At 54.6% G+C, this 65,659-nt stretch overlaps 2 protein-coding genes across 16 annotated transcripts in view; both read right to left on the bottom strand.

The window, feature by feature from the left end:
- Positions 1-5,452: 5,452 nt before the first annotated feature.
- TRIOBP (TRIO and F-actin binding protein) lies at positions 5,453-63,275 on the bottom strand. Of its 11 annotated transcripts, none has more exons than XM_068561910.1 (23): positions 63,217-63,275; positions 62,594-62,723; positions 56,326-56,433; positions 54,597-54,786; positions 52,961-53,129; positions 45,445-47,893; positions 40,969-41,083; positions 39,132-40,265; positions 35,523-35,600; positions 33,216-33,353; positions 23,794-23,850; positions 21,103-21,171; positions 20,891-20,980; positions 20,390-20,499; positions 18,394-18,919; positions 17,623-17,754; positions 12,279-12,426; positions 10,447-10,549; positions 9,721-9,880; positions 9,529-9,642; positions 8,446-8,532; positions 7,522-7,685; positions 5,453-6,145 (listed from the first exon to the last, which is right to left on the bottom strand). In XM_068561910.1, the coding sequence occupies exons 2-22, from the start codon at positions 62,716-62,718 to the stop codon at positions 7,524-7,526; spliced, it is 6,264 nt and encodes a 2,087-aa protein (XP_068418011.1). In that variant the 5' UTR covers positions 62,719-62,723; positions 63,217-63,275; the 3' UTR covers positions 5,453-6,145; positions 7,522-7,523. The 11 variants fall into 11 exon arrangements, with proteins under 11 accessions (XP_068418011.1, XP_068418009.1, XP_068418012.1 ...); XM_068561908.1 differs by lacking the exon at positions 63,217-63,275 and adding an exon at positions 61,498-61,658 and having other exon boundaries at positions 56,294-56,433; positions 62,594-62,681; XM_068561911.1 differs by lacking the exon at positions 63,217-63,275 and adding an exon at positions 61,498-61,658 and having other exon boundaries at positions 62,594-62,681.
- Positions 63,276-64,741: 1,466 nt separating this feature from the next.
- NOL12 (nucleolar protein 12) overlaps positions 64,742-65,659 on the bottom strand; it is an 11,075-nt gene continuing 10,157 nt past the window's right edge. The window contains exon 9 of one of the 5 annotated variants that reach the window (XR_011075979.1): positions 64,742-64,910. Coding sequence is in view for 1 of the 5 variants with exons in the window: in XM_068560791.1 (XP_068416892.1) it covers positions 64,906-64,910 (5 nt within the window). In the remaining 4 variants the exon portion in view is untranslated. The other 4 variants (XR_011075978.1, XM_068560790.1, XM_068560791.1 and 1 more) reach the window with 4 other exon arrangements.

Raw genomic sequence — 65,659 nt, 5'->3', positions numbered from 1 at the left:
GCACAGAAAATTTATATAACTTGCCCAAGTTTGCAGAGCTAGGAGCTAGGATACGGATGGAGGGCTGTCTTGGTCCCCTTACCCCCTGCCGCTGACCTCAGCCCTTACTCCTTCCTCATCCTGCCTCTCTCAGGCGTCGTGGGACAGAGAGGAGAGGGTCTGCATCATTAGTGCCTTCTGAGGTGACATTGTCCCCCCTTCCCAGAGGAGCTGCAGGTCCCTGGAGCTGAGGGTGAGATGGTCCCAGAGCCCCTGGATGGGGTGGGCCTGGGGTGACTGAAGCTCTAGGCCTTAGAAAAAGGAGCCAGAGTGAAGTCTGACAAGGTGTAAAGAGTAAAGGTGACAAGGAAGTGACACAACTTCTCTGTCCTCCCCTCACAGCCTCTGTCCCCCTCATGGCTCCCCACCCTCTGTGGCCTGGCGAAATTCAGTGGGCCCTTGGTGGGCCTTTTCTCCCAGCCCCAGTCGGCCACTCCCTTCTCAAAGCATCTGCTCCCTCTGGTTGCTGGGAACCTACTTACTGCTCTTCCTTAGGGTCCTGTCCTCCTCTCCAACCCCCGGCCCCCCACCCTGCTACTTACCACCCTGAGACCAACTCAGAGCCTTCACCAACCCCCTGTGCTGATGACGCCCACAGCCCCGTCTTTGCCCAGACCTCCGTCCTGAGCCAGGGCACGGCCCACCTAAAACTCCCCAATGGCTCCCCACTGGGTTAAGAATGAAGCTGGAGGGACTTCCCTGGCGGTGCAGTGGTTAAGACTCTGTGCTCCCAATGCAGGGGGCCCAGGTTCGATCCCTGGTCAGGGAACACGCATGCCACAACTAAGAATTCGCATGCCACAATTAAGGAGCTGGTGAGTGGCAACTAAGGAGCCCTTGAGCCGCAACTGAGGAGCCCACAAGCTGCGACTAAGACCCAGCGCAACCAAATAAATAAATAAATATTTTTTTAAAAAAAGAAGAATGAAGCTAGAGCTTGGACGCAGGGTCCTCACCCTCCTTGCAGATTGAATGAATTCTAGCTCTGGCCTGTTCCTCTGGCCTCATTTTGGATCCCTGTACGCACTCCAAACTCAAGCCAAACCCAGCTGCTCTGTCCCCGAATGGGCTTTCCTTTCCCATCTAGTGCCTTTGAATGTGATGTTCATTTGACCTGGAATACTCTCTCCACCCTCTTAGTCTAGCTAGCTCCTGCTCAGCTCCAGGGCCCCCTCCTCCAAGAAGCCTCCCCTGACCTCCCAGGCTGGGTTTGCTGCATCCTCTGTGCTGATTGTGGCCTCTTGTAAGTAACTGAAGCGGAGCAAGTTGGAGGGAAGACAGGGCCTTGATAGCAGCCTTGAGACTGAGGTTGCCCAGGTCTGGAGTTCCCAAGAAAGACCTGGGTTGGAGACAGACAAAAGCCAAGGACAAGAGATCAAAGACAGAGATCAAGCTTGTCACAGGAAAACATGTAGAAGGAGAAGACAGGAGAGCTGAGGACAGACCCTGGGGAACCCCAACATAAGAGGGCAGGACAGAAGAAGAGAATTCTCAGGAGACTGAAAAGGAGGAGGTGGAGAGTTAGGTGGAGAAGCCGGAGCACAGAGAAGAAAGCTAGCTCCCAGTGAATCACCCCCCAGCATCCATGATCAGGGGCTGTCCCCTCCCCTTGACTATGGGCCGGCCCTGTGACTTGATTTTTTAATTATTATTTATTTATTTATTTATTTATTTTGGGCTGCATTGGGTCTTCGTTTCTGCACGCAGGTTTTCTCTGGTTGCATCCAGCGGGGGCTACTCTTTGTTGCAGTGCGCGGGCTTCTCATTGCGGTGGCTTCTCTTGTTGTGGAGCATGGGTTCTAGGCGCGCGGGCTTCAGTAGTTGCAGCACGTGGGCTCAGTAGTTGTGGCTCGTGGGCTCTAGAGCGCAGGCTCAGTCGTTGTGGCGCACGGGCTTAGTTGCTCCACGGCATGTGGGATCTTCCCCGACCAGGGCTCGAACCTGTGTCCCCTGCATTGGCGGGAGGATTCTTAACCACTGCGCCACCAGGGAAGTCCAGTGACTTGTTTTTGATTAATGTGATTGGAAGCAGTGCCACAGCACTTCCAAGTCTAAGTCATAAGAGGCTTGTAGATTCCACCAGCATCACTTGAAACTCTCTAAGGGAAGTGAACTGCCATGTAAGAAGTTGGACTAGACTGCCCTGAGACTGCCATGCTGCGAGGAAGCCCAAGCTAGCCACGTGAAGCAGCCACGTGGAGAAAGGGAGACATCTGTCCTGTGACCCCCCAGCTGTCACCTTCATCCCAGCTGAGGCACCAGATATACGAATGAAGAAGCCGTCTTGGACGTCCAGCCCAGCCACCATTGACTGCAACTGCAAAACAGACACCAAGAGAATGGCCCAGTTGAGCCTGGTCCATCCACGGGACCAGGAGTGATAATAAAAAACTGTTTTTCTAAGCCATTAAGTTTAAGGTAGTTGATTACACAGTAATAGATCATTGAACCAGTTGGTAATTTAATACCTGAATAACCCTCTGTGGTAGACATTATCGTCCCCATTTAAGAGACGGGAAAATAAAGCCCAGAGAGGGATGTGACTCTGTGAGATTCATGTAGCCAGCTGGAGGCAGCAGTTGGGGTTTGAACCCCGATGGGTTTGTCTGATACCCCACTCTGTGCTCTTTCCGTAGCACATACTTGGCTGTCTGAGGCCAGACCTAGCAGCCAAACCTTGTAGTTTTGACCAAATTCCCTGTGTGACAGGTTATTGGGGTTTTCCCCAGGAGCCTCACCTGGGCACCTGCTGGAACCCTGGATTTTTTTTTTTTTAAGTAGATGTGATTCACACAAATGCACAAACCATTAAGTGTGCAAAGTGGCAAATTTTTACATGTGACCACTACCCAGGTCAAGATATGCTACATTTTTGGCACACCAGAAAGTTCCCACTAGTCAATGTGCCCCACCCTACCCGGAGCCCAGATGACTATCACCATAGTGACAGTTTTGCTTGTTCTTGAACTTCCTGTAAATGGACTTTTTGTGGCTGGCTTCTTTCACTTAACATTATGTCTAGAAGACTCATCATGCTGTTGCATGTAGCAGTAATTTTTTTTTTTTTTTTTTTGCCTGTGCCTCGCAGCGTGCACGATCTTAGTTCCCCAACCAGGTATCGAACTCATGTCCCCTGAAGTGAGAGCTCGGAGTCTTAACCATTGGACCGCCAGGGAAGTCCTAATAATTCTTTTTTATTGCTGTATAGTATTCTAATGTATGAATATGCCATCATTTATTTATTCATTCTACTGTTGATAGCCATGTGTACTGTTTTCAGATTTGGGTTACTATGAGTAAGACTGATATGAATATTTTTGTACTAGTCATTTTATAAACCTAAGCACTCATTTCTCTTGGGTGTATATGCAGAAGTAGAAATCCTAGGTCACAGGGTAGGTGTGTATTTAACTTTATAAGAAACTGCTGGGACTTCTAAGATCTCGCATAGCACGCAGTGCAGCCAAAAAAAAAAAAAAAAAAAGCCAACACTTTCTCACAGTGCTAGTACCAAGAACATCCCACCAGCAGTTCGCGAGAATTCGTTTTTCATATCCTCAAACACTTGGTATCATTAGTCCTGTTAATTTGAGCTATGTTTTAGTGGGGTGGGGTGGAAGTGATCTCTCATTGTTTTTAAATGGTTGAGGTGGGGCACCTGTTCATAGGTTGGCCTGATTTTTTGGTTTGTCCAGGCAGCCCTGCCTGAGGAGAGGGTGGCATGGGAGGGAGCCGGTGAGGACCTTCCCATAGCCCAGGTGCTACACAGGCAGCCCGAGTTGGGCTGAGGGAGTCATGAAGACAGAGCATGGACTCGAGGGAGGTCTGGGGGTGCTGGTGGGAGACAACAGAGCATGGTGAGGATGGGCAGGGCGCTGGACTCAGCCAGCTGGATACTGGGGCTGCCCATGGGGTGCTCCTTATGAGACAAGAAGTCCTGAGGCAGGGCAGTGCCAAGCCTGGGTGATTTGATGGCTCGGGGTCCTGTTTCTTCTTTCTTTCTGCTTGGCCATTTTTAGCATATTAATGAGGCAAGATGGTGGCAACGTGGGGAATTCATCCAAAGGTGTCCAAAGGCTGGGAGGAAGAGGCCTCCCTTCCTTGTGCCCCAGCCCCCTTTTGGCTGCACCGTGTGGCTTGTGGGAACTTATTTCCCCCACCCGGGATTGAACCCAGGCCCTCGGCAGTAAGAACGTGGAGTCCTAACCACTGGACCGCCAGGGAATTCCCTCCTTGTGCTCCTTTTTAAGAGCAAGGCAGACCTTTCCAGATGATCCCCTCCAGCCCTCCACCCCAACCAAGACTTTCCCTGGCATCTCGTTGGCTGGAACTGCATCGCATCCCATGCTCATTCCTAAACCCATCACTGGCGGGGGAATGGGGCACGTTTCCCCCACACCCCACAAGCTTACTCCCCTGCGGGTCATTCCCTGAACGTACCAGGGAAGTTCACAGGGCATCTGCTCATGCTGTTCCCTTGGAACTGGAATGCCCTTCCCGATTTTTCCATCTAGAAAAGTCATATTCCAAAGTCACCTCCAAAAACCCTCTTCGACCTGCAGGCTAGGTTGGGGGGTCTCCTCTGGGTTCCCACAGCCTTCCGGGAACCCACCCAATGTGACCTGTTTTTGTGGCCTCAGTGCGGGGTAGGGCCAGTTCTTGTTCAACTCTATACACGCAGTGCCCAGCCCAGAGGAGGTGCCCGAGGGTTGATGGGAAGAGCGTGGGGCTGGCTCAAGTTGTCCCCTCATCTTCATCACCTTCGCCACAGCCCTGCAAATCGGAGAGCCCAGGCTGGACTGGCAGTACCCCGGAACTGGGGCCTCTGCTCAGCCCCACGTGGGGCCACGATCAGCACAGCCAGCCGGCAGGGATGAGTCTCCCGGCCTGATGGGCCTGGGCTGGCCACGTCCACTGCTCCCGCCCCCAACCCTGCCAGGGCTGGACGAGCCCTCTGGGCACAGCCTCAATACACGACTGGGGCTGAAAGGTACCCATTTGGTGGAGAAGCAGATTAAGGCTCTTAGAGAGGGGCGCGGCTTGCCCGAGGTCCATCACTGGCAAAGCCTCAGCTCCAGTCCTCCCTCCAAGGCTGGGTCCAGTGCCCACTCCCGGGCTTCTCAGACTGAGGGGCCTTGTTAAAGTGCAGATCCTGACTCAGTAGGTCAGGGCGGGGCCTGGACTTGGTGTTTCTAACAAGCTCCCTGGTGTCACTGCTGTTCCTGCTGGCCTGCAAACCCCACGTGGAGCTGCAAAGCCTGGTGGAGGAACCAGATTCTCAACCCCACCCTCAGAAGCCCACATGCTACCCCTTCAGGAAGGGTGGAGCGCTGGGGGGGGCGGGTGGTGAAGCCACTTTAAGAAACCCCAACCTCCATGACCCTCCCTGCCCAGCCACCCAGGACACCAGAGCTGCCGGAACATTTTATTAAGTTACAAAGGCTCACGGAGCAGGAGAGAAACGCCTGCACGGGGTGGTCCCCGCAGATCCATGCCCAGCACCTCTCAGAGGAGGGGGTGGGGCCATGGGGACAGCTGCTGGCTCCCTTTGTCCATCTGTCCCTCCGTCCAGAGTCCCAGGGAGTGGGTCCCCCCAGGGCAGGAAGTAGTTAGTGGGAGGTAGGGCAGGAAGAGGGTGGCTGGCTCCCGGCCTCTCCCAGCAGAGTCAACCCTGCCGTAGCTGCTGCTGGGCCTCCGCTAGACCCCGGGCCGGGCTTTGGGCCCAGAAGCCCAAGCAGGCGTCTAGAGACACAGGGGGAGCCAGCGTTAGAGGCACACGCCACCAGGAATTGCTTTTTAAAAAGTATAAAGTGTTTGGGGAAAAAAAAAAAGGAAAAAAAATCTCTTCACATATAAAATCCTGAAGAAGGTGCAAGGTAAGACCCAGTGCTAGGGGCGCGCTCAGATACGCAGAGAGTGTGCGTGTGTATGTGTATGTGTGTGGACGTGTGTGTGTGTGTGTGTGTGTGTGTATAGTGGGTGTGAGTGCATGTGCGGCCCACAGAGGGTGGGGAGAAAGCTTGGCTTCTGACGTCCATCCAGCAGGGAAGGAGGGCGATTGGTCCCCTTGGGCTGGGGGTCTGCAGCAGGGCTGGACCATGAGGACCTAGAAGACAAGAGTGGAGGAGTCTACTAATTAGAAAAGATACATGCACCCCAGTGTTCACAGCAGCACTATTTACAACCGCCAAGACACGGAAGCAACCTAAGTATCCATTGACAGATGAGTGGATAAAGTATATATAGACAGTGGAATATTACTCAGCCATAAAAAAGAATGAAATAATGCCATTTGCAGCAACATGGATGGACCTAGAGATTATCATACTAAGTGGAGTAAGTCAGACAGAGAAAGACAAATATCTTATGATGTCATTTATATGTGGAATCTTAAAAAAAAATGATACAAATGAACTTACTTACAAAACAGAAACAGAGACACAGAAAACAAACTTATGGTTACCAAAGTGGAAAGCAGGGGTGGGGGGAGGGATAAATTAGGAGTTTGGGATCAGCAGATACGAACTACTATATATAAAATAGATAAATAACAAGGTCCTACTGTATAGCACAGGGAACTATATTCAATATCTTGTAATAAAATATAACGAAAAAGAATGTATGTATGTATTTCTGTATATAACTGCATCACTTTGCTGTACACCAGAAACTGACACAACATTGTAAATCAACTACATTTCAATAAAAAAAAAGAGTGTGGGAGTCTGGCTTAGGCCAGGCAAGGGTGGCTGGCAGGTCCTTCCAATGCCTCTCGGCCCCAAAGGCTGGGCCAGATCCTCTCTTCCGGGCTTTCCCCCAAGCCTGGCCCACAGGGTGGCCTCTCCCGAGTGCCTTAGGAAGTCCCCAAGGATGTGTTAGAAAGAGGAAGCTCCAGGTAGACAGGGCAGTAGGAAAAGGCATCATAAAAATGTTTCAAACCCTGCCAAGTCAGGGATGACTGTGAGAAGAAGTAGGACAGAGCACGGCCTCCAGTGATGTCTGGGGTGTGAAGCACGGAGGAAGGAACGCTGTGGGTGATTAGTGATGTGTGCTGTGCTGCTGGGTCTGATGAGGGGGTGGCCACACCGGATTTGCCACCCAAGCCCAGGCAGATCAGTTAGGGCACTGCCAGCCCTGAGGAGGGGTGTGGACTGCTCGGACTATGGCTGTGGCTCTGTGTTAAGAAGCACCCGTTGTCACATGGCGGGGACAGGGCGAAGATCAGACCCTGAACTCACTGGCCCACCTCTGAAGAAACACGCTCAGGTTTACAAAGCAGCCTCTGGCTGAGCCTGACAGATCCCCACGACAACCCCGAGTTGCTGGTGTCACTGTCCCCATTTACAGAAAGGGATACGGAGGCTAGGAGAAGGAAGTGCCCTGGCCCAGATGGCAGGGGGAGTCAGGTGCGGATGAGCCTTGAGCTCACACCTCCAGGCCTCCAGGTGGTGGCCTCACCCCCGCCCACCCCGGGGCGCCCACCTCTACTCGGCCAGGCTGTTGCGCACGGCCTCCTTCTCCTGCAGGGCGGCCATGGCGAGGCGCAGGTGCTCCTTCAGCTGCTCGATCTCCCGCTCCGACCGCGTCTTGATGTGGTTCAGCTCCACATACACGTCCTGGTACCTTCCCGAGGTGAAGCGCCTGTCCTGGGGGGCGGAAAGGGGTTGTGAGGGCACGAAGCCCTCCTTCCTGGCCCTGCCCACCTGCCGGCGCAATGCAGCCAGGCCCCTCCACTGCCCCCATGGCCTCCTCCCTCCAGGTGGCCCCCCTAGATGGCCCCCAGCTCCACCCAGTGACACAGGTTTCAGCGTCATTTTCATCCCATTCAAGATGAGAGCTGAGGCTCAGAGAGGTGAAGCTTTTGTCCGAGACCACACAGCAGTGAGTGGCCGGGAGGAGAACCAGGTCAGCCTGGCCCAGTGCTTGGGCCCCTTCCATGAGTCTGGCTCACACACACTTCAGAGCCACCAACATGCAGCGGGTGTCAAAGACAAAGGGACATGGCACCAAGGGTGGGCCAGACTGGGCCCCGAATCCTGGTCCCCCAACTCCCAGCAACACGGCTTATCCCTCACTGTAACACACGCTCCACACGTGCAGGGGTTTTGGTCTTGTCCACGGCTGTCACCCAGCACCCAGCACAGTGCTGGGCACATAGTGGGTGCTCAATAAATATTTTCTGACTAAATAAAAGCAAATGTGGCCTTGAGCAAGTCACTTACATTTCTTAGCCTCAGTTTCTTTGTCTGTAAATGGGAATAGTGACACCTACGTGGGGGAGGCACGGGGAGAGCCTGATGAGGCCAGGAGTGGCCGGCACAGAGCAGGTGCTCACAAGATGGGGCACAGCTGGATCCAGGGGCTCCCCACCCCGCTGACGCCCTGCCTTGGCCGGCTGGGACTCACCTTCTGCATCATCTGGAGCTCATCCCGGAGGCACTGCACCTCCTTCTTCAGGTACTGCAGCTCATTCTCCTTCACTCGCAGCAGCACCTGGGGTCACAGGTGCCAGGCTGACGCAGGGCCAGAGGCGAGAGCTACCCTGGCTCACCGCACCCCTGAAGCATGGCTTCTCTCTGCCTCAGGCCCCTAGAATGCAGCTCCCAACCTGCACCAAGACCCATGTCCCCAGGAGCAGACTCCTCCAGGAAGTCCTCTGTGATTTCTCCTTGCTCTCTCACCCTGTCCCTACCATGTGAGTGGGTAGCTTATGGTCACCTCTGCTATGGCCTCAACACAGCGCCAGGCCCTCCACTTCAGGGCAAAGAGCACGAAAAGAAGCCATAGTGTGGCCCTAGTGTGAACCAGAGTGGGCTGGGCTTCCTCATTAACCCCTCCCCAAACCCTGATGAGCAGGTACTGCTACCCTGACCTGACCAAGGAGGAGACAGGTTCAGCCAGGACAAAGAAGGCTTAAAAGCTTTGACTCTGGAGGCAGGTTGCCTGGTTCAAATCCCAGCTCCCATACTGACTAGCCATGTGGCCTTGGGCAAGATACTTGACCTCCCTGTGTCTCAGTTTCCTCACCTATAAAATGGGAACAGTAACGGCATCTTTTCTCATAGGACTGTTAGGAAGCCTCAATGAATTAGCAGATATAAGGGCTTACAGAAGTGCCAGCCACAGAGTAAAGCTGTATATAAATTTTTGTTAAATACAGCAAAAGGCTAGGGTGGCCCTGGGATCACATACACATTTTTTACTCCGGCTTCTCCCAGTAAGGGAGGTGCTAGCTCCATTTTATAGATGAGCCACTGGGGCTCAGAAAGGTGAGGTGACTTGCCATGGTCACACAGCAGGTGGGTGGCAGGACCCACCATGGGAGGGCTTTCACCCAGTCAGCCCAGTCGTGCTGGGTGCACAGCAGGCATCCTTCCTAGCTGCCCCGTCCTCTCCCGGCTACAGGGCAGAGCCAGCCCGTCTGGATACACTCCCCACACCCAGGCCCCAAGAACCAGCTGGGCGGCCTGGCACAAGGGGTGGACGCACCTCCAGCTCACAGGAGCTCCGCTCACTGCTGCGCCCGCAGCCGTTGCCGGTGCCCTGTGAGGCGATGAAGCTGCGCAGCCGGTCAATCTCCTCGGACAGGCGGGTGTGCAGCTCCTGGGAGGGGTGGGATGGTCAGTGCAGGGGCCCCGGGATGCCCACGCCCCACCCCCACCCCAGCGGGGCCAGGCCCACCTGGTTGTGGCGCAGCAGCTCCTGGCCCTCCTGCTGGCAGCGCCGCAGCGTGTGCTCACGCTCCTCCGCCTGCCGCGTCAGGGCCCCAATCTCCAGGCACTTCTGCGAGTACTGCTCTGACAGCACCTGCAGCTCCCGCTTCAGCGCCTCCACATCTGACCTGCCCAGGGCAGAGGAGGGGAAGGATGGCCCGGGCTTTCTCGCCCTCTGCCAAGCTGGGTTAGGTCACATAGACTCAAAGCAGCTTAGGGCTCCTGGTTCCCGCCCTAGTTTTGCCTTCAGCCAGCTGTGGGGCTGTGAACTGGTGACAGCCTCTCTGGGCTGCAGGCGCCTCCTCTATGAGGGGATGGGTTGGAGAAGCCCATCTCCAAAGCCTCCATAGCCCCAACATTCTGCAGCAGAGGGGCACCTACTGGCTGATACTGTAGCCCAGCTCTAGGAGACACTAAAGAGGGGAAGAGAAGGGTGGAGGCTGAGACTGGCTAGACCAGAAGGGGCCTGAGAACTGCCGTGTGCACTGGCGTGGGGGTCTGGCTGAGGTCCCGCTGCTTCTGTTCCCGGTGCCATGTGACCGGAGCAGGCGTCTCAGCTGGGGGCAAACTGACATGCCCTCCGCCAGGGGTCTTAGCACAGGTCCCCCACTCACAATCAGCAGGGTGGACAGCTGGGCCCCTGGCTCAGAGGGAGCCCCTGTCCCCAGACCGCAGGGCCCAATTGCCATCTTACTGGTGCTGTTTCTGGAGGCCATCCGGGCCCTGCGGGAGACTCTGTGTCTTGCTCAGTTCCCGGCTCAGCTCCTCCTGGTAGGCCTTCTTCATGGCTTCGATGGCTGGAAGCAGGGCAGAGAGGTGGAAGGGAGATTGGGGAGGGGTCAGCAGCAACAAGCTCCACTTCCTCTGGGACTCCATATGGAGACAGGAGCAGAGAGTGGTATGCAAAGAGCACTGGGCCGGGCTGTGTCATGGACTGAGTGGCTTTGGGTAAGCTGCTCAACCTCTCTGAGCCTGTCTATCAAGGGAGGATGACAGTGCCTGTCTGATGGACCCTGCTGGGGAGACACCTCAATGTCTGACCACTGGTACCTCTTGTTGTTAGTGATTTCTTGGTAAGACCCCACACAGTCCTCCCTGCAGAGCCTGGAAGGTTCTTTAACAAGGTCCACCTGCCTGGCCCAGCCTAGTGGTCAAGAACGCAGGCTCTGCAGTCAGTACAAATCTGTGTGACTTTGTGCAGGGGACTTAATCCCTCTGTGCCTTGGATTCCTTATCTGGAAAACAGGGATGACAACAGCACCTTCTCTCGTGGGTTGTTGGGAGACAGGTGTAGAGCATTCAGAACAATGCATGGCACAGAGTCAGTACTCAGACACTGGCCCCCACTGGTTTATTTTCAGGCTGTGAGCCCCCAAGGACTGAGTCTCTTTCCACACTCACACAGGGTTGTTGTGAAGATTAAACAAGCCCTTATTCATAGTCTTATCCATAATTCCAAAATCCAAAAGCTCTGAACACTGAAAGTGTTTTATAACTCTTTTGGTGGCAATCCCCAACCTGAACGGACACAAGGCTATTTGTGGTCATGATTATCCCACTTAAGTGTGACTTGGAGAAATTTCCAAAATTTGCCAAAACCTTAGTGCTAGGTTTCAGGGTGAAGCCCAGACCCTGCTGAGAGAGGATATTTAATATACATACCAGGTTATCTTTCTAAAATGCAAAACGCACTGACCCCAGGGTTTGGGATGAGGGGCCCTGGGCTTGAGTGCTTGAAGCACTGGCAGGTGGTAAAGTTCCAGATCATGTGGCCTCTTTCATCATTTCCATTATTCTGCAAACCCTATGAAAGTGTCTAGGATGCCAGGCACACACAGCAGGTGTGCAGAGGACAGAGAGGGAGAGTTGGCCAGCATCTTGGGCATTCCTGTTTCTGACTTGGGAGAGCAGAGGGAAGGGTTCAGGGAATGGCTTTGCAGTCAGAGTGTTCTGAGCTCCCACGTCAGCTTCTGCCACCTCCAAGCTATGCCATCTGGGACAAGTCGCTAACTTCTCTGAGCCCCAGTTACCTCATCTGTGAAATGGGTTCACTCCCTCGGGCACTGCAAGGACTAAGGTTGCTCACGTGGGTAACGGGCTTGGTAAATGCTCACACCTTTCCCTGCTCTCCCCAGGGTCCAGCCCACATGCCCAGTGAGACGGCACTCCTATGAGAGCAGCGTCTGTGGCTGAGCAGTCTCTCCCCAGCACACGGCACGGGCCTGGGCGTGGAGTTGGAGCTCAGGGCATGTGTGTGGCTCGAGGGGGGCTTCCCAGTGGCCACAGGCCCCTGAGGGAGAGGAGTCACAACCCACAGTCTGTGAGTTGGGGTCTTTTATTGCCTCGGTTTCCTCTTTGCAAGCAGGGTTAGAGGCCAGATCTAGGAGCTCCTGACCCCTCACCCCAAGTTTGGCACCCAGGCCCTCACCTCTTATTTACAGGCCTCCCGAATCCAGTCAGGAGGAGCCTCTGCTTGGAGGCTCAGGGGCCGGGCCCCACCGTGCCGCTCCTGCCCGGGGACCTCACCTGAGGCTGTGGCCGCTGTCTCCTCGGCCAGGAGCCACTCCTTCTCCTGCTGCAGCCGCTGCAGCTCCCGCTCGTGGTGCCGCTGCAGCTCCTCCATCACCTGCTGGTGCGAAGACTCCATCTCCGCCAGGCTGCGCTCGCACGCCTCCTGCGGGTGGGAGGCCAGGCGGTCACGGGGCTGCCCCCATTGCCTGGATGGTGGCCCTTTCCCAGCCTGTGACAAGAAGCCTCAGGGGCAGGCCTGCCCTGGTCCAGGCTTCACCACCTCCCCCAAGACCCTGGCATCATCAGCCTGTATCTGCCCCTGCTCCCCGCCATCCACAAACCTCACCCTGTCATTCTCCTGCTTCGAACCCTTCTGAGCCTCCCCATCCCGCAGAGCCAAGTCCCTGCTCCAGTTTCTGACCCTGGTGGTCTCATCCTTGGCCCTCCCCCCACCAAGAAGCCCCATAGTTATAAAAAACAAACAAACAAACAACCAGTTCATGGCATGTTCACACCTCTGAGCTTTAGCTCATATTCGCACTGCTTGGAACGTTCTTTTACAAGTTTCTCTTCCTGGGTAATTCACTTGGCCATTAGACCAGCTTAAAGATCCTCCTAGCTCTGACTCTGGGCAGCCTCTCCCCTGCCTCCAAAGGCTCTGCTTCTGCCCGATCATAAATTCCCCCAAAAGAAGGAAGATTTGATCCAGCTCAGAGTCCCCGGGGTCTGGGCCACGGCCTGACTTGTGGCAGGTGCTGAGTAAGTCAGCTGAAATTAATGGCTTACCACAGCATGGGGCTGTGTAGACAAGACTGGCAAGTTTTTAAATGATTGATAATACCCACTGCTGGGAGAGTCAGCCGCGACCGTGTGCGTGGAGGGCAGTTTGGTGGCACCATCAAATTTTAACGACCCCTTAACCTAGCAGGTCCACTCCTAGGAATGACCCCACAGAAAGTCATACGTGTACAAAGACTCTTGGACAAGGGTATTCCCTGCGGCAAGGTTGGTAACAGATGAAAGCTGGAAATAATCTAAATACCTAACAGGGAAGCCCTTAAATAAATTATGGGATTGAGCATTACAGAGGACCCAGGCAACTGTTAAAAGACAGAGCGGCCCACATGGACTGCTGTAGAAAGGTGTCCCAAAAATTAGGTGATGAAAGCTGGTTTCTGACAATACACATGGTGGGACCCCAGTCACGGACACAAGACACTTAGAGCTGTAGGTCTGAGTACGTGTACATAAAAACACAGAGAAAGGTATGGACGGATACTGTGAAAAGTAATGGTGCCCCAAAGATGTCTATGTCCTACTCCCGGAACCTGCGAATACGTTACCTTACGTGGCCAAGGGGAATAGAGGCTGCTAATCAGCTGACCTGAAAATAGGGAGATTATTTTAGATTATCTTCTGGGCCCAAAGTAATCACAGGGTTCTTGGATGTGGAAGAGGAGGCAGGGGAGCAGAGGGAGAGGCAGAAGGGACTACGGAAGGAGCTCAGTGGGAAGTGAGAAGGACTTGACTCTCCTTCGCAGGTTCTGAAGGTGAAGGAAGGGGCCACGGGCCAAGGAATGCAGGCGGCTGCCAGACGCTGGAAAAGGTGAGGAAACGGAGCCTCCCCAGAGCCTATGGAAGGGAAAGCGATCCTGTAGATGCCTGGATTTTAGCCCGGTGAGACCCGTGTTAGACTTCCACCCTACAAAACTGTGAGATGATAAATTTGTGTTACTTATGTTAGTGGTAATTTGTTACGGCTGCAACAGGAAACTCTATAGATGTGCTCAAATGGTAACCAAGGCTCCCTGGGGTTGGGAGCAGGCACGGGAAGGAGAGTTCACGTGTTTGTTTCTAACCTTTTGATTTGTTTGAATTATTTTTGAAAATGTAAACAAATTCATTATATAATTTAAAAATATTTACGATCATTAAAAAGGGAAGGGGAACAGCCAAGGAAGAAACTGAGGCACGGAGGGCCGGTTAAGAGGCTGCATTCTCCCCCATGCCACAGGGCACCTCACGGCCGGTGGGGACTGACCCCCACCTCGCCAGCAGCCACATCTGGGGGCTGCACGGGCCAGTGTGGGGGAAGGGCAAGGGTCAGGCCCCCTGGGTCCAGGTGTTCCGAGTGGTGGGCAAGGGACACCTGTCCCACTGAGCCTCTGTGCCTGTCCTCTGTGTGTGCCCCCAGTAAGGGCAACAGAACATGGCTTTGGAGTTCCACAGACTGGGTCCTAGTCCTGGCTGTACCATGGAGTGAACTTGAGCAAGCTCCTTTCCCCCTCTCAGCCTCAATCTCCTCATCTGTAAAACAGACCCCGTAAGACCAACTCAGGAGGGTCCCTGAGGTAAGCCAGCGCCCACCTGTAGAGATCGCCGACCTGTAGAGACCGGAGCACTATGGGAGATGGGACTGCTGTTCTTAAAGAGCCAGGTCAGGCAGGCCGACCCGGCAGCCAATAGGGCGTCTGGAGGCTGACGTCAGGAGGTGGGAACTAGCCCACGAGGAGGGGCTCCCAGAAGGCCAGGTGCTGCTCCCTCTGACCTGCCTTCCCGAGGGCCCAACGTGTTGGCCGCCACCTCTGACATGGATCAAAGTAGATAAAGAAGTACCCGTGGCCCCCACTGCAGTAAGCACTGAAGCCTCGCGGGGTGAAGTGCCAGGCCCCCCGCTGCTGTCCTGTGGTGGCAAGCCCCACAAGCTAGAAGAGGGGTGCCCACTCGGCCTGATACCAGGCTGGGGAATCCCTCCCCTGCTGTCACCTCTCCAGGGTCCACTGACTCTCCAGCTGCCTCCTCAGGGACCCGAGGGGACCCAGATGGCTCAGCTCCTCTTTTCTGGTGCCCTCCCCCACCCCGTCTTGGGCTGTTTCCCCATTATGCCCTTCTCACCCCCCACTCCTCCTGCCCATCCCAACCTAGCAGGACGAAATGCTGACAGCCTTGGGGTGCCCAGTGGGCGCTTGGGGACCAGGAAGCCTGGACTGCAGACACAGGTCTGCCGCCAGCTGGAAGGTCTCGCCCCCTCTCTGGGCCTCAGTTTCCCATCTGTAAGCTGAGAAGTCAGAGCAGTGCTTTTCAAACTTCATTTTAGTGACAGAAACCTTCTTCCAAAGGGAATCTAATGCAGGTTCTAATAGTAAAATGGACAAGGATGGAGCTGCTCTGGTACTGGTGCCTGTGAATGAACCCACCCAGAATGGAGAATGGACCCTCCACAGAGCAAAGTCTGAAGCCCTCTGGGTGGGGGTCTCTGAGGTCCCCAGATGCCTCAGGTGGTGGTGGTGTTGGACCTCACCCTGTCTAGAGATGCCCCACCTTCCTCTGGCCTCAAGGGAGCCCTGACAACACTGGGCCCTCCCTTTCCCCCTTCCCCATGTCAGGTGATCCCCAAGCTAGGCCTCTACATCACACCCCAACGCCCCTTGGCCCTGGTCTCCCTTCAACTGAACGTTCCATCAACCACTCAGCCCCAGACGGCCCTTGGCCTTGCATGGTGGCCCCAGCTCCCAGCCGCTCCCCTCTGCCTTCCTCGGGGCAGTGGCCCAGCCTTAAGCTCACCTCCCTCCACATGCCCTCCTACATCCCTCTCTCCTTCAGCATCGCCCTAGCTCCTGACGCTGGCCCTACCCCCTCCCAAGCCCCCTGCACTCCAACCCCACCTTCCCGATGTCACTGTCAGACCCCAAACCTCCTCAGATGTGTGGGATGCGATCCCAGCTCCTTAGCTTGGCAGTGGGGGTCTCCACGATAGGCACCCACTGGCCCTCCACCTCCTGCTGCAGCCCACGCTCCCACCCACAGCTCCAGGAAGACTTCCTGAGAGCCCCACGCCCCCTCAGAACTTCTAGAAGGTCCCCCTGCCCAGAGCCTGGGATCCCAGCATTCTTTTTTGCTTCAGGCAAGGGCGTGCTGGCTGGGGGCAGCCGATTGTCAAATTTTTAGGAATTCGGTGGCACGGTTATTTAGCATAGTCATTATTAGAAATTATATAAACTTATAATTAATTGTTACATTAAAAACAAAGCTGATACTCAAAATTCATCATTTCCTAATTATTTCACTGCATTTTATTAGTAGCTATGCTTTGAGGTTATTTACATCTCCTGTATCTGTAGGGTGGAAATGTCGTATGACGGCGGGCACATAGCTTCCCAACTCTGTGTTCAGGGACATCAGCCATAGCGGGAGTATTTACACCATGGAAATTGGTAAACGTTACAAATCAGGGCTTGATTTATTGTTTTGTTGATTGTCCAGATTTAAGCAAGAGATGAGAAAAAGCTAATAATGCTCACAGTACAGATTACACTTCAAAGCGGCGTGCCCTATCTATGACCATCACATTGTACACAGAACAAAAACCTGAGAAATATTCTTAAAAGAATATTCTCAAATAGTCTCAACCGAAAGCTATCCTCTAATCCAGCAAAGAAGTTGCTCTGACATTGACCAAGTAAAGTTTCAACATATGTCTTTCTGTCTTACGCATTCACACAAACAAAAATGCCAAACGACATTCGTGTTAGAACGACACTCGTTTGTCAGCTAGCTGTGGATACGAGCATTCAGAAAAAGCAATGAAAGTATTCTGAGAAAAATCAATTTGCTATATGGAATTCACAATAAAAAACATTACATATTTTTTATTTGTAAGTTGCACACTAAACATCCTTTGTATCAGTGAAATTTACAATAAACATATACAAGTGTGTCAGTGTGTACACACACATGTATTTTTTCTGGAGAGCTAGTTGTCCCAGGCATAACAATCAAAAGTGTCTCCGAACACGGCCGAATGTCCCCAAGGGAACAAAATCAGCCTTGGTTGAGAGCCGCTGTCCTAGGCAGACCGTGCGTCTCCCGAGGGCCACTGGAGGTGCCCACGTCCCGCAGACCACCTTGAGCAGGGCCTCGGCCTGGCAGGCATGGGCAGGATTTCCCTGTGTTTAGGGAGCGACTTCCAGGGGCCTGCCCATTAGGGATCCCACTCTCCACCAGGCCCCCTCTGCCCCAGACGTGCAGGGGAAGGGGTCTAAGCACAGAGGATCACATGGGGGCTCACACACAAGCTCTGCAGTCAGCCTGACCCGAGCTCAAATCCCACCTCTGACATCTGCAGGCAGGTTGACCTCAGGCAAGTCACATAACCTCTCATAGCTCAGTGGCCTTGTCTGTAAAAATGGGCACAGTGCTCACGTCCACCCGCTGGGGAGATTAAATGAGATAATGAATGTCAAATGCCTCACACGGGTTCCGGTACACAGGAAGGGCTCCCAGAATATTAGCCGTTTTCTCACAATGTGGCAACCAGAAACCTGCCCCCACCCCCGACACAACAGCTCCTTGGCCTTACCTGTGAGATGTAGCCTGGGGGGATGTGGCCGTCCTCCTGGGACTTGGGTGCACCCTGAGGAGCCTCCCCTTGGAGACGCCGAGCCTCCCCTTGGAGACGCCAGGCCTCCAGCTGGGCACGAAGGGACTGGACCTATGGGGGGGGGACGGGAAGGCGAGGTCAGTGAGGGCCTGAAAGTGGGGATGGAGCTGATGGGAGGAAGTGGCCCTCGTGTGGAGATGCAGGCAAGGGGGACATTCTAGCTGTTTCCTGGATGGCCAGGTCAGAAACCCAGGAGAGTGCTGGCCCAGAGACGGCTCGACAGGGTTGGGAGCAGGACACCGTGGTCACCCCCATGTTATGTAGGTGGGGAGAAATGCCTTGGAGCCTCAGTTTCCCATCAGTAAAACAGTGATGAGGTCTACCCTATGGGACCATGAGACTGCTGTGAGGATTACATGAGCCAATGTAGGTAAAGAGGGCCTAGCACAAGGCTTGGGATGAAGAAGGTACTCAATAAATGGTCTCTCCCTTCTCTTCCCTCTTCCCTTCTCTGTGATTGCTGAGGACAGAACTCAGATGGGAAAACAAAAACAAAAACAAAAAATCCCCAAGATCCAGGAAAGAAGATTCTAGTTCATAAGGAATCTGGGGGGGGGGGGGGGGTCAGTGGCTCAGGGGTGAGCTCCCCATCACTGTAGGTATGCAAGGTGAATGCCATAGCGTGACTGCAGGGATAGGAAGGGTGTTGGTAGGGTGAGGAGGCTCCCAGAGGCCAGCCGTGCCGCCTACCTCCCTCTCCAGTGCCTCGTGGCTGTCGCTTGGGGCCCCCCGGCGCTCCCCGCGGCTTTGGTTGAGCAGGGCGGTGAGAGGCACCCGCTTGTTCTCCCGCAGGGGCAACTTCTCCAGCTCCTGCCACTTCTTCTCGATTTCCTCACTGAGCCGGCTCTGCTGGTCCTCAGTCAGGGGGGCGCCCAGGCCCCGGCGCGGACCGTCGCCGGCCGGTGTCTCCGTGGCCCTGCTGTCCGTGGCCTGGAACCACTTGCGTCGCTCCTCGGAACGCTGGGCCAGGTCCCGCTCCAGCTCCTCCTGCTTGGCCGGGCGGTCGAGAGCGCGGGCCGGGGTGCGGGCCCGCTGCGGGGAGCCCTGAGTCAGCGGGGAGAGCTCCACGTAGTCCAGTGACTGCCGCTGCCCATCCGCCTTCCGGGGGCCGCCCCGGCCGATGACCTCCGAGCCTGCCCGCTGCTCCCCCGCCTTCAGGGAGCCCTTCGGGGTGCCGTAGCTGTGCAGCGTGTTCTCCTTATTGCAGTCTGAGAGCCTAGGGGGCCAGCAGAGCCACATCAGGCGAGACCTTGCCCTCTTGGTCCCAAAATAAGCACTTCTGCAGTGCCACCCGTGCACCGGGGCCGGGGGACAGACCCCGGTGGAGGAAGCAGCTTAGAACTAGAGCTTCATCATTAACAGACCCTGGGAACCATCCCAGCTCTGCCATTTACCGGCAGAGGGTCCAGGGTACCTGGCCTCTCTCTCTGAGCCTCAGTTGCCTCATCTGTGATATGGGACAACAGTGCCACTCACAGGAGGGACTAGGTGAGCAAACGTGTGCAAAGCGACCAGGAAGCCCTTTGAGAACGTGATAGAAGCATTAGTATTAAGGGTGTGCTGTGTGACAAGGCCCTAGGTTCAAGAGGCTCACAGTGGAATAGGGGAGATGCCCAGGGTCACTGCTGGTGAGATGAACGGTGGCCTATGGGTGGGGGCACAGAGCACAAACTGTGGAAACCCGTAATGACCGCGGCAGTTCCCTTCTTCTTCCATAGCGATACTGGGTACGTGGTTACCCGGCCAAAAACTAAAGCATCCCTTGCAGCTACACGTGGCCGTGTGACTCCACCCTGCCCAGTGCGTATGAGAGGTGGCACCTTTTGAAGGACCAGGCGTGCCCTGGCCTGGCTCCTGGCTGGGACCCATGAGAATGCGAACAGTGCTCTGGCGCAGAGGCAAGGCTGTGGGCTGCTGTGGAGCGAGAAAGAAACCTCTCCCTTGTTTAAACCCGTGTTTGGGGTTTCTTTGTTGTAGCAGTGGAGCCTATATACTAAATCAAAGTCCAGCTGCACAGTAGCTGAGAGTTTACAAAGGGCCTCCATGCACGTCCTCGCATGACACACCTCGGTGTGACAGGTGAGGAATCTGAAACTCAGGCCAGACAGCAACTGGCCTAAGGTTGACCAGCCAGGGTGTGGCCAGGCAGGTGGACCCACACTCAGCACCCCTCGATACCACGCTTCCGTTCCTACTGCCCAGCAGCCGGAGTCCCAGCCCCTACGGGCGTCTGGGGTTTATCCTGCGTGGGGCTCTACCACCAGGTCACTCGGTTCTCCTGCCCCTCTACCCACAGTGACCTCCACAGGGAGTGAGCTCACCACCCAGACTAAGTAGCCATCCCCTCTCCCTGACACAGGCTCAGACACAGCCCCTGCGGCACACAGTCCATCAGCCACCTCATGGGGCTGTGACTCACTGGCATCTTCTCCAAAGAGCCAAGGCCTCTCCCCACCTTTTCAGGATGTGGGGAGGTAGAGAGGGACAAGAGGCAAACCTCAAATCCTCAAGGTATTTCTGGATGAGTGCCACGGATACCCCCTGCCCTCTCCCTCTCCCTATTTTGTTGGTGGAGAAACTGAGGCCCAGCAAGTAGAGCCACAGGGCCCTCAGGTGAGTGCCAGAAACCCACTCAGGATGCGGGGGTAAGTGCCTCCCCCAGGCCCTGGTCCAGCCCGGCACGTACTTGGTGACATCTGGGGCTGAGGTTGGACGCACAGTCTTCCTCAGAGCCTCGATCCAGTTCCTCCGGATGCCCGAGGTCATGGCCGACAAGGTATAGACAGCATCCTTGGTCTGTAAGTCCACCCCACAGGTAGGTTGCCACCTGGCCAGCCCCCTTGCTCCCTCCCCACTATGGACTCCAAAGAGGCGCCCTTCCCTCCCAGGTGGGTATCTAAGGTCTTGAGCCTGGAGGCGAGCAGAGCATGCAAAACCTCCCCTCCACTAGCCTCAGGAGAACCCCATCGGCTCCAAGATCTCTCCAACATCCAAATAGCCCTGCCAATGATATCCGGGATCGCCCCAGAAAGGCTCAGCGCTGGCAGCAGGGCTTCTGACTGGCTCTGAGGACAGGATCTCCAGGTAAATGAGTGATAGGAGCCAGTCTGGTGGGCCACGCCCCACCCCGACACCTCCTCTGGGGGGCCCTCCAGGCATGCCGCCCCCCAGCCGCCCGCAGGCTCACGTGGATCTGGAAGCCATAGTTGCGCTGCACCGCATACTCGGTGACGTCCGTGCAGCAGCGCAGATCAATCTCACCGTCCAGCTCATCTGCCTGCAGCAGGAGGGCTCACGATGGTCCCTGGACTCCAGTGACCCTACCGGGACCCCCAAGCCCCTTCCAGGTGTCCCCTGGCACCTGATGGGGGAGGGAGCCCTCCCATCTCATCGTCTCACCTCCTCAGCAGTGGAATCCCTGTAGTACTTGAGGCTTGAATCGGTCAGCACAAACCAGTGCTTCTTCCACTGTGAAGGAGAGATGGTGGTGAGGGAGGGGATGCGGGGGTGTGGAGTGAGAGCGTGCGTGTGTGTGTGTGTGTGTGTGTGTATATCGTTGCGCGGGCACCCTGGGCGCTGCCAGGTCAACCATTCTGCTTGCAGCAGGGGCCTGGCACCCTCATCTGCTCTGCTGAGGGGTGGGGGGCAGGGGACAGGGGACAGTGCAGAGTCACAAAATCCACATTTGAAGTAAGCCCCCCCCATTTCCTCTCTGCGGGGACAGCATCTGTGAAATGGGTCAGCTTCTCCTCAGTAACCACACCCTTTTTTTCTTTCTCAGGGCCCTTCTCTGATTTGTTGACACTTCCACAGGCTTCCTGATAACTTTCCACCAAGATCACCAAGGCTCCTACATGCAAATCCCACCCAGTGCAATCCAGGAAGGGGATGTGACCTGTGTAAGGTCATTTGCCTAGCAAGTCGGAGGCCAGAACTTCAAAAACCTTTTTCCGTACACTGACCCCAGATCAATCACCCCAGTGGTCAAAGACAAGTCTACCAGAGAGCAGGACTGGAAGGGTGCCCAGGGAGAAGCATCTGAGTGCTGGTCGTATTCTGTTTCTTGATCTGGGTGCTGGTTACATGCGTGTTCAGCTATGTGAATACATTATCTGTACATTTATGATGTGGGCTTCTCTCTGCTCCAACCAGGGTTAGGTTGGCAGGACACATAAGAGAGGGATGGGGGCATCAGAACAGCCTGATATGAAAGTGCCAAGCTCAGCCCACCTCTGGGCTTCTGACCATTCACTGGAATGCCAGTCGAGGTCCACCCACTGCCAGGGTCAGTACATGTCCTCCTGGTGCTCTCCCACATCACTAAGCCCTTGTTTATTACTTCAAGTACTTCGTTTTCTTTCCTCAAGAAGACAGTAAGTTTTCAAGGATGTGCCAGGATGATACTTTCTACTTCTTTCCACACTGCCTCCCCTAAGAAACAGGATTTTAGCATCCAAGAGACCAAGGTTACAACTATTGTATGCCTTGCTAGCTGTGTGTCTTTAGTCAAGTGTCTCGACCTCTCTGAGCTTCAGTTTTCTAACTTATAAAGTAGGGCTAATAAGACCCTAAGCCTCCTAGTGAAGTTAGAAATTTCTAACCCTCCCGGGAATGTCTCTCATGGCACTTCGCATAGGGTCAGGCACTAGGTTGCTGGGGATCGTTCTAAGAGGCTGACCTTAGAACCACCCTGCTCTTCTGAGTGGCCCGAGTTGCTGCTCAGGACAACTGTCCCTCTGTAAAGTAGGGCAGGGGTTCTGTGTCAAATGATCTCTCTGGCCCCTCCAGGCCTAGTCTGTGACTGCCTGAGATGGCAGCTGGATGGGCCTCAGGTGCCCCGAGTTCTAGGCCAGGGTTTGCCCAAGGTGCTGCTAGGCCCGGAAGAGATTAAAGCCCTTGTGGGCCTGTCTCCTGTCTGTGCACCGAGGGGTTGGGCTGGCTGAACTCCCAGGGCCCTTCCAGCTCGGACATTCCAAAACCCTGTGAAAGAGACTGAGTAACGGCCAGTTCTGGGTGGAGCCCATAATCTCTGCCCTCCAGAGACCCTGGGTGGGGGAGGCCGGGAAGGGTCACTGGCAGGGTGCCCAGCCTTGTGTGAGCCTGGAGTCCAGCCACCAGAGGACTGGCAAGCAGGCAGCGGGTATGAAGGCTGTAGGTTGGAGGGAATAAAGCATGTGGGTAGGAAACACAATGAGATTCCCTTTGGCTCCGTGCCCTCCCCGGCATGCGGGCTGCACACAGACCCAAGCCACGGGCGCATGCAGGACCTGGGCGGGGAGATGTCCCTTCCCAGGCTGGGTGGGCAGGAGGCCAGCTCCAGCTTCAGCTTGGCAGCCAGAAGGGTAGAGTTGGTGAAAGGCTACTGTCTCTTCTGGTTGTAAAGATGCACACGTTAGAGAAAGGGAAGGGTTATTAGCTGAGGCCCAAGCAGGCACTGGGGGTTGTGTGGGACCCTTTACATGCTTAACCTCTGTGACTCCGTTATCCACCCTGGAAAGAACTATCATTATCCAGTATGTCCATTTCACAGATGAGGTCACCGAGGCCAGAGGAAGCTGTGACTCACCCGATGGGGCCCCAGGTTGGTGAGACTTCAAGAAATGTGGTCTGAGCCCCACCCCCAGGGTTGGGGGGAGCTGCTGTAAAGCTGAGTCTTTGGGAATCTGTACGTGTCTCAGGCTGGATGATCTCTGTGAACCCTTTCATCCCAGACCCTTGGATACCCAGCCAGGGTCGTCAAGAGGTGGGAGGGCTGAGGGGCTCTTGGTGAGAGGAGAGGACGGGGTGCAGGACGTGAAGCACCAGGAGGCCACCATCCCTGGTGACCTTTACAGACTGCAGACTGCTCCAAGAGGCTGAGATGACTAGCAGCCTCTGCCCTCCTACCCCACAGCCCAAGGCCTTCTTTCCAACAGGACAAGAAACATCCTACCCTCAGGGCTCCCACTCCGGCCCCCACCCTGTACCGTCTCCACTCAGAAGCCAGGGTCTCTAGAAAGCCCGACAGGCCAGGGAAGCAGCTCAGCCACCTGGGCCCTGCAGCAACCCCACCTCCCACCCCCCACCCCACCCGCGCCTCAGCCCTCCTACCTCTCCAGGCTCATCCAAGATTGACATCCATCCCTTCTTGAAGTTGAGCAGATCGGGCTATGGGGAGAGGAGGGGGCAGATGAGTCAGGCCCAGCAAGAACCAAAGGGGCCTGGGGAGGAAGGGGGGCTGCCCATCCTGCCCCCGAGTGAGGTCCTCGGAAGCCCGGAGGGAGGGCTGAGGGCCCAGGTAGCCCCCTAAATCCAGGCAGGCTCCCCAGCCACTGAGGCAGCCTTGGTCCCTTTCCCGAACATCCGGCAATCCCTGAGAGGTGGGCTGGGTGACTGGCCACCCACCACAGACCTCTGAGCTCCCTTCCCACCAGCCGGCTTCCTCACCTGAGAGTGGGACAGGGGGCAGGAGATCTCTGACTGTAAAAAGGGACCCTTAGAGAGCTCACAGGACAGGCCAGATCAGCAGAGCTGAGCGAACCGTCCAGTTCTTCTCGCTGATGAGGCCCAAGTGGCCCAGCAGGACAATGCCTTAATGCTCCTACCCATTCCCAACCCACTAACCCTCCCATGGTCCAACCAGCCCTGCCTTTCCCTCATCTCCTGGAGAGCCTGAAAGATGGAGCCAGGCCCAGGATGAGGTCAGAGACCTCCTGGTCCCCCCCTAGATCTCTGGAAGGGCCGGGGAGATGGCACCTCAGTCCCAGCAAGCCCTACCTGCCGGGTGCTGCTCAGGGGGGCACGGCCCCGGGGTCTGGGGGCTCCCAGCTGTAGCATGTTCCACGGGGGCCTGTGAACTAGGTCCCCCCACCTAACCCTAGATGACGAAACTGCTCATCCAGGCATTTTCTCTGGCCAGGCCTATCCACAGACCCTCCCTGCCTGCTGGGGAGACCACTCTCTCGTCTAAGTCCCGGTCCTCCTGCAGAGGTTCAGCTCGCGCCCACTGGCGGGCCAGGCTGGCCGGCAGGGAGGAGGCGGCCACCTGTTGCCATGGCTCTGAGCCCACCTATCAGCACCTGCATCACAGCCTCACCAGGCCAAGGTGTCCGGTTGCAATGGAGGGAGCGGGTGGCATGGCTCAGTGGGGTGGGCGGCGATGGCGGTGGCGGCTGGAAACCTGGAAACTGGAGCCACCTGACCTGGCCACCTCCCCTGACCCGCCTTCCTGTCAGGGAGCCCCATTCTCCTCTTCCTCAGGTGGAGCAAGAGACCTGACAGGGGCTTGGGCCAGCAGCCTGGACATCTTGAGCCGTCTCCAGCCATGGCCTTGGGACCAGGGCCCCTGGATCTCGGCCGGCCGGCAGCCCAACTCCTGCATCGCAGCCCCTGCCCGGAGACCTGTCTTGAGGGAAGGAACACAGGCTCTGCCCAGACCTGGGAAACCCCAGGCTGCGTATGCCCTGTCTGCCCTCTCTCCTTCCCCGCCCTGTTCCCCACGTGGGCCGGAAGCTGCTCAGGGTGGTTCCAAGCTAAGACTGAAGACCAGTAGCCACGCTCAGGGCCACCAAGTCACCTGGGTCCACATGCAGATGGAGACCCCCCGTGGCCCCAGGGCCTGGCATGCTGTGGCCCCAGGGGAAACGTGCTGAATAAATATCCTCCCTCCTCTACCTCCCTGATCTAAATTCCTGTGCTTCTGGGGCAGTCCGCACTTCCACCTCCTGGCGCTGAGAATGAGAAGCCAGGCTTTCTGGGATGGACCACGGAGCTGGCATCACTGTGCTGACCCGAAGAGAGCCCCCGGGAAGGACAAGCAGATAACCCAGCCAATCGGACTGAGCTGAGCCAGGGCTGGGAGATCAGCCGTGGGCTTCCAGAGGCTGAGGAAGGGCAGGAATGACAGGCTGGGACCCTGAGGGCTGCCTGGGAAGTGGGGTCACGGTGACCTTCCTAAGTCACATCCCCTCCCTGAGCCCGGCTGCCTGATGTGCCTAATGATAGCAGGGCCCTGCCCTCCCCCCAGTTCCATGAGAGAACTAAATGGGCCACACATGGAGACGCCAGTACACACACACCACACACATGCCGCACACGTGCCGCATCAAGCACGAGATGGTGCGGTGACCTTGGGGAGAGGAGTTTTTAAACCTGCTGGCAGGAGAGGTCCTGAAGTTACCTTGGAACCCCCCCGCCCAGGGGTCAAAAGGTCTGATAACATAAATCTCCTCCCCTGCACCTTCGCGCGTGGCTCCTCAGGCCCAGACACCATTCCTCCTCCTGCAGGAAGCTCCCTTTCTCCTTTTTCCTTTCCGGAGCACTGACAGGTCCTCACAGTGGGCCCTCCTTCCTTTGGCCACAGGTCAGCACTGCCTCCCGCTGGCCTGGACCATCGACACAGCCTCCTGTAAGGACACTCTGGCAGGGGACCCGATCCAAAAGGCCGAATGTCACAAGCCGCTTAAAACCTCCAGGGATGGCTCCAGACGGCTTCAGAACAAGGTCCAGCTGCCTTAGAATGGCACAAAAGCTTCAACCTGGACTCTCCACTGCTTAGGGGGTCCCATGTTTATGTCATCACACATCCTCTCTGATGCCCAACACATCAGGACTAGTAGGGCCCTCCACACATGCCTGTGTCCTCTGCTTGAAATACCAGGCCTCCTCCTCCTCCTCCTTCGACCAGGCAAACCCCTTCTCATGCCTTAAGACCCGGCTTAATTGCCACGCCAGAGGTCCCTTTCCCAGTACACACCACACACCACACCAGACGACCTCCCACGGCCTCTGTTGCATCTGTGATTGTCTTGAAGCCATTTACTTATCCCTCACAGGCTAGACTAGAAGCAACTCAGTCAGGGACATGTACTGTTCATGCCCCAAGACCCGAGGACTCAGGGAACATTCGTAAAAATTTCTTTCTTTCTTCTTCTTTCTTTTTTTTTTTTTCTCTCTCTCTCTTTCTTTTTTTTTTTTTCTTTTGGAACCAGGCCCCTGTTCTACGCCAGGAAATCAGCTGTGAACAAGAGATGGGGCCCCTGCCCTGGTGAAAACTCAGGACAGAAACAGACAATAAACAAGCGAACAGGTATATACTTTGATGCCAGGTAGCAGCTGGGGAATGAAGCTCCAGGGGCAAGGCTGCACCCGGCTAACGCAAAAGGAGGTGGAGCAGATCCTGACTCCAGGCCTGGCTTCCTGAAGCCTCTAAGCATTTACCCAGTCACAGCACCTTTGCCACTTGCTCGTTCAGATTCCTGAGGTCGGGGAGATGGGGCCAGGAGAGAGGAAAAGGGTATGAAGAAGAAACAGGAAGGACACCGGCCTGGATCAGGCTCAGGTCTGAAAGCGGCCAGGATGAATCCGGTAAACACTGTCAAAGGTGACTGTGAGCCTCCCCGCCGCTCCAAAACCTTTCATGGCTCCCCAGCGCCCCTGACCAAAGCCCAAGCTGCTCCTCCTGGCCTTTGAGGCCCTCCTTCCCAAGTCCCTTTTCTATGTTTTCACCATTTAATTCCCCAAATATGGCCACCAGCCTTTGTCCACACTGTCCCTCCTCCCCCAGTCCACCTCCACCTGACAAAGTCCTACAGTCCCAGGAGGACATCTCCCTTGGGAAGCCCCCTCCCATCAGCAGGGATGTGCTGTCTTCCTCCACATGCTGCTTCTAGCAGCCTTACCCCTGTTCAGTGTGTGCTTCCCCAGGAAAGGCAACTGTGTACATTTCTTATCTCATCCTGAAAGAAGACTGGGACAGACCTGGTTACAAATTCTGGCTTGGCCAGGGCCCAGCTGTGTCACCTGGGGCCTGTAACTTCACCTCTCTACACCTCAGTGTCCTCATCTGTTAGATGGGGAGTTACCATCAACCTTCAGGGTTCCAGTGTGGTAATGTGAAAGCACCCAGTTCAGGGCCTGGCAGGCACCCAGTCAACAATGAAACCACCCCCGACTAGCCTGCTGGTGGCGGGGGGGGGGGGGGGGGGGGGCCGCCAAGACGCTGACTCAGCTCCTCCCCCCACATCCCTCTCTACTCCTCCCTGACAGGGAAGGGGAGGCTGCTGACAACAGGAAGGGCCAGCAGAGAGGTGGCAGGATGTGCAGAGCCTGAGGAAGTCCAGGCAGTGAGCAGGTCATCACACTCACAGGGGCAGGGCCCCTGCATACACCACCCTGCTCAACTCTCCCCACCCTCCTCATCAGGCTGTCAGAGCCTCCCTAAGGCACTTGCCAGAAGCCAAAAGCAGTCCTACCCCTCTCTTCCAGAACATCACAGTCAAGGGGCCAGAGTGACGTGGAAAAGGGCTACTCCTTCCCTTACACTCAGGGTAACCTCTGGCAACTCACCAACGCCCCTCCCCAAGCCTCAGTTTATCCGACTGTAAAATGGGAGTAATGGTGAACTCAGCTATGAGGTGCAATATGATAAATAAGGCACATGTACTGAGAGAGCTTGGGTAGGGCTCATCCCCAAGAGAAAGACAAATCCCTGCCATCGTGTTCCCCACCCCCAATAGCGGGCCTGCCCCACCCAAGGTCCCAGCGCCACTGGGAAGTGGCAAGCCCGGGAGAACATGGTATCCTGCTGCTTCAGAAGTCCCAGGATGGGCTCTGGTCAGGATGGGACGAGGCGGCCCCTTCTCACCCACCCAACCTCCGGCCAGCGCCCACACAGGCGTACAGCCTTCCCAGGCCCACATCAGCGCGACCCATCCGAACCAGGGAGCGCCTCTCTCCAGGCCCCGGCGAGACCCAGATCCAGGCCAGGCCCACCTCCGCTCCTCCCGTGGCCCAGAACCCTGAGAGACCCTACGGATCTGGCAGCTTAGGGGAATCAGATCAGGTTTTCACTAAGGGGTAGAGCTGGAAGGGAGAAGGCAAAAGGCCACCCGGAATCTGTCCGTGATTGGTCCCGCAAAAGCGAGGGGGTGGTGCCTGGGACCGAGAGTTCCCATCTTCTCGGGGGTTGCCCGGGCTTCTGGCCCGGAAAGGTGAGGCGGAGGCCGGGGGAAGGTGAGGCAGGACGGCCGACCCGTGCCGCCGGGGTCGCCCTGTCTTCCGGCCGAGACCTCCTCTCGCCTCCGAGAAGTGAGGAGGGGGCTGTCCAGGAGGGGAGCGGCTCGGCTCTGGCCGTTGCTCTCATCCGGACCTGGGGCGCAGAGGGGCTGCCCCCCGGCGAGGCACTCACCGTCATGGCGGCACCCCGGGGCGGCGAGAGCAGGAGGCAGGAAGGTGGAAAGGGCTCTTGGGCCGGGCTCAGCGGCGCGGGAATGCCGCCGCCGCCGCCGCCCCTCTCGGCCACCCGCCGCCGCTCGTCCGGCCCTTCCCTTCCCCGGCGCTGCCCCGGCCCCTTCCATCCGCCCATAAAACTTTTTTTTTTTTTTTCAAACTTCCTGGGAGGACCCGGGCGGGCCAATGGGCGGCGGGGAAGCCGGGACAAACAGTGGCGGGGGCCGCGGGTGGGCCAATAGGAGCGCGGGAGGGGCCCGGGGGCGGGGGCTGCCGCAACGGGACGGGTGAGGGGGGCAGTCCGGGCGGGCGGATGGGGGCGGAGGGAAGTGAGGGCGGGCAGAGCTCTGACGGCTGGCAAGCTGGGAGGAAGGAAGGGCCTAGCGTGCAGGTGACTCCGTCGGGCCACGGCTAGGGAGTGCGGGGTGGGGGCAGCCGGGTGTGGCACCCTCGTCGTCCAGCAACGGCTCCCGACCCACGCCAACCGCCGGACGGAGCGATGGGTCCATTAGGCCTCGGCGCGTCGGTTTGATGGTGACATGGGCAAAGCACCCATTACTACCAATTCAGCGGGTCCCACACGCCAAGCCCCGCTCGTTACCCATGTAATGGACTTTCATCCTTACCACAAACCCGACAGGTGATATCCTTGTCCCCATTTTACTAATGAGAAAACGGAGGCTCAGAGAGGTGAGCCAACTTGCCCAGGGTCACACAGTAAGAAGAGACGGGATTCCTAGCAAGTAATCTAAGCACAAAGTGAGTTCTGGAATGGGTAGGGCCTTCCCTAAACGTGCCTTCCTCACCGGGGGTCTTTCTCGCCTTAAGAACCTCATTTTGGGTTCTTGGGTGTGGGCTATACCCGTTTCTCACTTTCCCAGAACACTTGGTGGTTTGTAAGAGTACTTTTGCCCTGCAGAAGCTCCTCTAAGCCCGCAGCTGAGGAGGTACTGTGGTGGAATTTGTTGGTAAATGCATGAGGTGGCTTATGGGGCATTGTGATTTAAACCCTGTGTTACCTTAAGCAAGGTCCTTAACCTCTCTGTGCCTCAACTTCATCCTCTGTAAAATGGGATAATGCTGTTATCTCACAGGCTACTGTAAGGATTAAGTGTTAATTTAAGTAAAGCACCTAGAACAACCCCTTTATCCCTAGTTAGCTCTCCTTAGGTAGGGGCGCAGGGGAGCTTGGAATAATTACCACTTCAATGATTCTGCCGTCTCAGTTTGGGGTTTGAAAATCATTGCTGTCATGATTATAATCACTATCCCCATTTCACAGATAAACAGAGGCCCAGGGAGCTGAAGTTTTCCCAGCATTTCCCGTTGGAATTCTCTCCTCCACCCTGAGGAATGAGACCAAGGGTAAGTCCTCCTAGACACTGGCCTTCTGGCATCCCTGTGCTGAGTGTTCCCACCCTACCCTGTACCTCACTCAGGCATTTGGTCCTTGGGAGAGTGCGTGGACAAACAGAACACCTCAGCTACCACCAATGCCCTACCGCAGTGGCGTGGACACCTGGCAGTACCAGCCTCCTCGCTGGTTTCCTGGCCTCTGGGACTCCCTCCTAGTACCCTCAACACAGAGATGAGAACACTCCCCTGCTCAAAGTTCTTCACCGCTTCTCCACTGCTGATAGCCACATCCCTGTGCCCGCAGTCATGTCCATTATCATCTGGCCCCTGCCTGCTGTCCTCTATCATTAGACACACACATTTCACGTGCTAGGGCTACACAATGCTGGGAAATCCCAGAATAAGCCAGGTCCTCTGTACCTCCGTAACTGCACATGTTGTTCTGTGCCATGCCTGGAACACTTGCCCGCCTGTCCTCTTATGCCCCAACACACACACACTCACTCTCTCCCTTCCCTCCCTCCACATGTTTGTTTGCCTGGAAAATTCCTCCTTACCCTTCAAGTCTCAGTCCAAAGGAAGCCAGAGTGCCCCCAGCACAGACTTAGAATCTCCTTTCCCAGGGCTGCCTGTGTGAACTCCCCGCCCAGAGCTCCCTGCATCTGTACACTCCCCAACTCAATTGATGACCACACAGTGTTCTAATCAGTTATATGTCAGTGTCCTCACAAACTGTGAGCTCCTTGTGGGCAGGAACAGAGTGGTTTTTGTGTATATCATGGTAAGCCTAGGGCCTCAGCCCACATTAGGTCCTTAGTAAACATTGGTCGAGTGAATGAATGCACAAATGAAGGAATGACTGCCTTATTGCAACTTGCCCTGGTAAGACAGAGATGGCACAGCTTCAGGGGCCCAGGAGTGACTTATTAAACAGAGCCACCAAACCCTGGGGTTATCCAGTCTCAAAGCGTTACTCTATTGAAGATAACAATGTGAGGCTCAGAGAAGGGAGACAATGGCCCAAAGTCACACAAGTTAGGAGCAGAGACAGAACTCAAGCCCAGGCTTCCTAGCTCTTGACCTTGGACTAATTTCACTGTCCAGCCCAAGAGATGTGTGAAGCTGCTTTAAGTAACTGTCTGGGTGGCTCCACTAGCAGTTCCATCTCTCAGCTCCTGATTTTCCTCATTCCCAGGTGAGAGAATAGCTGCAAATTCATTGAGCCTCAGTTGCCACATCTGTCCAATGGAGAAAATCTGCAGAGACTCTCAGGGCTGCAAGGAGGACTCAGGGAGATACGGATGCACAGAGGTGGGGGGGTGGGCTCTGAAGTCGGCCAGAGCAGGGTTCAAATCTTAGCTCTCCCCCATTGTGTGACCTGGAACAAGTGAGTTTCATTCCCTCATCTATGAAATGGGCAATATGAACCGTACCTAGTATGCCTAGTGGTGAGGATTCAATGCAATTAGATGTGCCATGCACTGAACACAGAGCTGAGCACATAGTAGGTGCACAATAAATGCTGGCTATCATCACCATCATCATCATCCCAGAGTCCATTTCCCCATTTCTCTCCCCCTTCTCTCCAGCCAAAAACTTACCTGCCCCCTCCTGCCGGAACTGCTGTGTGTTAGTGACCTTTAGTTAGGTTGATAAGGTAATTCCCGCCCATGGCTTGAAGATACCACTCTGCCCAGATAACCACGTTTGCCTGTTTACCCTTGTGCCTTAACCCCCAAAGAGCAGCAGCGAGGAAATTAAGAAGTGTATGGAGAAGCTAGTGTTTGGACGCCCCTCCCACCCCGTACCCCACCCCATCACACCTCTGTGCATTCTGATTTCCCTGAGCCTTCCCTGCAGCCCTGATCATCTCCATAGATTTTTTTTCCCCCATTAGACAGATGTGGCAACTGAGGCTTGGTGAGTTTGGCTGCTGCCATTCTCTCATCTAGGAAAGAGGAAAATCAGGAAGAGGCCAGTTCCTCTAAACCAGGGGTCCCCAACCCCCACGCTGTGGACTGGTACCGGTCCTTGGCCTGTTAGGAACTGGGCTGCACAGCAGGAGGTGAGCGGCGGGCGAGCGAGCGAAGCTTCATCTGCCGCTCCCCATCGCTCCCCATCGCCTGCATTACCGCCTGAACCATCCCCCCACACCGCCTGTCCACGGAAAAATTGTCTTCCACAAAACCGATCCCTGGTGCCAAAAAGGTTGGCGAACGCTGCTCTAAACCATAGCTGTGCGACCTCGGGCAAGTCTACCTCACCTCTCTGAGTGCTGGTCCCTTCATCTGTAGAACGGGTGTACGGGCTCTCAGCCTAGAGCTAGACCCCAAGCCGATGAGAGTATGAGAGTCAGCCTGTCACTGAGAGAAGAGACCCCATGAGCCAGGCTGTGGCTCCTGGAGATGGCCAGGCCTCTTCCCTCCCACCGTGAAGGGGGCAGGAGAGCACAAGTCACAGCTGCCTCCCCTCCCCGCCCTTGAGAAAACCATGAACCAGAGGCCTGAGTGTTTATAGCCCTCTCTGGGCAGGGAATGGGTTACGTAATGCCAGATGTTTGTGCAACTGGCTCAGACCCAGGTCTGAGACACGCTTTGCAATCCCAGAGCCCCTCGCAGGCCCTCCCTCCCTCTCACCCTTGCCCCCAGCCTGGCTCCCCTTGGCCTATTTGCTGATTGGGAGCTTTCAGCTGGGTGGATTATTCCATCACCCCTCACCCTGAAAGCTGAAAACAGCCCCAGCCTGGTCCTGCAGGTGGGACGTCCCCCTCGCTGCAGAGACCACGGAAGCTCTGGGCTCTGCTTCCAGCTCTCCTTCCTCACTTGGGGCCTCCACATCTTTCCCTCTCAGCCCCTACTGGCTCTTCTTTGACTGACACCAGCCTCCTCCCTCCCCTCCCCCACTCTCCCCACCCTCACCCCACCCCCACCCCACTGGAGCCAGCCTACCCTTTGCCACCTGAGGACCCCCAGAGACAGCAGGAACGGATTGAACAGCGTGGGACGGTCCCCGGGCATCCGCCATGAGGTCACCAGTCGGCCCTTGAGTGGGCTCCCAGCCTTGCCCTCCGCTGGCCTCTTGTCTGCCTGTCAAACAGGGTCCAGTGTTGGCCCCCATGTCCCTTTGGTGGGATGGGGGTGTCCCTGACGACAGCCTCCCCTGCCCATGCTGCCATGCCCACCTCAAAGGCCCAGGGTTGCCATCTTTCTCCTCTCCCAGAACTGCCGAGGTGGACTGCCACGTGTTCACACCGTGTGGTGTTGGTTGACAGGGCTCCTGGGGCTCAGCGCCCTTGGGGATGTGCACTTCTCCACCCTCAGGTCAGACCCCAGGTGGCCCGCGGGAGGGGAGTGCGGACCACAGATGTGTATTCAGCCCGAATAAGGTTTTCAGATTATTTTGCATTAGGTTCCAGTGTTAAATAATCAAGTGGTTTAACACATAACTACATATTTCCAGCTCCTCTTGAAATATCTAAAGATGGAGAAACTCTGGGCTCCTCTTCCCCAAGGCAACAACCCTCTGGAGCCAAGGGGTCACTCAAGGGCCCCCTAATCCTGAGTCCCCCATCTGCCTACTCTCCTCACCTTTGTGAAAGGAATGAGTCACAGACCTCTACAGCCACACGCCCGGCAGAGTCCCCAGTGCACCCTCTTTGGAGTCATCCTTGTTGGGGAAGCTGAGGCCCCAGTGAAGCAGAGGCATTTGCCCAAAGTCACAGAGCAAGTTACTGGCAGAGGCAGGGCAGAGCCCAGGTGTCCCAACTCTTCAGAATCCAGAGATTCTCTGGACGTGGGACATGAAGCATCAAAGCACAGATCCAGGGGGCTTTGGGGGGAAGGACTGCCCCCACCCTGCACCACATCGCCATCACAGCCCTGACCACTAGACCGTGGGCTTCATGCTGGCGCTTCATTTCGCCTCTGGCCCACACCCAGGCATACAGAAGGTGCTCATGAAGGGTATGTGAATGAATGAATGAGGCAGTTATCAATTCTGTCCAGTCCAGGCTTCCTGGGGGTGGATTGAGAGGTTTTCTGGGTTGCTGGGGCAGGCCCATTTCATGGAGACTAGAGGGGGACCCCTGTATTGCTATTTCCTCTTTGTTCACAAAACTCTAGCCCCAGGAAGTATGAAGAAATAATCCAGAAAGAGGAAGAGCAAAGTTCCCGGAGTCCCTGTGAGAGCTGGAAGTGCTTTTAGTGACCAGTCCCCGTCCCCTCCCATTTCACAGATGGGAAGACTGGCCCACCAAGCAGTTAGAATGCTGCTTCTACTATGCGAGGCCACGCAGGCAATCAGGGCAGAGCCAGGAAGCGGCGTTGTGGGTAGCAGAGAGAGCGCTGGGTAGGGGGTCCTGAGCCCTGGGTCCTAATATGAGCCCAACCACCGACCGGCTGTGTGATCTGAGATGACTGCCTACCCCTCCTTTCCTCATCTGCACAGTCATGGGTTGGGCAGAATCCCCCCAGCTCTGACTAGCGGCAGGGCCAGACTTGGGGGCTCCAGACTGCCAGACAGACACACACCCCCCGCCCCCCGCCCCCCGTCACACCCGGCTTCTCAGGAGGCGGCATGGGGAACAGCAGAACAACAGCAGGATTAGAAAAGCACAGCCTCAAACAGCCTGGTGTTCTTCTCCTCGCCTCCCGCTGCCCCAGGCCCTCAGCTCTGACCTCACCTCTCTGGAGGCTGCGGGTGATGAGAACAGTCTGTTTGGCAGGTCTGTGGGGAGGGGCGGGGCAGAGCATGTGCTCCAGCTGCAGCCAGGCCTCAGAGCGGCCTCGGCGGGTCCCACCCCTTGCACACATCTCTCCCGCCCCAGGACCCTGGTGCTCCTCCAGGCCCCGCTGACTTCTGTACCTCCTCGGCCCTCTTCAGTGCTTCTCTGACTCCAGCTCCTGGAAGCTCTACCCTTTCTCCCAGCCTGGCCAACCCTCCAGAATCAGGAGGACCTTGCCTTCAGAGACCATCAGGGCCAAACTGCCGTTTGCCCAGGGAAGGGCAGTGACCTTCTCAGGGCATCCTAGCATGTTGAAAGCAGAGCCCTAGGTTTCTGACCCTAGGACTGTCCACCCACCCAGATGAGGTGGCCCTGCTGCCAGCTCATCTAGAGCCCCTCTTCTTGATGTCCCCATGGCAGAGCCAGCCTTGCTCTGGATGACCCCAGAGCTGATCTGAGGACCTCAGCCCACCTCCAACCTGATTTCCCTTCCCTTCCCCTCCCTCTGTGCCCACACCCATGACCCAGCTACCGAGTCTGCCTGCTTCTGGTCAGTCAGTGAGTCTTGGCCTCTGCTTCCTTCTGACTCCTCAGGCTCCTTTGATTGGAACTGGAGGTAAGAAAGAACACAGCTTAGGTCAGATTATTCCCCAGGTCCCAACTTCTTATGCATCCATTCATCATCCATCCATCTAACATCCATCTAGAATCCAACATCAATAGACCCATGTATCCATCCAACCATCCAGAATCCATCCTATGTCATCCACCCACTCATCTAGCCAACATCCATTATCCCAATACATCCATCCTCAATTTATTCAGCATCTATTCATCCATCCCATATCCACGGGACTTCCCTGGTGGTGCGGTGGTTAAGAATCCGCCTGCCAATGCAGGGGACATGGGTTCGATCCCTGGTCCGGGAAGATCCCACATGCCGTGGAGCAACTAAGCCCATGAGCCACAACTACTGAGCCCGTGTGCCTACAGCCCGTGCTCTGCAACAAGAGAAGCCACCGCAATGAGAAGCCCGTGCACCGCCACAAAGAGTAGCCCCCACTCACCGCAACTAGAGAAAGCCCGCACACAGCAACGAAGACCCAACGCAGCCAAAAATTAATTAATTAAAAAAAAAACTGTGTCCACGTTATCCTTCCTCAATCCATCCAACATCCATTCATCCATCTACCCATCATCCATATTCCACATTTACCCATCCATGCAACATCTATCTATCCAGCACCCATCATCTGTTCCATTCATCACCCGTCTATCCATTCATCCATCCACCCATCTGTCATCCATCCAACATCTGTTTCTCATTTGTCCAACATATATCATCTATCCATCACCTGTTCACACATCTGCCATCCATCATTCATCCATCAACTACCCACGGACCTACCCACCCTCCGTCTGTTTCTTGCAAGCCCTCAAGCATCCATGTATTCACTGATCAACCAGCCACTGAGCTCATCTCCTTTGTGTGAGACCCTGGGCCAGGGGCCAGAGGTACAGAGATAAAGTAGGTGCAGCTCCTGCGCGCATGGAGCTCATGTTTTTTAAGGGAAAATGACAACTGAGTGTGACCAGATGAAGAGTAGAAGAACTACCAAGCCCGGAAGGGAAACATCACAAATCCAGGGGTGGCGTGAGTATTCAGGGAAGGCGTCTCAGAACAGGGCAGCTGATCTAAGACTCAAACAATGAACAGATGTTTGGTGAGTGAAGAGGGAAGGGAAGAGCTTCCTAGGCCAGAAACAGCAGGCACAAGGGCAGGGAGATGTGCTCACAGAGCTCTGCAGCCAGCTTAGCACAGCTAGAGGGCAAATCTGGGGTGGAAGGAAGGCCAGGAGGCCTTGAATGCCATGCCAAAGATTTCCTAGAGGTGACCAACTGGAGCCCCAGCAGGACCTGGTGAATACCTCTGCTGTGTCATCTGTGAAATGGCCTGAAGCACCTGGTGCTCCTGCCCCTCCCCAGTCACCATCTCCTAACCTCCCAGGGACCCCTGAGCCTCACCATGGAGTAACTCTAGCTAGAGAATCTCTCTTTCCTCCCTCTTCTCTTTTGACCAGACCAGCCTGCAGCATCCCAGCATCCACTGGGACGCAGCATCTTCTCCTTGAGCTGCCTGTGGTGGTCCACCTGCCTGCCCAACAAGCCTGATAGCAACCTCTCACGTGGGGCCCCAAGTCCCTTCTTGGTCCTGAGGGCAGGACCAAGCTGGCTCATCCCTACATCTCTGGTGTCTGTGCATTGAGTTGATCAGGGGAGAAATCGAGAGCAGCCTCAGGGAAATGCAGGGAAGGGGGCTCCCTAGTCCTTCCATGGGCTCAGAGGCTCCACAAAATAGTGGTTAAAAGCTTGGGCTTTTCCAAGACATGGAAACAACCTAAATGTCCATCAACAGATGAATGGATAAAAAAGATGTGGTGTATATACACGATGTGGTGTACACAGACACACACACACACACACACACACAGGAATACTATTCAGCCACAAAAAAGAATGAAATAATGCCATTTGCATTATTTCAACATGGATGGACCTAGAGATTATCATACAAAACGAAGTAAGTCAGAAAGACAAATACCATATGATGTCACTTATATGTGGAATCTAAAATATGACACAAATGAACATATCTACATAACAGAAACAGACTTACAGACATGACTTGTGGTTGCCAAGGGGAAAGGGAGGTGGGGAGGGAAGGATTGAGAGTTTGGGATTAGCAGATGCAAACTTGTATATATAGGATGCATAAGCAACAAGGTCCTACTGTATAGCACAGGGAAGTATATTCAATATCCTATGATAAACCATAATGGAAAAGAATATGAAAAAGTATATATATGTATAGCTGAGTCAGTTTGCTGTACAGCAGAAATTAACACAACATTGTAAATCAACTATACTTCAATAAAATTTTAAAAAGTAAAAACTCGGGCTTTGGAGTCAATACTTTGATCTCATTTCTCTCGACTTATACACGTGTGACCCCCAGCAAATGCTGAATGAGTCTGGGCCTCGTATCTAGCTGAGGCACATGTGGCAAAGCGTGCGAAGCCCCAAGGCCAGGGCCCGGCACACCATAAGCCTTCCCCTGTCATCCGTGGGGGAGGCAGTACCGGGCTGCACATTGTGGAGATGAGGAGGGTTTGGATGAATGGGCAGGAGCCGCCGCATCGCCCCAGCGGTGCCTGTCAGGGAAGTAGTTGGTCCCGTTTTACAGAGGAAGACCAGGACCAAGAGAGTCTGGGTGTCCAAAACCACCTGCTGCATTCCTGGTGAGCTGAGGCCAGGTTGCAGGGTTCTGGCCTCCAGGACCCTTGCCACTGACCATCTTCAGATAAATGCTCTGGGCAGCACCAGAGCACCACTGACTCTGTGACCCTGCCCCTGGGCCAAAGAGACAGGAAGGGATTTGGTGAGCACCTACTATGTGCCAGGCACTGGGCCTACTTTACATGTAGGCCCCCATTTAAGCAGCTGTCTCAGCAGCCAGCTCAGCCCAGTGAGCATTTATGCAACCCCTTCTCTGTGCCTGAGAGGAGCTGTATGGGCCAGAGAAAGGTAAGTGAAGCTGTCAAGCTTCACTCCTGGACTTTAAGGAACTTGGAATACAACAGTGGGGAGGGGACACGACCACGTTGGCTGCAGTCCCAGACAGGGCCAGGTAGAAGCCACCAGAGGCAACACAAACCAAGTATTGTAGGGCCAGGAGGGGAGAAGGCCCTGGCCAGTGCATCTTGCTTGAGGCCTCAGGGTGATCTGCACAGAGTAGACCTGGGGTCCACCCCTACCCTGGCCCTGACTAGCTGTGTGATCTTGGGTGAGTGGCTTAACCTCTCTGTGTCTCAGTTTCCTTGTCTGTAAATAAACAGTGCCTTTTTCATCAGACTGCTGTGGAGATTAAATGAGGAAAATACCATAAAACATTCAGACCAAGGCTTAGCACACAGTAAATGCTCAAAAAAAGTGCTCTCATTATCACTGTGCAGTTTGTGCTAGGGAAAGCTTTTGGTCGGGAGGGAGGATTGTGTGCAGGAGCTGAGGGGAGGCCTTTCAGGACACTTGTGTGGGGTGGGACTGACTTTCAGGCTGCCCCTCGGAAGTGAGACTGACTTACCTCCCATTGTAGCGAGCTGGGGCCCTCTGCAGGGCTCCTGCCCCTCAGCTGGCCTGTCTCCTCCAGACCAGCCATAGTTGAGGTCTCTGGTCCACTTGTCACTTTGGTCTTTGGCCACTGGGTGGAGATGCCGGCAGGGCTGGGCGGCTGGGCGGAGCTCTGGGGCCACTGCCCAGGGCCGTATCCGTTGACTAGGGTAGCTCCTGCCCCTCCTTCAGACTGGGTGTGTCGCTCTGGCTCCAGCTCCAGCGTACCCGTCGCGCCTGGGGAAATTGTGCCCGGGCCACCCCAGTGTCCGGCCGAGTCCCGGCGGGGCAGCTGGGCCTGCAGGAGCTCCAGGAGGCCTTCCCAGTCCAGCCTCGGAAGAGCGGAGGCGAGCGTCGGCTCCTCCGAGTGGGTCCAGGCCCCCTCTCTGGGTGCCCTGAGCAGGCCCACCAGGTCCCTCCAGTCAGGCTCGGCTTGCCTCTCAGGGCCGTGCAGGTGTGGACAGGCTCCCTCAGCCCCCCAGCCCATGGCAGGGGGTGTCTCAGGCCTCTGGGGTTTCGAGAACTCTCCTGGGCCTGCCCTGGAGTTCTCTGGGGGCCTCATAGGCTGGTGAGGACTGGACAGCTCCTGCAGGCTGCCCCAGCCCCGCTGAGCTGGCCTGTCAGGGGGCTCCCATGGCCCACCCCTGGGGGGTTCCTCCCAGGCCTCTGACTGCCCCCTGTGGCAGGGGGGGCCACCCAGCAGCTTCCAGCTCTCCTCAGACTCCCTGGGAGGGCCCCTCCATGTTTCCTCTAGGGCTCTGGCAGCCCCCCGCCTGGGCCCCCCAAGTCCTAGCCAGCCCCCCGGGCCTGGGCCCTCCTCCTGCCTGCCCCAGCCTCTCTCCAGGTGTCTGTGTGGGTCCCCGGATCCTAGCGGCTCCTCCTGACTCCGCCACCCTCCCAGAGGCTGTCTTGGGCCCGCCCGGCCACTTTCCAGAGGTCTCTCTGTCCGCTGCTCCCTCTCAGGAGTCCTGGCTGACGTTCTCGGGGGCGGCGAGGACCCCTGGAGCCGCCGTTCCCCCTCAGGCCGCCTCTCGGGGCTCCTGGGATGAGGGGGCTCTGCTCGGCTCCGCCGGGCCGGTTCTGCCTGCTTCGCGAGGGGCTTGGTTACCTGAGGATGAGGTGAGGGGGCGGGTGAGGCTCCAGAACCTTGACTGGGTGGTGTCTGTCTAGGAGGACAGCAAACTGGGGTCTTAGCCAGGCTTCAGGGAGTTGCAAGCTCTGTCCTCACAGCAGGCTGGATTAAAGCAGGTCAAAAAGTACCTAGGGTCTCTGGCTTCCCTCCCTGGGGGTGTCAGCCCTTCCCTCTCACCCACCTTCCTCAGTTCCAGAAAAAGATCTGCAAACAGCTGCTCACTTTCCGGACTTCCCCCCCGCCCCCCCCACCAAGATATTGATTCCAACCTGGGCTATCAGGTGCCGGAATTTCCACCACCAATACTCCATTCACTGGGTTGGGCCCTGCCATCTAAGAGTTTCTTTAAAAATACCAATCCCCACCCCGGAAGAGACAGCCCTTAGAGCTGGACTGACTGTATGGGGAGGTTTTCCCTGAAAACTTCTCAAGATGGCAGGTGCCTAATGAAGGACGGGGACAGCATGGAAGGGCCATCTTCAAGATGGACTGATTGGGGTCTGTCTCAGTTTTGCTGGCTCTTTGGGAGAGGGAGGAGCTGGACGCCCATGATTGGGACTCTGACCCTTTCGTAAAGAACCTCCCTTCCCAGGACCCCCGCCCAGCACCTGGGGGAGGGGAGAAGCTGTGGCTCACCCCTTGGGGGTGCAGGGGCCCCAGGCAGGCTGGCAGTGCTCACCTCCCTGCTGAGGGCAGGGCTGGACTGTCTTCGGAGAGGTTGGCTCTGAACTTGGCTGGGCCGCCGCGACCGCCCCTCATCCCGGGTCTGGAAGGCCCCCGGTGCCTCGGACTTCCTATGAGCAAATGCACCGCCCCTCTGAGGGCCCTTGGGACTGTCCCACTCCCGGCACCCCAGCTCCTCTACTCCCACCCCCAGTGGAAGAGATGTAGCAGATCCAGGGACCCACCACAAGCTCGTTGAAGGGCCTTAAGTGAGGGAGGATCCTTTCAGGGCCTCAGTTTCCCCTTCTGCAAAATGGGGATAGTCGACACTGCCCTATTCTACCTGCCTCATGGGGCTGTTGTGAAGATGAAATGAGAAAAGGGGTGGGCAAAGGTCGGGGAGCTCAGCCTTGGCCTTGATTGCCTGGCCGCCACCCCACTGGCAGCCCACAGTTCACCCTCAGACAAAGGCTAGGCTGGTCCTTGTGGGAATTAAGATTTATTGAGCACCTACTGTGTCCCAGGCACTTGTACTATCTCATTTTAACTCCTGCAATCCATGAGGTGGAGACAGGAGATGCAGAATGTCATATGCCCCCGTATTCCATTCTTTCTGCCCATCTTCTGTCCATATGGTAAATTTTGGACTTCCCAGGCCAACCTGTTTTTCCCCTCAGTACTAGCTGCAGCCATCTAGCTGTTGGTTAAAGAGCTCTTAGCAAGATCAGAAGGAATAAACATCCTCTTTTCCCCACAACTCCAGAAAGGCCAACATAAAACCGTCCATGCAAATGTCATTTCTAAGACACCCAGACTTCAGGCATTGTTGCCACGTCTGACGAAGACAACCTCTAAGCTGTAGAAAGTCCCTAGTTCCAGCTAGTTGTCTTGCTTGATAATTGTTAGCCATGGCTATTAATATTTAACGTGACATCTCTGTTGAAATGTAGGAACATCAAACAGAATCTGGGTATATCTCTCCCCTCCCCTGTGTAAGGGGGTCAAAACAAAAGACCTAACCACTCCACTGGATATTTAGGATATTTATTGCAAGAGGGTTTGAGAGTCAGACTTCATCTAAATTGACAAATGGAGCTGTGTCTCTGGTGGCTGAATCAAACCAGAAGCCTGGGAAAGATGACCAGGTGCTGACCTTGACCCAGCCAGTGAAACAGGAAGAAGAATCTCTACTCAGGTCTGAGCCAGGACCCATACCCTGCAGTCTGTCTCCAGCTTGGGGACTAGGCTGAAACTCTACAGAGGCTTTAGAAAGTGAAACAATTAAGGGCTTGGGCTTTGTTCTTGTCTTATGGCTTTTGCCAATGTTATTGGAATCAGATCCATAAACTAATTAGATTTTTTAGCCATTCTTAGCATTGGACTCACAGGAAAGCAAAGTTCCCTGCTCTGGAGTAAGTGTTTCTAAGTTTGACAGCTGCCTGATCAGGTTCAATTTTTAATCCAATTTGAAGCGAGAGAGTTTCCCTGCTCTGTGAGATCTGATGCCTTAGAGTGAATTTCCGTCAGCACTGGGGTGTAGGAGCCTCTGCGAAGCAAAAACCCCAACGTTGACTAGGTGGGGCGGATAATGGCAGAAAGTACTCTGTGCAGGGTGGCGAGGCAAACATGCGTTCTCTTCCGAATGAATGCATTTTCCATATAAACTCCAGCTTGTTCAATGAGCATTCCTTCTGAGAAGGTTCCCCCCATGTGGAATGGAGAGAGGGGGGAGAAGGACTCAAGAAAATCCTGAGACTTCGACAGAGACCCAGCCTCCTGATGCTGAAGCAACAGTATTTCCTCGGGCCACCTGTTCCTGAGGGTTGGTGTGGCTGCACCAAGGATGACAAAGAAGCTTGGATGGGCTCTTCCACCTCCAGGGGGGTATTAAAGGACAACGGCCGTCAAGTCAGGCAAATTCCATGAAGGCTCTGTTTTGAATTCAAGATACTAGGAAATGCTTACATGATTCTAAGACAAGAAATTCCAAAGGCATCAAGAGGGCAGGAATGAAGATATCAAGGCAAAATTCCTAATGCTTTAATGTGATAGCCCTTTAAGAAAAAATTTCCAGCCTCAGTTAGAACAATGCTTGAACAGAGTAGATGCTCAATAAATACATGTTGAATGAATGAATGGGAGAAAATAAGAGTACAGCTCTATAGCCACCCACTCATAAATTTCAGTCTGTCCCTTAGAGGTATTTAAATAGGTTTTAAAATTTTATCTTCAGAGGACGAATGGTTTTCTACTTGGAAAAAATGCCATACAAGAGGGAAAATTTTAATTACTCAGTAGAGTCGTAAAACCTTGGTTAAAAGTAAATAATCTACTTCACCAAAATATATATGCTAAATATGCAATTTTTATATATCAATCATACCTCAATAAAGCTTTAAAAAAAGGTAAATCTACTTCGAAGAGAGCAAAATAAAATGAATAGAAGTATCTGTGTAAAAACAATTAAATGGTTAATAAAAGTATAAATATTCCAGACTTCTACTATACACGCTTTATCTCTCTAAAAGTTAATCACGGTAAGAAAAAAAAAAGAAGGAAAGAAAATTCAGCTTTGGTTCAAAGACCCTGCTGAGTTATCAGGTAAAGTCAAAGGTATGCAAATTGACATCAGACCAAAAATAGTCATCATAAAAGGCCAAAGACAAAGGGGGTTTTCAGGGTAGTGAGACTACTCTGTGTGATACTCTGATGGTAGACACACGTCATTATACATTTGTCTGAACTCAGAATGTACATCACCAAGAGTGAACCGTAATGTGAACTATGGACTTTGGGTGATAATGTGTCAGTGTAAGTTTATGGATTGTAACAAGTGGACCACTCTGGCGGGGGATGTTGATAGTGGGGTAGCTGTGCACGTGTAGGAACAGGGCGTATATGGGAAATCTCTGTACTTTCCTCTCAATTTTGTTGTGAACCAAAAACTGCTCTAAAAAAACGAAATTTTTTTTTTTTAAGAGGCCAAAGAAAGAATTACACTAATGCTGGAGACCACAAATGTTGTTGCCTGGGTTTTAAATGGATAAAACTGACTGGAAAAGGAAATTTGAAGAATAAGAGATAAGGTTTCTCATGCAGATTCAAATCTAAGAGAAAATGTTGTCTAAGGGACAACAAAGAGAGGAATTGTGGATGCAAAATATTACCCACTCCTTAGGGTGATGGAAATGTTCTAAAATTAGGTTGTGGTGATGGTTGTACACCTCAGCCTCGGTAAATATGCTATATTGAATTCTACACTGAAAGTTTTGATACTTTCAGACCTATGTTTTTTTGTTCTCTTGAACTTAACGAATGGAATTTCAGCCCTGATCCTTAAAGACTCTGAGGCTGGAACTGCTGGAGAAAGAAATCTCAGCCTGATCTGGAGGAAACATTTCTCCTCCCCAAGACTGGGGAAAAGCAGACGTTCTGCTGGGTTGTAAACACCCGCATGAATGGAGCCACTGACCAAGGAGACTTGTGGGATTCCTGGACTTCAGGTGTTGTTGCTGTGTCCCAGGAAAGGAACATTTAACCTCTAAAAAAAGTCTGTCGGGGCTTCTCTGGTGGCGCAGTGGTTGAGAATCCGCCTGCCAATGCAGGGGACACGGGTTCAATCCCTCGTCCGGGAAGATCCCACATGCCGCAGAGCAACTAAGTCCATGCGCCACAACTACTGAGCCTGTGCTCTAGAGACCGCAAGCCACAACTACTGAAGCCTGCGCGCCTAGAGCCCGTGCTCCTCAACAAGGGAAGCCACCGCAATGAGAAGCCCGCAACAAAGAGTAGGCCCCACTCACCTCAAGTAGAGAAAGCCCGCGCACAGCAACGAAGACCCAACACAGCCAAAAATAAATAAATAAAATAATAATTAAAAACAAAAAAACAAAAACAAAAAGTCTGTCATCCTGTGGGTTCTCTTATTTAAAATATGTGGCTCTGGCCATACGTTTTAAATTGACATCTCTGTTTTCTGAAATGCATGGGACCTGTGAGTTTTCTTCTTTAAGGCAGAAAAAAATCTGGGACACTTTCTTCTTCCTCACATAAGGTGTAAAAAATAAATAAATAAATAAACCTGTGACTCTGGATCAAACAAAGGGTTTGAGAATTTAACCTCATTTAAATTAATGTACTGATGTTCTAATTTTACAGATGAGGAAACTGAGGCTCAGGTAGGTTAAATCACTTTACCACGTCACACCAGTTGGCGAATGGCGTTGACCCATGATTTGAACCCAGCCTGCCTGACCCTGGTCTTCACTCTTACCCACTAGGCTATGCACAATATCACTTAATTGTCAAAAACAACTCCTAAGGTGTGGAAACAGAGAGGTGAAGTGATTTGCCTAAGGTCACACAGCCAGTAAGCGGCAGGGCAGGGGTCTGAACCCTTTCCTTGTTTGGAACCTAAGCCTGTGAACCTTCCACCTGTCCTGCCGCCGAGCCTCCGCCCCAGCCCACCTGGCTGCCCCAGCCCTGGGCTCACCTGCGCTCTTGCCCGAAGAGGCGCTCCACCTCTGCGCGGCCAGGGCTGCGGGTGCGGCCCCCGTTGCTGCACTGGGGCCCTGGCTCCCTCTGCGCCAGCCTCCTGGGTGGGGGCAGGTCGGCCAGCACGGTGTATTCCTCCCTCTCCAAGTTGTGCCTGGTCTCACCCGGGGGTGCTGAGCCCCGGGAGCCCCCCAAGCTGCCTGGCGGAGGTGAGGGTGCCAGGAGCGCTAGGTCACTGGGCGGGTGGCGGGGTGGGGAGGAGGCTCGAGGGGCATCCCGGTGCCCTATGCACACTTGAGGGGGCAGCACTGGGGAGCCACGCAGAGAGTCAGTGGAGGGGGCCAGGCTCTCCATACTAGTCCCAGTGGGGTCCTGGAAGAAGAGGGAGGGCTCGGGGGCCTGGCGGGGTGGGGACGAGAAGGAGGGTGCATCGCGGTGCCCAATGCATACGGGGCTGGGCATGTGGAGGCGCTCGTGCAGAGAGTCTGTGGAGGGGACAAGGCTCTCGGTGCTGGCCCTGGGGAGATCCTGGAACAAGAGGGAGGGCTCTGGGGCTTGGCGCGGCGGGGAGGAGGCCCGGGGTGCATCGCGGTACCCGATACACACAGGTGGGGGGAACTGAGGAGGCTCATGCTGGGGCGACTGGTCCTCAGCATCTGACGTCTCTGGGAGGAAGGGAAAGGGGTCAAATTGGGTGTGGCGGGGGGGTGAGGAAGCCCGAGGGGCATCCCGGTGTCCAATGCATACGGCTGGGGGCATATAGGGGGGGTCATGGAGGGGCGATTCACTCTCAGATGCGTGGGGGTCTGGGAAAAAGGGAAAGGGGTCATGTTGCAAATAGCGAGGAGGCGAGGAGGCTCGAGGGGCATCCCGGTGCCCAATGCACACAGCGCAGGGAGGCTGGCAGGGCTCCGGAGAGGTCTGGAGTGCACCGCGGGTAGCAGGGTGCAGAGGCGAGGAGGTCCAGGAGGCACTGTGGTGGCCTGGGTAATGGGAGGAGGAGGTGGCCCGGGATGGTGAGTTGTGCTGGGTGGGGCTGGAGGAGGACTTGGGTGAGTCACGCTGAGCTGGTCTGATGGGAGATGAGGTCTGAGGCCTGTCGCTTTGGGTTGGCCGGAGGGCAATGGATGCCCAGGGAACCTCACTTTGCTTGGAGCGAGATGGGGAAGAGGTTCGGGGGCCATCACCCTGGGTTGGCCGGAGGGGAAAGGAGGCCCATGGAATGTCTTTGTTAGTACGATGGGGAGAGGAATTCCTGGGATTGTTCCGCTGAGAGGAACGATGGGGAGAGGAAGGTCCGGGATTGTCCCGTTGGGTGCAGCCCTGAGAGGAGGAGCTTCCGGGGTTTTCCCGCCGTGAGGACGAGGATTTGGGATTGTCCCGTTGGGCACAAGAGGTTTTGGGGTTGTCCCTTTGGGTAGAAGAGGTTCTGGGAGTGTTCTGTCGAATACAAGAAGGTCTGGGGTTGCCCCACTGGGGAGTACCAGTAGGAACAGGAGCTTGAGGGCTGTCCTGTTGGGTAGAAGAGGCTCTGGAGTTGTCTTGTTGGGTGGCTCTGGGGGGAAAGGAAACTTGAGGATTATTTCGTTGGGTGGACGAGGTTCTGGGGGTGTCCCGTTGGGCAGCTCTTGAGGGAGAGGATGATCTGGTGGTGTTCCGCTGTGTGGAAGAGGTCTTGGGGGTGTCCTGTTGGGTGGACGAGGTTCTGGGGGTGTCCCGTTGGGCAGCTCTTGAGGGAGAGGATGATCTGGGGGTGTTCTGTTGCGTGGAAGAGGTCTTGGGGGTGTTCTGTTGGGTGGACGAGGTTCTGGGGTTGTCCCGTTGGGCAACTCTTGAGGGAGAGGATGATCTGGGGGTGTTCTGCTGCGTGGAAGAGGTCCTGGGGGTGTCCTGCTGGGTGGACGAGGTTCTGGGGTTGTCCCGCTGGGCGACTCTTGAGGGAGAGGATGATCTGGGGGTGTTCTGTTGCATGGAAGAGGTCCTGGGGGTGTCCCGCTGGGCGACTCTTGAGGGAGAGGATGATCTGGGGGTGTTCTGTTGCGTGGAAGAGGTCCTGGGGGCGTCCTGTTGGGTGGACGAGGTTCTGGGGGTGTCCCGTTGGGCGACTCTTGAGGGAGAGGATGATCTGGGGGTGTTCTGTTGCGTGGAAGAGGTCCTGGGGGTGTCCTGCTGGGTGGACGAGGTTCTGGGGTTGTCCCGTTGGGCAATTCGGTGGGGAGAGGAGGCTCGGGAGGTATCGAGTTGTGTGGAAGCAGTCTGGGCAACGTCCCTTTGGGCAGAGCGATGGAGAGAGGAAGCCTGGGGGGTGGCACTTCGAGGACTGCTCTGTGGTGTCGTGGGAGGGGCCGGGGTCAGCGCCGACCGGTGCCGCTCCAAGGAGAAGTACCCGCTTTCTCCCCGGAGCTTCGCCCAGTGCTGTCCGGCGCTTCGGTTCCCACCACCAGAGCCTAGAGAGAGAAGAGGCAGGTTCAAGGTAAGGCCAGAGGTCTAGGCAGCTCCCACAGCCTACCTTTCTTTGTCCCCTGGGACAGATGATTGGGGCAGACCCCACACTGTCTCCTTAGAGGACCCACTGTCCCTACCAAACAACTCCACCCCTCTGAGCAACAGATTGGAGGAGGGCTTAGATGCCGCTCTCAAGCTGAGGTCAGGAATTTGAAACTGAAAACCAGGATGACTCAGTCAAAGTGGGGTGGGCTCTAGAGCCGAAGGTCACATAGTCTGGGGGTCCACGAACAAGTCAGAAAAGAGGCAGACGCATAAAGAGCAGTTTTGAAAATAGCCTGTGAGGGACTTCCCTGGCCGTCCAGTGGTTAAGACTTCGCCTTCCAATGCAGGGGGTGCAGGTTCAACCCCTGGTCGGGGAGCTAAGATCCCACATGCCTTGCGGCCAAAAAACCAAAACATAAAACAGAAGCAATATTGTAACAAATTCAATAAAGACTTTAAAAATAGTCCATATCAAAAAACTTAAAAAAAAAAAAAAAAGAAAGAAAAAGAAAATAGCCTGTGTGACCCCAGAGAGGGAGAGCTAGATCAAATAGCAGCTACCAACAAATTTTCATTTCTGTTCTACCTCCTGCAATTGGATTCCGAGAAATTCCCCCCTCTCTTCCAGTGAGACTTGTGTGATCGCTCTAAAAAGTTCCTTTTGTGAACCGGCAGCATTGGCCTCACCCGGGGTTTTGCTAAGAAATGCAGAATCTCAGGTGCACCCTGGGTGCACTGCATCAGAATCACATTTTAATAAGATTCCCAGGTGATTTGCATGCACGTTACAGTTTAAGAAGCCCTGATCTAAGGGATTCATGTAACTTCACTAATCAGTGACCCCCTCACAACTCCCATCCCCATGAAGGGGCCGCCATGATCATGGTGTCACCCTACACCCCTCTCAGTCCCTTGGTCACCAAGCATGTGGTGGCCACCAGCTGTGTGCGTGTCCCTGGGCTGGTACTTCAGGAGAGAAGTAACGGGTATTGTGGCCTTGTCTTGAAGGAGCCACAACTGCCTTCATTAAAGGCCGCACTTAAGAGTCCCTCTTCTCTGGGGAGTTGCCTGGTGGCCTAGTGGTTGGGATTCTGCACTTTCACTGCCTTGGCCCAGGGCTCAGTCCCTCGTGGGGGAACTGAGATCCCACAAGCCACGCAACGCGGCCAAAAAAAAAGGAAACCCTCTTCTCACACTTTGAAACCTCTGCCTCCTCCAACCTCTCTGAGCTGGTGTCACTGAAGTCTGAGTTTCCAGCATCCATCAAGGAACTGGAACCACACACAGAGCAGCACTTAAAATTTGCGCTGTTGGGAATTCCCTGGCGGTCCAGGGGTTGGGACTCGGCGCTTTCACTGCCGAGACCGGGATCTAGGATCCCGTAAGCCAGCGATTCGGCCAAAAAAAAACTTTGCCTTGTGGTTGCCTGATGGTCTGATGCCCCACGACGTTCCAAATCTGCACGCTCCTCTCATCCACCTCTTCCCACCTCCCCGCTCTCAGCCACTCTCTTTTCTCACCTGGATGGTTGCAATAGCCCCCCAACAATGTGCACTCTGGGCCCAAGGTCATCACCCATCCAGGGAGATCCTTTCCAAAAGCAAATCTAGCTAGATCACCCCTGCTTACAAGGAGAGACGAAAAGCTGTCACAGATGGGAGAAAACTGAAAGACATGGTAACTAAACGCAGTGTGGGATCCTGGATTGGATCCTGCAACATAAAAGGAACATTTGTGGAAAAACGGTGAATCCAAAGAAAGTCTGTAGTTTAGTTAGTAGTATTGTTACCAGTGTTAATTTCTTAATTTTGATAATTGGGCTATGGTTATGTAAGATGTCAACATTGGGAAAACCCGGGTAAGGGGTATAATGGAAACTCTCTGTACTATCCTTGCAACTCTTCTAAAAGATTTTAAAAAATGCAAAAACTTCAGGGGCTCCCATCTGCACTTGGAATAAAATCCAGGCATTTCCCATGGCCGGCAAGGCTCTGCCTGCCCCCACCGGCCTCCCAGCTCCCTGTGGGTAGGGGCCTCGCCTTCTTGTTTACTACTGTGTCTACCGGGCTTAGGAAAGCGTCTAGCACACCATAAGTGAGCAATAATATTGTGCCACCACCTTCCAGCTCTGAGTTGCGCCTCGTCCTGGAGTCTTCCCACCCTTTGAGCACATGCACTGGCTGAGATGGCGTTTACCACCACTCCCAGTGGCTCACAGCTGGGTCAGCACCCCCAGCCCCGGTTTCTTCCCTTTCCCACCCATCACAAGCATCCCTTGGAGCCTGGCCCACCCAGGATCTGACTTCATTCCTGCAGCCCCCTTAGTGAGCACACAGGGCAGGCTATGCAGATGTTCTAGGGCATCTGTGTTTTGTCCCTCAGCTAGCCGGGCTTGGCACAGCCTGCCCCACAGAGTGTGTCTGCAAACTGAGAGGTGCCCCGAGAGGGATGTCAAGGCATTCCCAACATCTTGGACTTGGCTAATTCCCCCCAGGCCTTGGCCTCCTGCTGCAATTTGGGAACCTGCCACCAGGCGGACAGTGGTGACTGCCTTTGATCAAGCAGGTCACATAGTGAGGGTCCCCCCACCCCACGGCCCTTGCGTTTAAGAGCAAGAAAGCAGGGATTTAGTACAAAATCCCACCACCTCTCAGGCCATTCACAGTGGGGAGGCACTTCTTCCCATACACACTCTCCCCAGGGCCTGATAGGGCAGGGCAGTGGAGGCTGGGGTGCTGACAAGATCTGATGAATGTTTTTAAAGGATGGCTCAGCTGCTGGGGGCAGAATGGACTAAAGGGGCCTGGCAGAAACAGGAGATCTGAAGGCACTGTGGCAATAACTCCTGGTTTGGTCGGGGAGCAGTGGTAAAGATGGCAAAAAGGAGACATATTTGGGGTGTGTTTTGGAGGTGCTGACCAGAATTGCTGCTGATTGGATATAAAGGGTGAGGAAAGAGGAATCAGGATAACATGAGATTTGGGACCTGAGCCTCTGGATGGGTGGTGACATAGAACAGATTGGAGGAGGAACAGGTTGGGAGGGAGGGTCAGGTTGCTGGTGGCCCCCAACACCGGCCTCCTCTCCACCCCCTTCTCCTACACTCCATATGCTCCTATCACCCCATCTTTCCTCTCTCCTCGAACCTGCCACCTCTGCCCACTCTTTAAGGCTCTGCACTGGCTCTTCCTTCTGTTTCTGAACTTAGATCTCAGCTACAATGTCGCCTCCCCAGAGAGGCCCTCCTTGTCCACCGGCTACTTGCTCTCACAGCCTCCTGTCTAATTGTCCAAAAATCAGTTCCCACTCTCTTGGACTTGGAAAAGATGCCATGTCCTCTGCCGTGCAACACATGGGGGCACCTGGCCAGTTTGCCCCATGCTGGGAGGCTGAGCAGCCACTTGGTTAAGGTGGTGTCTGCCAGATCTTCCCATCCTAAGGGTGCCTTTTCCCTCTGTAATCGATATGTAATCTGAGGGGCGATACTCTGAGACCGTGTGAATATACTGTTCCCTGACAACCCTTCACCCAGGAATTTAGCATCAGCCGGTGATTCATGCCTAAACCAGCTACCACTACAGTGGCTGCAATAGTCTCTTAAACTGCAAAAGTCTCCTCTGCCTCGCCCTGCTTCAATTCATCCTTCACACTTTGCCCTAGTGAAATTCTTAAGGCACAGGACCAATTACATCGCTCCCCTTCGCAAAAACCTTCTGTGGCTCCCTGCTACTTACAAAAGAAAGTCCAGACTCCTTGGCTAGACTCTTGAGGCCCCGCGTGGTCTGGCCCAGCTATATACCACCATCTCTGCTAAAGCTGTGCGTACCAGAATACTCCCTTTTCACACCTCCATGCCTTTACCCAGCTGTTTCCTCAGCTACAGTGCCACATCCAAAAGGTGTTCCTCTGAGTCCTTCCTTGGCTGGAATGAAGCTCTTTCTCCCCAGACCCCAGCCCCACCCTGACCCTCACCCCCAGCCCTTCTCACAACTCCGCACAGCTGTTTCTGCCCTTCCTCTGTCCTGAGCTGCTGTTTGTCATCTCCCATCTGTTTGCTTTACTAGATGATGAGCTTTTCGGGGCAGGGACCATGTCTGTCTCCTCCTGAACGCCCCAGGTATCTAGCATCAGGTCTTACACACGGTTAGTGCTCATGTGTTTGATGATTGAATGCTAGGAAGCCAAGACTGCCTCCTGGGGTTAGGACATGGATGCCCCGCCCCACATCTCCAAATCCTGATGATGCTGAAGACACAGACCAGGAGGCAACGCAGTGCAGTAGTGATGGAGGGCCCAAACTTTGGGGGTCCAGCATCCTGGGTTCACATACCAGCGAGACGCTGACCAGTGTCATGGGCATCTGTGGGCTTGGCCTGACCAGCAGCCTTCTGCCTTTCTCTGGAAACAACACCTCCTTGATTTCCTTTGGGCCATCTCCTCTCTCCCACTCTCAGACCATGAAGTTTGCACAGGGGGTTGATCCCATCCCTGATCTCCAGGTTGGGCACATGACTCATGCTGGGTCCCAGGGAGAACCCTTCCTGGGACTTTAGCTATATCTAAAGGGAAGATTGTGCCCGCTTACTGTGGGAGTTGAAAATTAGGTAGGATACAGCCTGATACCGCTGCTACTCATCCTGCCACCATCAGGGGAGGATCTGAGAATGAAGCCAACACAGAAGAAAGAAGAGCAGAGACCAGATTTCTGATGCCATTTGCATACCTGGATCCAGCCGTGCCCGAAGGCATTCCTCTAGACTTTTACTCGGCCAGTTTCCATCACTTGCAACCTGAAGACCCTGACCCACCAGTTGCAAGATGATGTATTTAAAGCAGATTGCATGGCACATTGTCTGCTCCATAATGATATGGGGACTGTTACTGTTATTGAGACTCAAGCTGTCAAAGTAAGATGTATCCAGGGGACCACGCGGCCAGAGAAATGGTTTTCTGGTTCCCAGGCCCCTGGCCATCACCACACCTGTGGTCACAGGGACCAACCTGGCCTGGCAGAAGGTACTCACCCTCCTTTCTCTGGCCTGCAGTGTCTCCTCCTACAGGGGACCGGGTGAGGAGAGGAGGAGCCCTTCGGGCGCTGTCAGCCCTTGGCCCCTCCTGTGGCTTCCGTGGGATCATCACGGTGAACTTGTCCCCACTGGGGGCCTCCTCTTGCCTCTCAACAGTGTCCCAGTCCTGCCAGGGAAGGGGAGGAGAAAGCCTGTTTGGAGAGCAAGGAGAGAGAGCCCAGGGCCTGCACTCCCAGCATGAGACGGGTAGATGGAAGGGAAGGGAATTGACATTGCAAGAGCACCTGCTGTATGGTCAGGACTGTGCTGGGCTCTTTGAAGGTGTTAACTCAGCGAATGTTCAATCAACCCTGTGCAGTAGGTATGCCCCTTGGTGCTAAGAACTTGCTCAAAGTCACACAGCTGGGAAATGGTTTATATGGGAGGGGACTTGAACCCAGGGTAGTCAGACTCCGTGTGGTAGGAGGGCCTTTGAATAGCGGTCCCTGCCCCAGAGACACCCCCAGGATCCAGAGAGAAGTAGGTGCGTTCAAAGTCTAGCCCCAGGGGCTTTCCTGGTGGCACGGTGGTTAAGAATCCTCCTGCCAATGCAAGGGACACGGGTTCGAGCCCTGGTCCGGGAAGATCCCACATGCTGCGGAGCAACTAAGCCCGTGCACCACAACAACTGAGCCCGCATGCCACAACTACTGAAGCCCACGCGCCTAGAGCCCGTGCTCCGCAACAAGAGAAGCCACAGCAATGAGAAGCCCGCGCACCACATTGAAGAGTAGCCCCCGTTCACCAAAACTAGAGAAAGCCCGCGCGCAGCAACGAAGACTGAATGCAGCCAAAAATAAATAAATAAATAAATTTATAATAACAAAAAAACCCCCGAAGTCTAGCCCCACCACTTCCCAGATGTGTGGCCTCAAGTAAGTCACTTCCCTTCTTTGAGCCTCAGATTTCTTGCCCCAAAACAGGGACATAAAACTCTCCACCTCAGAGTGGGGTGGTGAGCCTTCCTGAGCCAATGCCTGCAGGGATGGGTTGTTTTATTCTGAGTCTTATCACTTCCCCCTGGGGTCTCCTGGATAGCCTGCCTCTTCTGTCCCGGGACAACCCTTTGAGGGTCGAATGTCCCAAGAAGTTCCCCTGAGTCTCCTCTTCTCCTGGCTAAATAGCCCCCTGCCCTTGCCAGGCCCCACAGCCTGCTCCCTTTCCTCTGACCCTCGGAGATCTATGCCAGGGCTGGTCATGGGGCTAAACAGTGTGTGACCAGGGCAGGGCCTAGGTCCAGTCCCACTCTTGATCTGGATACCACACCCAACATCCCGGCCCTCTGTGAACTGAGAGTTTTTGGCAGCCGGAGCCCGTTGATGATTCACGGGGAGCTCCCTGTCAACTGAAACACCTGCCTCCATCTTTTCATAGCCAGACCCTCAGCCCCCTGGGCTGGCCCTGCAGAGCCCCTGGCCCCTCCCAGGTGCATGGTCTGGGGCGGCCCAACATGCTGGCTAAGGCTCCAGAGGACCTCGGCTCCGTTCCCTGTTGTGAGAGGCTCAGCCCCATCTGGAGGTTTGCGTGGGACCCCAGGGCTGGCCCAGGAGGGGCAGACACCTGCTCTTGCCCTGGCCTCCCGCCCCCCTCTCACCACGGAGGACGAGTCGCTGGTATCATCAGGGGCTTCGCAGTCAGGGCTGGAGCTGGTGCCAGAGTCAGGGCTCTCGTTGAAGCTGCCGCACAGGGAGGAGGCCAGGCCCTCCAGGTAGGGTGCTGCCTCGGGTTCCTGGCTCCTGGGGGTGGCTGTGAGGCCCTCTGCAGGGAGCCCTGCTGATGGGCCCCTGGGAGAGGAGACAGACCCATGACTTTTTCCCTCAAAGTGATGGGAATTAAGGAGTAACACCCCACCACCACCCAGGTGCACACACACCTCACTTTTGAGTGGAGGAGGGAGCTAACACCGAGGGCTGCCTGTGCTCTGCCCTTCACGTGGGCTGCCTCGTTTAGCTCCAACAGCCTCCCTTCGAAGTGAGTGTAAAGATTCCCATTTTACAGATGAAGAAACTGAGGCTCAGAGAGGTCAAGGGACTGGCCAAGGTCACAGAGCTAGGAAAAGGCAGAGATGCACTGTGAACCAGGGCTGTGGCCTCAGCCCCCACCATGTTACTAGAGCAGGACAGAGGACCCCAAGCTTGGTAAGACTAAGACAGAATCATGCTGGGCTAATAGTGGGCTTTGAGAGGGAGCAGGGCTCCAAGGGGCAGTGACAGGGCCACTGGTCTGGATGCCAAGGGAGGGAGCTGTAGAGAAAGCCCTGCTTTAAAGAAGCCAGTAGGTTAGAGCTGGCAGTATCCCCAAAAAGTGACCCACAATGGACAACAAGGGGGGAAAGTGGTGGGGAGGTGTGATGAACTGGGAGATTGGGATTGACGTATATACACTAATACGTATAAAATGGATAACTAATAAGAACCTGCTGTATAAAAAATAAAATTCTAAAATTCAAAAAAAAAAAAAAAAAGAGTGACCCACAAATTGGCCTACGAGACAGAAATGAGTGATGACCCTTAAAAGAGGTCTGTGGTCAAATAAGTTTGAGACATATTACACTCTTCTCCTACCTTCCCCACCCAAAAGCACAGTGCATGCTAGCAAACTAAAAGCTCTGACAAGTCCTGCAAAAAAGATATTCACATTTGTTTATACCAGACTTTCTGAAACATATTTGATGGCAGAGCTGTTTTTTGTTTTTTTTTTAAATAATGCCTACCTATGAGGAACACATGTTCGCAAAACAATGCTGATTTGATTCAATCCCTCTTCTTTTTTAAACAGGGAAACTGAGGTATAAAAAGAGGGAATAACTTGCCCTAGGTCCCACAGCCCATCAGGGAAGGAGCTGAAGCTGGAACCCAGGTTTCTAGACCCTCAGCCATGCCCTCCCAAGGCACCATGGCCCCAAAGAGGGACTTCGGTCCAACTCAGGCCCCGGGGTGGAGGCAATTCCAGAGCCTAGGGGCAGTGCATGGTCAGGTAGGTGGGTGATAAAAAGCGCCCCTGGGTGCTGAGACTGTTTAATCTCTTAAAGCTGTGCAAAGGGAACCAGGAAATGTGAGTGGGCTGTGGGCCATGCCCACTGCAGGGTGGGTGCACGGCTGCTCCATCCCTTGAGCTAGGGCCCATGGAACATGCCCACTGCTGCCTGTACCCAGGCCGAGTGGACTGACCACGTGACCCACGCCAGCAGCCATCACAGACGGAGGCTGCCATCGTGAAGGGGTGTGGGGTGGGACGGGTGAGGGCATCCAACCCCGGGAACCCCTCCTCAGGCCCCAGGGTTCTACCCACCTCTCAGGCCCTGGCCCAAGGCCTGAACCCACCACAGACTGGCAGTTGGAGGTCGAGGCACGGAGCGGGTCCTCAGGGGCGGCCGGGCGGCGGGGCAGGTCGCAGTAGGGCGCCTCAGCACTTGGAGGGCTTCCGGGCTCCTGAGACAGAGTTGGAGAGGAGGCAGCTCGCCGCCCACGTGGGGGCTCCCCTCCCCCTGTGCAGCCCCTCCCCCCACCAGGCGGTGTGGAAGAGTCTCCAGACAGCTCCTCCTGGGATCTCCACTTCTCAGGGAGAGCTGTCCATCAGACTGGAAGTGCTCCTTGGGACCCAAGCTGGGGGCTGGCAGAGGCACAGGGTATGTGCATGCGCACGTGTCTACAGGTATGTGTTCGTATAAATTCCTGCGTGCGTGCAAGTATGCGCATGTGCACGCATGTGTATGCGTGCCCGGTGGGTACGCTGATGCGTCTGTTTGCATAAGTGCATGTACGTTTATTTATATGTGTTTATAAACACACGCATCAGCGTACCCACCTGACTTGTGTACACGAGCAAGCACGTGTGTGTCGGCACATATGTATGAGTATGTGCCTGAGGGTGTGAAGTGCACACAAGGATCCAAAAGGGTCTTCTGTCGCCGCCAGAACACATGGATGAGGAGGGAGAGGGAGGATTAAGCTAGCCCGGAGAATGAAGGAAAATGTCTGAGGCAGGAAGAGGTAGTCTGAGGGAGGAGGAGATGGGAAGGAAGACCTTGGAGAAAAGGAGAGATGTGCGCTCCTAAAGGAGGGCCACGGGGCTCCAGGGCTGGAAGGTCAAGGCTCCAGGGGTTGCGGGCAGGGCCCCTGAGCTGACTGAGGGTTTCTCTCTCCCTCCTGCCCTGAGCAGGGCCACACCTGCGAAGGCTGGTGCTGGGCTCACCGGGGGGAACAGCTGCTCACCTCTGGGAAGGCCCCCCCATTCCTCCCCACCTCCCAGGGTGGCAGGGCCCTCCCCCGGTGAGGGGGACAGCGGCCACAGCACCCTGCACCCCGCCTCCTATCGGATTACCTGGGCAGCGGGCTCCGGCAGTGGCGGCTGGCGGCTGTCAGCACCCTCGTCCCCGGGGGGCTCCAACTCAGGCCCCCACGCTGCTGCCCTCCCAGGCCCCGACTCTGAGCTGAGGCGGCGGCAGCCGAGGCAGTGGAAACCTTAGAGGGGCCGGCTGCGGGAGCAGGGGCCCCTCATTACTGTTTCATAAGCCGCAGCCCAGCCAAGAACAATGCAGGACATGAAACCGCAGGAACCCGATCCTCGCGGCTCACCTGAGAGCGGGACCGGGCGGGGGCCTGGGCACGGGCTCCCTGGGGACCTTGGAGCCCAGAACCGGGGCGGAGGCCACAGCCTGGCCGCAGCCCTGGGGTGGGCACAGAGTCTCCAGGTTCCAAGAAGGCCGCCACTCTGGGACCTGGGCAGTGCCAAGGAGTGGGGCTGGGGTGTCTGCCGCGCCATCCAAGCCAGAGAAGGAAGGCCCGTCTGGATTCAGTTTCGCCCCCTGCCCAGGAGCCAGATTCTGATCAGCGCTCCATAGCGGGAGGTGTCAGATCTGCAGCCCGGCCTGGCGCCTTGGCTACCCTGGGGACCTTGCCGCATGAATGAGGAGGGAGCGGCACTCTGGGCATCATCAAGGGGTCCCAGCCCAGCTGGGCCCAGCAGGAGCCCCAGCCTGTCGTGGTACCTCCTCCCTGCTTTCACCTCCAGCCCCCGTCACTACCCACCATCCACACGAGTAGGCCCAGCAACTAATCCCCAGCTCTGATTTCCTGTCTGGCGGGTCAGCACGGGCTCTGGCCTCAGACAGTCATCAGGCCCAATCCTGGCGCCTCCACTTCCCAGCTGGGTGACCTCAGCCCAGTGACTTCCCTCTCTGAGCCTGGTTTCCTCATCTACAAAACAGAGGTGATTAATGGACCCACTCCCTAGGGGTGTTATGAGAATTAAATGAGTTAATATGAGTGAAAGGGCTTAGAACATCTGTACATCTTAAATATAATAAATAATGTAAAAATATTCAATAGAATTTTATTAGTGTTAAATCAATAAATGTTAAATACACTTAAGAATAGATGCATTGAAAAGGAATGTGTGGGACCTGGCATACAGCAAGACCCTCCCCCCTCCATCCAGAACCTGGCCATGACCTGGTCAAGGCTGTGTGATTTCCAGGGATAAGCCCTCCTCACACCTCCCAGCCTGGGAGACTCAGCTGAGAGCAGAGCAGAGATGCATCCAGAGCCCAGGATCATAGGGGAGCTGGAGCAAGCTTCTGGGAAAGGTTTGCTCTGTGACCTGGGGCCCTTTCTGCATTTTCTTTCTTTTTTTTTTTTTTAAATAAATTTATTTATTTATTTATTTTTGCCTGCATTGGGTCTTCGTTGCTGTGCGCGGGCTTTCTCTAGTTTCAGTGAGCAGGGGCTACTCTTCAATGCAATGAGCAGGCTTCTCATTGCGGTGGCTTCTCTTGTGGAGCGCGGGCTCTAGGCGCGCAGGCTTCAGTAGTTGTGGCACATGGGCTCAGTAGTTGTGGCTCACGGGCTTAGTTGCTCCACGGCATGTGGGATCTTCCCGGGCCAGGGCTCGAACCCATGTGCCCTGCATTGGCAGGCGGATTCTTAACCACTGCTCCACCAGGGAAGTCCTTGCATTTTCTAACATAGGTGAAGATGTCAGAACTGGCTCTAGCCCCAGGTGAGGCCTTTATCAGGCCCCTCAGGGATGAGTTTGTGCTGGAGTGTAATTAAGGATCTGGCTGGGGGATGCTTTTTTAACACACAGATTTTGTGACTCTACGTGTTTGAAACTGCTCATCCATGAGCAGGACTTTCATCAGCGCCAGGTCCTGATAACTTGAAAGCCTCTATCTCCTGCAGAGGTCTGGCTCCTGAGCGCCTCATATTAAGTAAACTCCTCTCATCTCCAGTGTGTCCCCCAGGCACCTCCCACTCACCACCCCAAACAACTCTAAACGGGCCTCCCATTCCAAGAACCCTGCCTCAGAAAATAACACAGCAGTCAGCCATGTTCCAGCCTCTCCACATTACTCAGTTACCAAATCCTTTAGATTCTCCTATTCAGTTAGTTCTGAAATGTGTCCATTTGTCTCCATCTCAAAATCTCCAGCATCAGGGACTTCCCTGGTGGTCCAGTGGTTAAGACTCCACGCTCCCAATGCAGGGGGCCCGGGTTCAATCCCTGGTTGGGGAACTAAAATCCCACATACCGCAACTAAGCCCGCACACCACAACTAAAGAAGCCCGCGTGCCACAATGAAGACCCAGTGCAGCCAAAATAAAATTAGTTAATTAAAAAAAAAGTCTCTGTCACCTCTGATATGAGTAATTACACTTTTTCCTCATTGGTCACCTTGTTCACTCTCACTCCCTGCTGTCCATTCTCTGTCCTGCAGTCAGAGTGACTTTTGAAAATGCAAATCTGATCACATCACTCCCCTGTTTAAAATCTTTAGTGGCTCCCCATGCCTCTCAGGAAAAAGTCCAAGGTTCTCAGCATGTGCACAAGTCCCCACAAGGCCGGTGAGACCCAGCCCCCACCCCATTCTCCATCCTTGGCTTCTCTCCACCCTCCAGTGTGCCTCCTCCTTTCTGCCTCAGGGACTTTGCACTTAGTGTTCCCTTCCTCTCCTCTTACCCCAACTTCACTGGCGATGCCCTCATAGCCCTTACCAAGCAGCTAAAGTATCATTTCCTTGGAGAAACATTCCCCAAATGCCCTATCATTTACCCTCATGCCACGTACTGTTCCTTTACAACATTTATCACAACCATGATTCAAAAATTATTTGCATAATTACTTTCTTAGTCTCCATTTCTCTTGCTAGACTACAAGCCCATGAACCAGGAACTGTGTCTGTTCTATTTGTCACTGTTTCCCCAATATCTAGCCTAATGCCTGGCACATTTTAAGCACCTATTCAATATATGTGAACACATGAGCTGGCCCAAGGTCTCAGCTGGGAAGTGGTGGGACTGAGACTAGAACTCAGACCTGTCTGAATCCAAGTTTCTCCTCCTGTTCCATGCTTGCCATCTCCCCACCCATCGGGAGAAGGTCATTTGCATGGGAGATGGACTCACAGGGATTTCAGGCAACTGCTCCCTGAACTTGGGGGCGAGGGTAGGGGAGCTGTTTTTAGAGGTATCAGGACGGGTAGAAAAGAATCTCCCAGGTTTATTTTTCTGGTCCGGAAGGAGGAAGAAAGAAAACGAATGGGTATCGAATTAGCCACATGTGACTTGGGCTAAGCAGGGCCAGATGCCCTGGGTGAGAAGACTTGTTGCCCCACTTTACCCATTAGGAGAGTGAAACCAGAGCAGTCAATGACCCAAGGTCACACAGCGGGTAAATGGCAAACCTAGGACTGGAACTCTGGTCTACTTCGGCTCCAAAGCTGAACAGCAACTCTCTTATAATGGCCACCTCTTAGAGCCTAATGCCTGCATGGAGATGGCTGCCAGGCTCAAGAGGAGCCTCAAGTCCCACTGAGAATGACAGAGCCATTAGGCGGTCAAGGCTGCAGCGCCCTTGGAGATTCACAGTCCTGTGCTTCTCATAGCTCTGGGTTTACTTGGACCAGGGCTTAGCCTGAAACCTCATCCATCACAAAGTGAGAAAATGCCTCCCCTTTCACTCCTTCAGTACCTTCAAGGAGAAAGTCTCCAGTGGATGTGGGGTATCTTTAATGGCTAACACCTACCAATCTCCCTTTTTAACAGAGAGACAGCAGGGTTCAGGCTCAGAACCTTTAGCTGACAACACTCTCTAGTTAGAATTTAGTGACATTTCTGGGTTGTTGTTTTTTTCCTTTTTTATTCTTTCCTTTGAACCTTCTATATAAAGAATATGATTCTAGTTTTCTATTTGTGGTGGTGATGTAAAGTTTTGTTTTAATATAAGTGAAAAAATGCGTATTGATTTAATGGACAGTACGGTAAGTAATAGGTTATATGAGGCTTGGCAAAAAAATCATAAGAGCAGGAGGAGAATAACTGGCATTTGGGAAGCGTTAACATGGTCCCACCACCTTATTGTACAGACTGGGAAAACTGAGGCTCTGACCACAAGGAAGGTCAGTGTCTGAGTTCAGCTGCAAGTTAGTGGCCCAGCCAGGCACCCCCATCACAGACTCCCCTGTCCCAAACGACCACTCAGGAAAGCCTGCCCACCTGACGCCTTGCTCTGTGGGCCTCCTCAGGGTGGAAGCAGTTTTGACAGCATCTCTGGGCAAGCACATTAGCTTCAAAGTGTTCACAGGGGGCATTCCCAGCCACCCCCTCCATATCAGTTGAATCAGGCCAGGGCAGCTCCTGCAATCCAATGGTGGGGCCTGGGAAGAATTGGGGGTGGGGGGAGGCAAAGACCAGCTGACTGGCTGGCAGCCCACCCGGACTCCAGCCCCAGCTTGCCCCCAGACAGCCAAGGACCAAGGAAATGAGGTTATCCATCAATTCTTTCACCTGTTCACTTATTCACTCAACAAACACTCATTAAGCACCTCCTAAGCACCAGGCACTCGGCCAAACATTTGACATGTGATTTCTAATCATTACTGCAGTGTTGCCCAAAGTGTATTTTGAGGACCCTGCATTAGACTCAGCTTGAGCTGCTCATAAAATGCATATTCCCAGTTCCTTCCCTGATCCACCCAGCCAGAACCTCTGGAGGTGAGGCACTTATACAAGGCATTTATACAATGCATTTTATACATGTCTCCTAGGCGATTCCAATGCACCCCAAAGGTTGAGTGCCCTTGCCTTACAGTTATCCTGCATTGTAGATAAAATTAATGCCAATTTCAGATGAGGCAGCTAAGTCTCACAGAGATTCCATAACTTGTTCAAAGTCCCAGTGGCTGAACTGGATTCAAACCCAGTCTTTGTGCCTCCCCACCCTCTCAGAGGTGGGCGTGAGGGACACTGGATCACACTGCCAACTCATGCAGGTCCCCTGGGAAACCCTGAGAGTGAGGCAAGTGGCCAGCCGGGTATTTCTGGAATTGAGGACAAAATCATGGATGAAAGTGAACAACCTAAGGTCACACTGCAAGTGTGGCAGAGCTCAGCCAAAGAGAACCCCTGGTGTTGTGATGAGCACAGGGCTCTTCCTCTGGGCGCCACTGCCCTGGTGGTGGTGGTGGGGAGCCCCGTCAGAAGAGTGACTTGAAGATGCTCTCCTCACCCCAGCAAGCGGGGTGGGGTGAGAGGAATCCATATCCCCAAACACACATGCACCTTACTGTGCCCCCAGGTCATCTGCTCATACCTGTCGAGTTTCCTCCAAAGCGTCGCAGGGGATCTGGCCTTAGTTGCCAATCTTGGGGGAGAGCTGGGGAATTTCACATCCTCCCCTGGGGCAACCAGGGAGAAGATTCCTGACTCCTTCACCATCAGACCTGGGGAAGTGGCAGGGCACGGTGGAGGTTGGGGGCACCACTGGCCCTTCAGTGGCCCCGGGGTCTCCAATTCTTCCCGAGCTGTTATCTCCCTGCGTCGTTCCCAGCTCCCGGTAGTGCAGAGGGTAGGCATCCGTCCTGCCCAGCCTGGGCGGTTCCTTCCCAATCCCGCCACATAAAGGAGCAACGCCTCAGACTGAGAAAGAAGCTTAATCCCCTGCGGGCGGGTGTGGGGTGCTCTTATACACATGCCCCTCACTGCTCCTGCTTCCCCCTCCCACCCCCAACCAATTGGCAGAATCCTTCTCTAAAATGCACTTTAGGTGTGGATATAACAATGAAAAACCTTCAGCGGACATGCATGCCCCACCCGGGGAATGGACCCCTGGACCTCTCTCCATCCAGCTAGTTAGTCCCTCCCCGTGTCCCTCACCCCTCTACCTTTTCTCAGTAGCCTTTCCTCCCTCTCAACCTTTCCGCTCGCGGTACTAACCTCGGCTCGGGTTTCCACACACAAGGGGGTGCTGCGGTGGGGTGCCAGGGGTCACAGCCTTTCTATTTTAACAATGAATCAGAACATTGCCTGGGAGGTGGACGAAGACCACGCCCCTGCCGCTCTCGCATAGGCTCTTTCTAGGTGCTTCATTTACATGAAGACCTTGGGATTGGACAACCCGAGGGCAAGGGGCGGGGCGGAGGCGGGCGGCGCCCAGATGCCTCCGAGTGCCAGACCCGCTGCACGCTTAGCCAGAGCAGCAGTGGCAGGGTTCCCAGGAGGTTCTTGAGAGGGCTGGCACTGGCGGTTCTGGCTCTTTTTAATCTCTTTCCCTTCGGTTCGTTCCCGCCACAGTCTCCTAGGCTGGCTTTGGCTCTGCGTCTCAATTTTCTTATCTGTAAAATGGAGAGGTGGCAGTAGTACCTGTGAGGATGAAATGAAATGCCCAGGGGTTTTCGACCATTTGCACATCCATTTGCACACTTCCACTGATGTGGAGCTCACTCACAAAATGCAAAGCTCCTCCTTTTTAAAAAATATGCCTTCTTTTCTAAGCTAACATTCTGCACTATGTGCCAGCTTCTATTCCAAAATCTTTACATCTATGACGATGTAGTAACCTGAAGGATTAAGTACCAACATCCTCATTTCACAGCAACTAGGATCAGAGAAATTAACTAATTCGCCAGTGTCACCCAGGTAGTAAGTGGCAGAGCCAAGACTAAAACCCTGGTGTGTCTGGACTCCACTGGCCAATACAGAGCATCTTCATTCACTAGTTCACTCAGACATTCACAGGTACCTGGTACATGCCAGGCCTGTGCTGGGCACCAGGGATATGGTAACATGAATAAAACGTGGCTCCTTCTGAGAGGGGAAACCCACTGACCAGGGGGAGAGACAGACCCCTGAACAGGTCATCCTGGCACAGGACGGAGTGGGTGAAAGCACACCTTCGTAACAAGGATAATGATCTTTCTGCTCAGTCCCAATTACTATAAGCAAAACAGGGAGCAGGGAGGCTCTAGCACTTGTAGTGAGGCCGTGGGATCTTGAGAAAGTTACTTGACCTCTCTGAGCCAGGGGGTGGGTGGGTGCTTGGTTTGAGTTTGAAACTCAGGGTATGGCCCCAGCTCTCTAGCCCCCACCAACCAGTAAAATCTGGAACCAACTCAGCGTGGCACTCCTGACACTTCAATTCATTCAATACTTACAGAGCCCCTACTTTGTCCATTGTGTGTGCTGAAGACACATCAGTGAACAAACGAGCAAACCTCCTATTTTTGTGGCACTTACATTCTAGTGGAGACAAACAGATCCCAAACAAGATAAAGAAGCAATATATGGAGTATGTCGGCTGGTGATAGGTGCTAAGGAGAAAAATGAAGGGGTCGGGGGGTTGGAAGTGGCTGGTGTGGGGAGAGCATTACTTTTTAAATAAGGTGGTCAGGAAGTATTTACAGCTGGATCTCATATATATACACATATATATTTAGTCAATAAAACAATTCCAATGGCTCTATTTATTTAACGTTACAAAAAGCCAAAAATAAATATTTAGAAAATGTTAAACATTAAAAAATAAATAAATAAGGTGGTCAGCGATGGCCTCTCTGAGATGGCGACCTTTGAGCAAAAACCTGGAGAAGACGTGGCAGTGAGCCTGCAGGTCCTGGGGAAAGCATTTCAGGCTGAGGGGAAAGAATAAGGAGGTGAGGGGGAGAGTCAGTGGGCAGGATTGGTGGGCTGTCCTCAGTGCTCTCCGCAGCTCTGGAGCCGCCTGGCTGCATTCCTCCAGGGCAGGGAAAACAGTTGGGGTGGGGGGATTGGGGTTGGGCAGCAGCCAGGGTCCTGAAGGGGGCCAGTGAGCCAAGGGTGTGTTGAGATGAGTGAAGGGGTCGGTTGGAGGAAGCCCCCTCCTGGGGGGGACAGTGGTACTTTCATCCCTGTGATGGGAAGGGCAGCTACAACCCCATTGTATAGATGGGAAACTCAAGACTCAAGCAAGTTGCCCAAAGCCACCCAGCCCCTCAATGACAGTGCCTGGTCTGAAAACACACTCTTGAGTTCTGCGGGATGGCTCAGGGCATAATGGTGGCAGGCAGGGCAGCGTCACCACTTGTCACCATTTAGCCCCAGCCTCCCATTCCCCTTTCTGCTCCCTGAAGAGTTTGTGCCTGCTCACCTCCACCCCTTGGCTCATGCCCTTCCCCTCGGCGCAGACATACCTCTTCAGAGATTTGGGAAAGCAGAACAATAAGTGACAGTTCTAATCCCACTCTACCCCCCTGAGCCTCAGTTTCCTCCCTGATCAAGCGGGAAGGGTCATCCCAGGCCTCTGGGCTCACAGGCCTGTTGGAGTGTCACATGGTCTGGGCAGGCAAGGTAGAGATGCAGGGGGCTGTGAACCAGTGGAGCAGGGGCTGGAAGGTATGAGTCT

This window comes from Eschrichtius robustus, chromosome 13 (assembly GCF_028021215.1).
Source record: "Eschrichtius robustus isolate mEscRob2 chromosome 13, mEscRob2.pri, whole genome shotgun sequence".
NCBI classification, from domain to species: Eukaryota; Metazoa; Chordata; class Mammalia; order Artiodactyla; family Eschrichtiidae; genus Eschrichtius; species Eschrichtius robustus.
This window is presented reverse-complemented; position numbering and strand designations above follow the sequence as displayed.

Bases quoted from the DNA above. Each gene is read 5' to 3' on its own strand.
- TRIOBP (XM_068561906.1), bottom strand. From the start codon at position 56,753: ATGCAAACAGACGCATCAGCGTACCCACCGGGCACGCATACACATGCG. The intron at 40,266-40,968 runs GTGAGCACTGCC...CCTCATCCTCAG, and splicing joins GCCCTGCCCTCAGCAGGGAG to GTAACCAAGCCCCTCGCGAA. The intron at 9,643-9,720 runs GTGGGCCTGGCC...CACCCCTCCCAG, and splicing joins AGCTGCTGCGCCACAACCAG to GAGCTGCACACCCGCCTGTC.